We start from the raw sequence: 65,098 nt of genomic DNA, 5'->3' as shown, positions 1-65,098 counted from the left end.
CCAGACATCGGTGAGCTGAGCATCCCGAAGGTGAATTTCCAAATGTCTGTAGCCGGATGTTCCTAATGTTGGGTTCCTCACTACTTTATCTAGGACCGGGTCTGCCACACAGTTGAAGTCACCCATCATGACGATGTGATGGGCGCCATAGAGATAGTTGTTGAGGGTCTGGAAGAACGCTGGTCTTAAAGGTGCGTAAGACGGGGCGTAGATGTTGAGAAACCGGGTGGTACAGCCCCGGTACTTCCAGTCTATGGCGAGAATTCTTCCTTCTGCATCCCTTTGGATGTTGTGAAAATCTCCTAGGAGGGGAGGGTTAGCATAAGTATCCCAACTCCCGCACTGAATGGTGTTGGGCCGAAGTAAGTTCCAATAGGATGTTATGGGGTACTTTGACAAAGTTCTTGCATGTCTCTGAAATGGTAGGTGGGTTTCTTGCAGGAACAATAATCTGATGCTATATGCTAGCATCAATTACCACACCACGTCCTGTTTGAGTGGTGATCGGAGGCCTCTGATGTTGAGTGAGGCGATGCGAAAGGCAGGTGGCCTCATTGGATGTTTTATGCCCGGTCTAGATCTTCTATTTTCAGGTCTTTAATGAGTCTAATCAGTGAGTCAATACGTAGGGGGGAAGTGGAATATTCGATCCTCTGCAGGCATGCTTCAAATGTCGAAAACGAGGACTTCGAACTCGTGTTTGTTGTTCTTTATCTTGAAGCTTGTTAATTTGTCTTCGGAGATCTTATATGCGTAGGTGTTAAACTGCGACCCAGAATATCGTTTTATACTCTCCGTGATGTTATCTTCTCTTGAAGGTGAGGGATGGGAATCAAACTCCATCTCTGATTCCTCTTTGCGTTTTCCCGCCTTTGATGTTTCTGGTGGTGGTGGGGGGGCGGCATGTCAGTTATTTTCCCCTGTTCACGGAGCATATTTTGTGCAATGGAGGGGTCGCTTTCTTGAGATGAAGCAGACTTTTCTTCGGAAATACCGGCAGGTGTTGTTGCCCGTAAGACGACGGCCTCGACGGAAGTTTCCGGCTTGATGATTTCCGCTGATGTTGTAGCGGCAGAAGTAGCCACGGGGTTGGCAATTGTAACTACTTTCTTTTTTTTTTTCCGACGACCGTCTGCTTGAAGATTTTCTCCCCAGTGGTTTTGGGGAGTTGTGGGAAGTCACCTTGTTCTTTGGTCATGGTAGGGGATTGTGTCAGTGATTCGATGGGTGCCCCTGCTCTTTCTGCGAATGTGCGTAACGGGCAGTTGGTGATCCGATGTTCAGGATTACATTTGTGGCAAGGATTAGGACACTGGCTGGATATGTGCCCTACACTGACACAATTAAAGCATTTCGCTCGGGAGCACTCTTTGCCAGATGTTCGACCGAGCCACAACGCAAGCACTGTCTTTGAACTCCGGTGTAATTAATTATTACCCGTGCCGTACCGATGTTCACTAAGTTGAGCACGGATAACTTCATGTCCATCGTGAAGGTTACTTCCCCGGATAACCAAGGGGGATCTTGTTTGGAAATGCTCCGTTTAATGTTGCTCACCTTTCCCCACTTAGCAAAGACCTGTACCAGCAGGTCTTCATTGGCTTGGATGTACTCCATAGGGAACCTATCAATTTTGAGTGTCCTCACTTGGCTCGCTACCATGACTGGTGTTATATGGTTTCCTTGTACAGAGAAACCCTCTAAAAGTTTATCCCTAGAATCGACGTCTTTCACTACTACGAGGTACTTTCCACCCCCATATGAAGTGAAGGAGTAGATGTTCTGCGTCCCAATGGTCTCCTTGAGAATCTTGGTTAGTACTCCAGGTTCCTCCAAACCTGGCACCTGAATTTCTAGTGTTCTCGTCCTGGGGGGACTTGAACAAACTTGTTCATTATGTGTCTACGTTGGGAAAAAAAAAGCGGAAAAAGAATAAACTCAAAGTTAACACCCACTTAGAGTGTAATGGGTTTATAAATGCGCTGGGAAGGCTAATAATCCCACTCTAGTGGGAAAAAAAAAATATCTCCACTAGTGCCAGCAAGTTAGTAACAATTATTAGCAAAAAAGAACACTAAATAAATAACAACAAAAAAACCCAGAAATATGATACTTGCGAAAGGAAAAAATCGAACCTGAAAGCAAACCTGCAACACCACAAAGTAGTCTACAAATTTCCTTCTCAAAAAGATTGTGACCACCTACACTGGCTCTACTATTAGGTATTTATGGACTAGACCACTAGACTTCAGGGTACAAATAAGGTAGGCAAAGTACTTTGCCTACCTTATTTGTATCCTGAAGTTGCCGACAGCAATAGCCGGCGAAACAAGTTGGTTATTAAATAGTTTATTAATACTTTACCATTACGTCTAAATAAGAGTTAGTTATTCATCAAATAGCATTGTTTCCAGCTAACAGGTATTGATGTTCATAATACCAATAAATGAACTTGTTTTTTCGTAATTTCTTATAGTTTGCGCTTTAAACTGTTAGTTATCTTTACCCCTGAAGATGTTATTCTGAAGACAAAAGAATCAAAGTGATCAAAAGATCCATTGTGTCAAGCATTAACTAAAATACTAGTTTGTGGAGTGGTTCCTGAACAGATGTGTTTCCTTCCACTACAAGGCAGTGTTTGAGTAATAGTTACCAGATCGCTATTACCTCATAATATTTTATTTTATTCACATACTGATTTTAGGAAGACTGTGCTTTTGGAAATAGTTTGAATATGAAAACACAGGCCACTGAGATTTCGTATCAAAATAACTTTCATATTATTACATTTTGAAAATCTCTCCCAGTTGGATCAATTGAAGATGAATTCTTGCTTCAATTATCAAGATATTTCCTGAAAAACCTAATTCCAATGATGATTTCTTTTGTGCGAGTAAACTTTGCTGAATAATCACAAATTCCATGGTTTACTTATCGAGAAGTCACCATTTAATAGAGAAGCATTAAAACTGTATCACCTTAAGGCGTAAACTAAAATGAGCGGTATAAACTAAAATGATACTGAATTAACTCCTTTTATGATTTTAATCATTCAATTACTGCTTACGCAAGACATATTCACACAATTAGATTGGTATCGAAAGAAATCTTGGATGAAATTGAAAGTGTGGAAAGAGTTTTTCGATTAACATAAAATTGTTTAGAAGTATCACTGCTTAACAATTATTTTTCCTAATCCCAGAAATCTGTGATTCTTATCGTAGTAACAAATACGGAAATGATTGGAGATAATCATCCTAAAGGTTCGTTTGGTAATATCTCGAGAGAGTTTCATACTTGTAAGGTACATTCCATGCACGTATTCTTCTTTCCTTTTTGCTATTTTTCGAAATAGAAACACCGTAGATTCCGAGATGTAAAACCTTACAATTTTCATAGTAACACATGGCTGTCGATAATGACTTAGAAAATTAGCATCAACCTGTGAGAAAACAGTTTGGGTTGATGCAGAGATGAAGTAGGATTTATTATTAAATATTCCAATGAGGAATGAAGTGCAATTCCACTAACTGTCTAAAATCAGTAAAACAAATCTTTTTGAGTTATTGAAAAGAAAGAGATTAGTAATATCCGTCACAATGTACCACATTTTTTACATGCATACTAAATTTCACAAATGTGAATACTGATTTATAATTACCCTTTCTTTTACTTATAAGAAGCTTTCGATCTTAAGGTTCTGGAGTGCAAAATATTTACCAATCAAAAAAACATAACTGGTGTGGCTGTTCTCACTGGGGCTTTTCGAATTTTTGTTGTTAACAGTGTGAATGATCCAAAACTAAGGAGAATGGCTGAAATCCCTGGTAAAAGGAGTTGATTATTTTCTTCACACGAATTTTATCTTTTACAACACACACACACACACACACACACACACACACACACACACACACACACACACACACACACACACACACACACACACACACACACACACACACACACACACACACACACACACACACACACACACACACACACACACACACACACTACCATCATATAGACACCAAAGTCTGTACCAAATAAATGACGTAAGTTTGCTGGAGTAAAGAACAAAATTAAACTGTTCATGTTCTTCTTAAAGGATACGAGGCTGTATTTCTTGGAGAACACTTCATGGGTAAAGCTGTTCTGCAGACCCAAGGTAAAATGAAGTGAGAGATGAATGGAAGCAGAATGTACGTGGGTTTGTAGTTCAACTTTAAAAAGACTGGCCAGATGGTGTAATTGTTCCTATTAAGTTTAGGAGAAATGATGCATAATGCGCAGTAGTTCTGCTGAAGAGAGGCAAGGAAGTATCTTTAGAACAAACACAATGCAGAAACTTCCATCTACGAGAGGTCTGAAGATGAACCATGAAAGAGGGATCATTACTCATCGAAACTGCTATCTTCTCATCAAGAAAATCAAGAATTTTTTACAGTTCCTTAAGTGCAAACGAAATGTGAGAGTATTTTGAGATGTGTCAAGAGTAAATAACTCGACAGAAGTAGAGTAACGTCATAAGCGAAAAAGAATGTTAAGATTTTTCGAAGTTGAAGATGTGATGTGAATAGGCCGGGAAATATTTCGAGTAAGATATATTATGGGACTATAATTCAGAAAAACAGACGTATTGAACCTGATATGTCAACGACAATATGTCCAGTTTATTAATGAGGCAATATCAGGGGGGACAGTGAATAGAAGAAACAGTGCATAAAAAACTGGCGAAATATAGCGATAAATGTATATAAAGTACAGAGATCTTGAGCATAAGAAATGATAACATTCGCATTCATTATCTTCACGCTCTTCTGAAAATGAGGACGACAATAGGACCGACACAAAATCATTGGGGTGGCATCCGTGCATAAACACGATTCTTCGTGATCATGCACGGAACTATCAGAAGAGCATGGAATGGTCTGATTAATTTCTCAAGAACTCTGTGCATTCCTAATTAGCAGTAATGTTGATGATGTTTTCACACAGAACTTTGTGGTGCAAGTAAACACATTTGCAGAATCAAATGTTTGAATTTCTTCAGACTTCCAGGAACCAACGACGGTTCCATCAAAATTTAGATCCAGTGACGATGATGGCGACAAAGAAGATTGATTGCTTGATTGATCACATTTACAAATGAGGTATCGTGTGATTGTAAAGTGGAGTGTGGAAATACATCTTATCTTCTTATTTTCTTGTGAGTCAACTTCTTTCTACCAGCATTTCGCTTTTTTTTAATTTCTGACGACTACCTTGCACTTTTCCTTTTCGGCATAATGACGGATATGGTATTAAAATAATAGCACTATACAATATATAACATAGTACGACAATAGTAACCCACAAATGCATAGGATTACTCACAAAGTTGAAAAAAAAAAGAACACTGGATAGGTCAACGCAGATGGATTGAGGAATACAATGTCACTCTGTTAGCCGCTTCCGGTTATTCAAGCATAGTCATTATGTTATAGCTTGCGTTTCGCAGCAATTTAGGATAGTTTTTATTTTAATTTAATTTCCTCTTTTTTTTTCTCGTTTAACAAATATTGATGTTACAATAAAATTTACTTGACTTTTTGCTCGCTTATAGGTATTTTTTACAGTAATTATGGTTTAGAGAACATTTCAAATCATAACTAGCTGGCGCTATTTATATTTACTATTAAGTTCTCGCATGAATTGTTCTCGTAATTATTTGCTTCCTGTTTACACAATAAGCTTTCAGTCTACTGAAACGGTGTCACAACTGGAAATTCATATTCGGAAGGAACGAATTCCTCTCCATATGTACAGTCCTATTAGGAGCAGCATGATCAGAGGACTGCAGCTATTCGTCAAGGCAGAGTTATCATCGCCATCATCACTAGCCACGTCAGAGTCATTATTGAGTTCGGCACATGTCTCAATGAACATACCAGAGGATTTGTTTGTGATTTTCTTCAGTAGATCCACTGCTTTTTGGCCGCATTCTGAGAGAATTGCATCGTTGGTGCAGTCATCAAACTCACGGAAAGCTCTACAAAGAAATGAAAACGATCAGTTTGAGTGCAAACATGTCATGCATTCATAATTCAATCCTTCCCACTATCATACTCACAAATCTCACTCTTAAATTTAAGGCCAATAAAGGATTCAGTCTTGGTTAGGATAATACACCACTTATAGCAACTTTTAACTGCGCACAATCAATTAATACCTTCACCAGAAAATCTGATCAGTTTCAGTGAAAGCGACGCAACTTACTTGCATGCTTTCTTTAGATGTTCAACGGGATGGAGTTTTGGGTCTGGGGTTGCACTTTGTTTTTTGAAGTTTCGATGACATATTTTGTAATTTTCCTCCGCTTTCTTGAAGCAAGGAGCATGCTCTTTATACTCTGAAAGTAGAAAAACAATAGACAAAGAAATGAAACCAGCGATTCTAAGATATCATTTTTAGAAAAGTGGAAGGAAAGAATTCATCTCCTAATCAACACTGGAAGATATTTTACTCAGGATGGAAAGATCTCATTGGAACGAAAATGTCCATATTGGGATATGTATTCATGACCGAATACATTATGACCATCTGACTTCTTTCCGGTCAGCTGTTGTAAACGGCCGGCAGTAAACCAGTCACTTTGAGGATTGTTCTCAAGGGCATCGCTAGATGCTATCTTCCTTCACTGAACACGCGGTGGGGAAGAGAGCATTCAGTAATGCAGGCTGCTAATTCTTACCTGGGAATTGTCTCTGGAATTAGATGATGTCCGGCATGATAACAATGTTTTCTGATGGATCTGAATCCTTTCAGCAACACAACCTTGTACAAACATCACTGAAAGAGTATATGCAGGCATTCTGGTCTGCTGGTCATCAATTCTTCTGATTTGCATCTCATCCAATAATTTAGGGATCATGTGGACCTCAGCATCCTCCGGCTCTCTCTCGGTTATCGACCTCCCAGACTTTATGTATCCAGACTACTTCTAAAACCTTCTGTGGTCTCCTACAGTGAATGCTAATATGGACGCAAACAGTTATGTGGGAGAAAAAAGACTTACCACGCTATTAGATAGGTCACGATGTTCTGTCTCATGAACTTATTTTAAGACAATGTAATAATTCTGATGATAAGTTCTAACACTTTGACCATTTGTACGCTATTAAGGAAATGCATGCTAAACGCTAGTTAACTTGATTTTAGTAAGCCAGCCAACCAAATAGGCATCGGGGGAAAGCAAGGCACAGATCTAGGCTCTTTGAATCAAAAGGTATTCGATTTTTGAAGTACTCAACAAGAGGACTGTAGATGCATATCTTTTGGGTTTTTTTTGTAGGTATAATTAAACAGAAATTGTATGCATCAAATAGTCTTTTAACATACATCAGAATCTTTTTGGCAAGCAAAATTAAAAAGTGCTTAGATGTGATTTTTAAAACAGCTAAAAATCATCACTGTTTTCTATTTAATTATATTTTTACAATTATTAATAAGAATAGCCTAGTATGTTAAAATATAAAGTTATGAGTGTATACGTCAATCTAATCAGAATAATTAAGCCAGCACGATATTTCTGTCGTGTTTCACTACGACTTCAAATCCAAGGCTTCTTATCGCAACTGAAATCAAAATGTGAAATCACTTAAATACACAGCGACGACAACACAATTTATTTCAGTTCAAAAATGGGTGATGACATCAGTTTATTTACCATTTTCAAGACCGCATTTCCCAAGTAAATTACCTAGAATTATATCAATTACAAAACCATCAGAATATTTTAAGTATAATCTGATTTATATTTGTTTTTTTTATATATATTTAATATTTGGTTGGTTGGTTTTCGGTTTATTGGCGCACCATCTCACAATAAGGATAGCTGGTAATTCATATACAATGATGGTATTGACAGAAGGCGATCAGTATCACATTTATTTTGTATCTAAATCGCTCAGTTTCTTCAACAAGACAGTTTGCCTTCATCTTGAGTTGCTTCGACGATCGTTCACCATATGGCCTTTCGAGAAGAAGACAATCTCTGATGTCAACTGAGAATCTTCTCTACTTCTACCTTCTCTATTCTGCAAGTTTTCCAGGATATCATTCCATCGTTATTGCAGATTTCACCAGCTGGGTTCTGATAACTAGATTACATTTAAAATAACAATCGCCTATCTACCGTTAGAAAATGACGTGAAGTGTTTAAATTCTGGCTATTTTCTTGAAAAAATAAGAAAATTTCAATTACTTCTTTTGCTCAGTCGTTATCACAGTTTTTTGGGTTCACATTTGAAATACAAATTTATCTGATCTGACTCAGCTGTACTGAAGGTTCGCACAAATATTGCATCTTTTTGCTTTAGTACAACCTCTGATTTCTTGAAATATAACATCTAAAACATGGAGATGTTTTCCCATTCTTCTGAATACGTCCTTGGACACTTGTGAAATCATTTGACAAATATTTGTCCCATATGAGACGTTTTTACCAATATAATATTAATATTTACATTTTTTGAACCTATATACGTATTTTATAGCACTGATATATGCAGAGAATCTTTGGCCAAGGTTTACAGCTTTCCATTCTGGATCACTATATCGTTTAACTCAACATTGAATTGTATTATTAACGTTGAGAACAATACCTATTTTTCTTGATCTTCAGTTGATAACTAGTGTTATTTGTGTTAACCATTTTCTCAAAACGAAGACAACAAACTTCCTATTTCAGTTGGTGGGTATGTTAAATTAGCAATGAAATCGCTTTCTTTACTTTATCAGATAAATCCATCTGAAAGGTGCTTTTGTAAATATACATGTTAGAGTACAGACTACATTTTGAGGAAAATTGTGGAGAGAAAGTTAGTAATGATGTAAACTTTTCGTGTAATACTTATCCTGTACATCCGTTGAGGATAAATGGCAGGAATTTTATGATGATGATAATGATGAATACTTCTATCTGAAATACAAATTTCTTAATAAAAAAAATTTAAGTCTTTACAATAAAGAAATTATGTATGAATAATGCTAATCATTTCTGAAATTGATATTTTTATTTATTTATTTTTATTGTGGTTCTATATTACTCATTTTCATTTAAATCTCTATTCAAACTAAATTAAGCTGCTTAACTCAGTTTGAAGTTCACGTACATCGGAGCGAACGTATGTTCGCTCCGATGTACCATGCATCAGACCAGCCTCTGAGGCAAAAGGATTTCAGAAATATGTAGTTGGGAAAACAGAGACGAGTAGCGTTTAAGATGGATGAGATTTGAGTTTCTGTCAAGAAGAGTAGGTGAGGATAGGTTTGGAGACTGAAGGTATCAGTGATGATCATTAAGAATAGAAATGAGCCGGAGTCTATTGTGAAATGGATCTGAAAGGTTTACTTTGACCACATGGGTCCCACATGTTCCCTATGCAGTGTTTGTGATCAGGTTATTTACAGAGTTTGATTTCTCACTAGTATCCTTTCTTTATGATTGGTTGTCCGTACTTCGTCTGCACCTGATGTTTTCCTTCCAGCTCTTTTCTTAACTGCCTTCTTTCTTTGAGCTGTGAATAGGTTCGTTTTCAATTTTGAATTAACACAGTCCGAAACGCAACTTATCCATTAATCTGTTTGTTTAACTACTTTCTTCCAATGGGAGTATGTGGCATTTCAGGAATTCATAATCAAATTGATTTCTAATCTTTAAGTAGGACGATTCTTTATGAAGATGCTTTTATTTTATGTTATATTATAATTATAATATTAGAATATAATATTATATATTTTATAACACTATTATAAATAATAAAAGATTATTTTAATATTAATATTGTTTTCTGCTACTTACCATTCCTGAGCTGCGTACCGGGTGTACACATGTCTGTGATAACGTCTCGAACCCCACTAGTGACCTCACGGAAAATTGCTTTCTGTGATTCGGTGTAGCATCTCTCGATGAAATTATTCATACAGTCCAGTCCTGTGTAAGATGCACTGAAACAAAACACCGCATATTATCACTGCATGACTTCACAGGCCTGAATATTTTGTCACGGAAATGCATTTAGTCTCCTTTTAAATCTGAGTTTATAAAAGGAGAGCAAGTAATAATATAATAACTTTACTTACACCAACCCAACAACCACGTATCTTACATACAAAAGAGCAATTTTCTGATCCCATTAAAAGTTATTTTGGGTTATCGCTGCAACTGTTTTCAACAAACCTTTGTAAGCCAGGGTTCAAGGCGATTATACATTCGCGTGCAAACTTTGCCAATTGTTTCTCTAGCGATGGTGACCTGTCTTCGAAAGACATCCGATCAAAATCTGTCTAGTATGCTAATCGCCTTGTATAATGTCTTTTTAGCTAATAATGAATATTTCATGTTATGAATATGTGTCTCTCACTGTCAGATATAACACGATCTAGCATTTCATAAATTAGGCTTATAAGAAGATATGTTGCATGAAATAGAAAACCACAGCGCATAAAACTTGGGTCCTGAGGGTATGAGAAGAGACTTGAATGTATTTGATTAAGAGATTGTCCATGTCGTTCTTTTGGAGAAAGACTTCAAGTTTTCGTTTATTAATGATATGAGTATCTCTGCTTGTCCCAGATAACCCTGTTGTATTGTGTAATCCAACTAATGAGAATTTTCATTTCCTAATCGGAGATTAGACCATCGTGTGCTCTTGTGATGGTTTGCAGCATTGTGATCAAATCATTTCACTGAACATCAGTGAAATAAAGTGGACAATTCGTATTGCTACATAAATACTCATTACCCATTTCATTTCAATTTTTCATAAGTTAATTACCATTATTTTCCTATTTAAAAAACATTTGACTCTGTTTTAGTGCATAAATGTCAAATTTTGCATATTCCTTCTGATATCATCTTTGGATAAAAAATTCAGCATTTTTTCAGATATATTTCATATTTCTGTGGCTATTCTAAGCTACCAACCAGTGAAATTGATTGTATTTACTCCAGTGAAACACCCTTTACAGCCAAATCATCTTCCTTGTAGATTTTAATGTTCACAAGTCTAGCTGGCCTTCGTTTTTCCAAATGCATTTGTAATAAGGTAAAGGTATGCTCTGACATTAGCTGTCACCACTGATATTGCACATATTATTCATACGCTACTAAAATACCAGATAATCCTAATACCCCTCCAAATATGACCAGCGATACATCGACAAGGAGATCGGAGTTCATAACGGCCGTGAACAGCAAGTCGAAAGGCACCACGCCTGCATCACGTGTACGAGATAGGTAGGATCTGACCAATGCAGAGCGAGTAAAAAAGGCAGCTGTTGCAAAAATAATGGAAGAGAAACGTCAAAGTGGAGACAAAGCATGGCCAATCAATTACAAAGAAGGGATACGAGTGCGAAAAATCAAAGTCTGTAAATAACCAAAAATAGAAACCTAATTCGAAACACTACATAGGGAGCATGTGGGACTGTATGGTAAAAAGGAACTTCACAGAACTTTCTACACCCGCTATCCAAAAAGAAACCGAACTTTTCAAAAATAGAAGACACTAGTGGCGCCATCTGTTGTATCTTTTTGTTGTAGAAAGCGGCAACCTTCATTAAGGTTGTATCAACTGTTTATGATATTTGTTTCACTAGAAGCCGATATATAATGCCAAGAGTAAAAGCGTGTTTCGACGAATGGTCGAAAAATGAGTTTCAAACAGAATAGCTGCGATTGACTTTTGTGTTAAACTTCGCAAACGTTTTACCGAAACGCATCAAATGCTTCAAAAAGCATACGGTGATGAATGCTTATCCCCTACTCAAGTTTACGAGTGGTTTAAGCGATTTCAAAGTGATCGGACGCTTGAGGACGACGAAAAGCTGGCCGTCCAAAAATTAGACTGAGCGAAGTTAACTTCCAACAAGTGCGTGATTTAATCAAATAAAACCGGAAATCGTCCGTGATATTGATTGAAGATGAATCGAGGATTCCAAAATCAACTGTGCACAACATTTTGACCAAGAGTTTGGGCCTTTGTAAATTCGAATTGAACAATGAAAGGACTTCATTAAAACCGCTCGTAAGGACTCAAACTTCCTTGAAACGATCGTTACTGGTGATGAAACGTGGTGTTTTAAGTATGAGCCCGAAACAAAGCGCCATAGTGCTGAGTGGAGACCACCAGAAGATGGGCATCCGAAATAAAGTCGCTTGGAGAAGTCAAAAGTAAAGACAATGCTGATTTGTTTCTTGATTCCAAGGGAATTATCCACAAAGAATTCGTTCCACCTGGCCACCCGGTTAATGGTGAGTTTTATCTCGAAGTTTTAAAGCGATTGATAGCGAGAATTCGTCGCGTACGGCATGAATATCGAAACGACCGACCGTTCATTAAAATACATTGTCACTCTTGGCACTATAACTCGGCTTCCAATGAAACAAATGCCATAAACAGTTGAAGCAACACTAATAACTGTTGCCGCTTTGGCCAACAAAAAGATACGACAGGTGGTGCCACTAGTTTCTTCTAATTTCGAAAAGTTCGGTTTCTTTTTGGATAGAGGGTGTAGATACATTAACAAACTCATAACCGATATCAGATCTAACCTTAGTGATGTTCACTTCCACCTTCGTTCTTCAAAACCTCACATACTCTTCTTGACAGAAACTGAAATCTCAACCATCTCAAACTCTGCTCATCTCTGTTTTCCCAACTACACATTCTTTAACTCCTTTTGCCTCAGAGGTGGGGTCTGCGCATATGTTCCCTCCGATATTCCATGCCAGAGGGTATTCAAATTGAATCTCAAAATTTTGCTCTCCTTTGGCTAAAATCATTCTACCAAATTCATATGCTGCCTCTACCGCTCTCCTAATGTCGCGACGACTCTGACCTCTTCAATCACTTTTCCTTAAATGTTGATTTTCCTCAATACAACTCTCCAAACATACATCATCATTTATGTAGACCACAATGTCCATAACAGTTTACTTCAAATTCTCTTATTGCCTCCCAGCTAACTTTCTTCCAAAATAGTTCAAGAGAAGAGTAGGCGTAGCACAACTGGAGACGATCAAGTTTTGCTTTTCTGTTTATAGAAAAGCCTAAAATAGCCGCAAGCAAACCATCATCTTACTCCGAACGATTTCTATCTTGCTTTGTATTCACATTTTGTAACCTTAAATACATTCGTTTCTATTCCAACTTTTCACTAATATCGTTACACACCTAAATTGCAGTCTCCGATTAACCAGCGCTTTGGTTTTATGGTGCCTTTTTATTTTTCGCTATTCTATTAGCCTACGTTATGGAGACTTGAAATTAGTCATAACATCATAAGCGGCAGGTATTTTACAATGTCTTACACTCGGATTAGTCTCACTTTATTTCTCTTTTGCTGAAATTAATATGGAAAATCATTAACTCTCTATACCAGGGGTGACCACAACGTAGCTCGTGAGCCGCATGCGGCTGGCGTCTACGCGACACGCAGCTCTCCACGCTCTACCAGCAAAAAAAAAGAGAGAAGAGACAACAAAAAAGAGGAACAAAATTAAAAAAAAAGAGAGAGAGAGAGAGAGACAGAGAGAGAGAGAGAGATAAACAGGGTTAATAAAAATTACTGCAATAAAAAAGTTTTTAATTCTAAACACATTAAATGACGTTTAGTTTGAACAATTAGAATACTTTTAAAGTCGAAGCAATAGTTATTGTCATAACACACTGCTCAGTTAGCAATACATTTTTAACTGAGAGCCACCTTACTATGCAAAACCATGGTAGGAATCTCGTCACAATTCAACTCATCGAGAAAGCTCTTGTCGGTGTGTTTTAGCACTTGATCGAATAAAATTGACAATTCTTAGAACTACTTCCATTACGTCTTCAAATTTAAAACACTTGGCAACTAGATGTTCTCTGTAAATAATGCAATGTACAGGTAGGAAAGCAGGATATGATTCATCATTCGGAACGAGCTCCTATGAGCCCTTTATTTTACCTCTCACAGCTGGAGAACCGTCGGTTGATATGGTCGCGAATTTTTCACGCTATACCGAATCTTTTCTAAGTGCAACATCAAGAGCTTCTTTGATGTCAGAACCGCATGTTGTATCTTTCAAAGCTATCAAGTCCAATAGCCCTTCATTGACGTCCTGGGAGTGAGACACAAAGCGGACAAATGTAGCTAGTTGTGGTTTGTCCTGAATATCTGTAGATTCATCCAAAGTCGAACTAAATGCAGCACAGTTTTTCAAGTTATGGTGTAAGTTATTTACATTATCAGCACTGATAACGGAAATTCTCCTTTCAATGGGATGCCTGGAGACTGACATCTGTTTAATCAGCTTGAGTGTTTTTTTTTTATTATCAGGTCTAAAACCGAAATTATTTGTGCAATATTCTTCTTGACAAATTTTCCTTCGGTGTACGGCTGTTTATCCTGTGCAATATTAAACGCTAAAATCAAACTAGCCTCAGCAGTAACACCAGCATCTTTAGTAAACATGGATATCAATTTTCGCTGACCATGGAGTTGTTCTTTCAAAGTTGAAAGTTTAGTTTGCCTCAGATCAGAGCCAAGAGGAAATTCTTTACTAAAATTATGTGATACATGCCATAATGATGTTGCTTGAGATTGCTGGCTTTGAATTGCGCAAGTGTTTATTTGGCATATGGCACATATTGGTTTACTTTGTCGTTTCATAAAAAGAAACTCCACTTCCAACTCTGGCCTAAACCTTCTGTGTTCTCATTCCATGCAGCTATCATATCATATCATATTGTGTTGTGGTGATTGGTATCCTGGAAGGTAAAGTAAAATAATGGGTGAGCTACAAAAGTGATTAAAATTTTCTTTCTTCAGGAAAATATCACGAGACAAAACTCCTCACCTAGCTCTAAAAGGATGGAAGCCGATTATTATTTTAGAAGACACGTACATTGTGATGTATTTATCCAGGACCACTTGGGAAAATTTATGCAGGAAGTGGTCTGATTTCCTCGGCTACTTGCAAAGAAGAGTTGACTACGAAATGGACCTCGGTGAGTGTTATATTCTGAAATGCCAAGATGGGGAACTAATACTTGATGATACAGGAGCTGATGGAAGTAAAGTTTTTCTCTATTAGTTGTGAAGAAGCTGAGAGATTTTCACCAAAAATGTACGATATTGATAATCATTTACTATTTTTGGAAACTGAATTAATATCTGTTCATATCATGAGGAAAATTATCGCTAATCATTTAAATTCATCAATGGTAAAATTAGCTTTCAAGATTTTATCGAATTCGATAAAGATTCTTAATTTTGGGACATTTACGAACATTTTACGAAAACTGTTTGTGTATATTTGCTGTCAAAAGAATACACAGAATGTTTAGGGAGGCATGGTGTCACTTCCAGACTGACACAATATCAAATGTATGGAAGTGTGGTTACCATGGTACCCGATTTAAAAACTCTTTTGTATGACCAGCTATTTTGATGTAATGTAACTAAGAATGAGTGAGTAACAAAAATTTTATTCATTGAACTCTTTGGAAAATGCTAAGAGTCTAAACTAAATATTCTGAAATATTTCTAGGTAATTAAATTTTTCGAATTTTTCTCAGTGAATATTCTTGTAAATAGTATTTCAGCAAAATAAAATATGCATTTGCAAACTTAAATGAGCAAAGATGTGTGTTTTTGTTGTTGTTGTGTTTTTCCACAGTGAATTTTTAACTCAGCTATTCTGATTAAAACTTGATATTTAAATCCACAACTTTATATCTGAATGCAATTCTGTTTAATTATTTTAAAAAATCACAACTGCGAAATTAATTCCAGGAATGGGAAAAAATGTGCAAAACTGAAATCCATGTATTGATTATTTTAGAATTTGTCTAATGCTACCTTTGTTTGACATTGTTTGAATTATCTGAAAACAAATCGTTCTCATAATCGAAAATCCGAACTGTTAGAATTTCGTTATTTTACAGAGAGAAAGCAGATAATTAACACAAAACGTGACTTGACCTCTTAAAGTTTGGTATAGAAAAAATGTTTGTACTCTCCAGATAACACATATACAAATTTTACCTTTCCCACACAAAGTTAGATAAAAACATACCAACAGTATATCCAGCAGTAGGTGAAAACATGTCATTAAGTCATCTGCACAAAAGGTTCATTTTTGAAGGAACGGTCAGGGTAGGGCATGGTAAGTGTAAACAGTACTATAAGAAAAAACTATAGAGTCGAGTGACTTTGAACTTAAGGTAATCGTTCATCCACTGCTGCTGCTGTTTATGTGTTGTGGTGTTTTGTGTTTGGTAATGTAAAAATAATGGGTGAGCCACAAATTCTTTGAAAGTTTCTTTGTGAAAAGTTCTATTTGTTTGGAATTTTGTAAAATTAACAGAAAGTTTTATGTTAAATTTCTGTGAACATAAAAGAAAATTTTATGTTAACAGAAAGTTAACATAAAATATATGATCAGAGCTAAAAATCAGTGAAATAATAATAATAATAATAATAATACATAACTATTTACTTGTGGTGCCATATGAAGTAATCTGAGAAGAACAAGAAGAATGAAGGAAAACAATTATGAAAAATCGACAGTGAGTGAAAAATACGAATTTTCAGTTATCATTGGGATAATTGATTGCCAATTTCTTTTCAATGAGATTTCAAATTTATTTCCTAAAGAAATTTGTATTTCTGATGGAATTATTGTAAGATATGCATTGACAAAATCACCTTGTAGTTGGAAAGAATTACCTGAAAGAGTTAAAAAATAGAATTCTTGGTTAATAAAATATAACCATCAGCTGAAGTACGAAATTGGTTCACTATCTCTGGACAAACTAAGAAATTGCACGATAGAATCAACATGCAAATATCAAATATTACTACCCAAAGGAAGAGAAAAAATGAAAACATTAACGAGGTTAATAGGAGATTAACCTCAGAAGTATATGTATATTGGTTTCAAAAAAATAAAGATGCAACCCTTAATTTTACTACAGAAATAAATTCCCATTGATCACCAAATGAAAAATAACTTTCAGATTAAAGTCACATTGTCAAAAACCACATGATAGCAATTCCACAAGCATGGGAAAGAGCCTTTGATGTATTTTTCAATTTATTTATTTTCTGTATGTTAGATTCAGTAAATACAATTTATAAATAATATTTCATTCAAATAAAATGTGTAAATTTAAATTAACAAATCGGGTGTCATTGATGTGTTACATAAATTTAAGTAAGAACATAACGATTTTTTTTCCTTGTGAAATTTCATGCCACAAAGTAATCAGAGACTTTTTTTTGACTCAGTGAATTAAAAGTCTTAATTGATCATGCATCCTCTCAAATATTTCATGAAACTGCCAACTCTTGGAACCAAAAGGAATAATTGGGTATTAATTTAATAGCCAGAATTTTAGTGGAGAAGATATCACCTGAAAAGTTACAATACTGTAAGAATTTGGCTATTTTACAGAGCCATTTATTAATAATATTAGTCAAATAAAAGGTTACATATAAATTAACAAAGTATATATTACAGAGCTGATATTCATTTGAAATAATAAGAAATAACTATTTATTTGTTGTGCTGGCAAAAGAAATTTCTAAAATAAAACGCAATGCGAGTTCAAAACCTTGTTTGTCGCATATATCCATTCGTTAAAATTACTAATGCTAAAGAAAAAAATAAATAAATTTCAGTTACAGAAATAGGTTAAGAGCACAAGGAATAGCAGGTAAAATTAACAGTCAATATTGGTTTTAAAAATTAAATGTAAGCATTAATTTACTACAGGAATAAATTTTTAATGGGAATGAAGAATGAATAATTTTAGGATATGTGTCATCACAATCATGTGAATGCTAATCACTTAGTCATATGTTAGTATTTGAGAAACATCCAAATTTGGGAAAATGATACCTTTTGAACAATACCACAATTTACGGATGTGACTCATGTCATCTTCATGAAAGACCCTTTGAAGAAAACCGCGATTTGTAGTAACCTTTCTCTGGGGGGATATTGCTCATGATGATAACATAGCATCTATGGGATGAAATCTAAAGGACGAATTACTCAACAATTTCAGTTTACAGTATTTACAGAAATTTTGTTCTTTGTGGATTTTGTGTTTGTGTTGTGGTGTGGATATAAAATTCAACTATTATGGATTTTTTTTGGAATATTCGTATTTAGAAGAGCCATTCTGGAAAGCTGTAAGTAATTTTAAATTATCATTAGAATTTCTAATATACATACAAAAGGTTTTGTAATCCATTTAATTGTCCTTTTATTTTAATTTATTTATTTTAAAATACTGTAGAGACACCAGCATGTAATTATATTAGTCAGAAAAGCATAGTACCAAGATGTTCCTATTCTGGAAAGAAATGTAAGTTAATTTTTTTAACTTAAACATAACACTTGATAATTGTAATTTCAATAATCAATGCTTATATATTTCGGTAAGCATAATTCTAATACTGGATAGTTTTTATGCATTCGTGATATCTGTAAATTCCTATTTCTGCATATTGCATTGTAAATAATATCTGTGAAATAAATATGTAAACTTAAAAGAACAAACATGATGTGTTATGTATGTTTAAGTAAGATCACTCCCGAAATCGCCGTGAATTCACACACGATTTGTTTATTTATTTATTTATTGAACTTTAAGATCTTAATTTTTGACAAAAGAATTTATTCGGATGAATTATGAATAAAATATGAATTTGAATTAGAATATGAATATAGAAGAAAATACAGATGAGCTATGGAAAAAAAAGTGTGTGTATGTGTTTGAGGGACACTAGTATATGATTAAATTATTCAGAAAAGCTCGAAACACTGCCGCCATCACGATTTTCTCTAAGAATTCTCACCCTTTAACAGGAAAGAAATACCCCATAATGTATTGGAAATTAGTACACCCATCTATAGACAACCAAACAAATCATGACAACAATGATGGATGTGTGTCACTCTGGGAAAATTCCAAGATATCTTATCTCAAAAACATTGCCCACAATTCCATAGCCAAACCAAACCAAGAGGGTCCCAGCGAAATTCCAAACATTCCAAAATCTATAACAACAAACATCCACGTCACGATTCCTTATCTTATCTTGATCTTGATCTGGTCAGAAGTGTCCCATCAATCACGACACGATTCCTTATACACTAAAATATATATCCCTTTCCATTCAAAACAACAACGTCACTTATTTACAACTAACAAACGATGTTAACTCTTTACAAATAACAAATGACGTCACTTGTCTTCATCTGATAACATCAAACATGCACGTTCCTTATCTTATCTTGATCGTGATCAGGTTCAGAGTGTCCCACCAATCATACCACGAATCCTTATCTCTACCATTACCCACAATTCCATACGGGAACCAAAATACAAGAACGCACGTCACTGACACATATGCCCCCAGGAACATTCCAAATATTCCAATCTCATGACGTCACGCCCACAACGACGTCATCAAATCAACAACCAATCACGTCACGATTCCTTATCTTATTCAGAGATCTTATTCCTTATACAACTGCTACTGATAGCAATTAGCATGATTAATGACTCCTTACTGATTCACTTGTTTACTATTTCTCACCAACAAAGTATTTTATTGATTGTGTTTTCAGTACACATATTTGCATGTTCACTATTCACCAGAATTTATTCCTTAAATCTCTCCCCTACTTTCTCCGCAAAATATTTAAAGCACGTTAAAGCTGAACTGTAATACTCCTTCTTATTTCTTCAGCAAAACAGTTCAGTTTCTTTCGTAAATTGGAACGGATTGAAATTTGTCTTTTACTGAACCATGCTAAAAGTACCATCCTGAATTATGTGGAAAATGAACACGACATAACATACATTATCACAGTAAGTTAGTCAGAAGTGGGCTAGTAATATAACAGAGAAGTCTACACTTCACTATCATATTTCTATATTTCTGGATGCGAGTCCTGCGCATGCTTTCAGTTGTCTAATATAGCAAGAAAAAAAAGCACTGACACACACATAATAGGCGACTAATGATAGTTTTATGTCAAAAATAAATGCTATAAAAAATAATCAGAGCAAAGTAAATAGTAAACGATAATCTGCGGATGATGCAGTGCTTCCGCTTAGTATTTCTAGCTGGAATCACTACACCCTCTTTACGGAAATCCTTTCTTAATAAGCTTTGTTTTGTTATTGATCGCACCAACAGGATTTTACCATGAAAAGATGGATATTTTTATGCTGCTTACTGCAATCTCATGTGAAGCTTATTTTCCAACAGGAGTGAAGAAGGATGAAGCTGGGTTAGAATACTTACTCGCATACATTTTTCATTTCTTCCTCAGTGACGCTGAAAGGTATTTCTTCTGCCTTCTCAAATAAAACTTCAGAACACTTCTGCAGCTCATTTTGATGGCACGACTGGCCAAATGCGATATCCAGGAAGGCTAAAAATGTAAACGATATAATTAACAAACATTCCAATCTCTTCAGAATCTTTAGTTTGTTTCAGTTATCCTAAAGATGTCACTAATATGACACTTCCAGAATTTTCTCCGAACTTTAACAATCACATATACATCAAATATCTTACAATGTCATCATTCAAAAATCCGTTTAAGCATGAGGGTGCTATGCGCTGAATGTTCCGATGTTTTTGGTGATCACAGAAAAGATTTTAGTAGAACTAATGGATTGATATTTGTTCATATGATTATTACAAGCGCTGTGCTCAGTTGTGAGTAATTTCAAATGAATTTAAAATGAATTTTCTTATATGTTTCTACTGTCTGAATATGTTTTTGTTGATAGGCCTAACTAGATGGATATACTGACATAATCAAACATTGTATACTTACGAGCACGGCCCTGTACAAAATAGGCAGTAAATTCGTGACATTTTTCCTTGTGTTTTCTCCAGTTGAAAACCAGAACGTGTCAATAAAGAAGTAATTAAAATAAATGAAGAAGATACGTGTAATTTTAATACTTTAAAACAGCACTATTATAGGTGTTTCACTGGCCATGAAATCCTATAGAAGAAGCGAAGAGATATAATTTGCTGTTCGGCTTCATGGAAAACGTGGAGCATGCGGTTACTTCCGTATTTTTGAAGAAGTGTAGTTTAAAATCGTAAAGTATGTACTTCTAAATGATGAGTCCTTGGATTCCCTGGAGGTGTCACGTATTAATAATAATAATAATAATAATAATAATAATAATAATAATAATAATAATAATAATAATAATAATAATAATAAATTCCTAACCTTGAATTACGCCTTGAAAATAATACGAAACAAATTGCATATTTACTAATTGCAGTCACTTGTAAATGCACTTCTAAATCGTTATGCCCTTGTTTAAAAAAACGAACTAATTGTACGCTTCCTAGTTGCATTTATATCTAAATGTTGTACAGTAATTGAGAAGTTTTCTTCAGAGGAGCAGTTCTATGAAGCTGAATTTAGTTTAAGGAATTGCCTAATAGAATTTTTCGGAATTTTATTCTTGTGGCTAAGCTTAACTCAACATGTGCGGATTAATTCACTATCTACCATTGCTAATATAGCATTGTGGTTTCTGCTGTCATCTATTGAATAATTATAACTTTTCCTAATTTTTCATACGAACAGGATCTTAGACTCTTTATTTGAAATGGACCAATCACCACAGCAGTATGTTAACTGTTTTCGATAAGTTGCTTTCTAGGAAAGCACCTATGGGTGTAACTTAAGCATGCGATGGTAAGAGCCTAACTGTTCACAGAATAGTAAGCATGTAGTCCCTTCTCATTTTCTTTCTTTCTTTTTTTTTAATTTATTCATTGAAAATTCTTATAATCATTCCATTTTGAGTCTCAACATCAAACTGTGTACCTGTCTCTTTCGATTGACTGCACCAAGATTCTTTATTAATTTCCAGTACTAATGAATTATACAGTTTTAACAGTGGTGGATTAGTTGACAATCATTTTGATCTTGAGACTGAATGTGATTCTCAATTTGAAGTGCAGGACTTTCCTCATACTGGGTCATGAACAAAAACAACATGAGGCAGAATTATAACTCCAAGTTAGGAGGAAAAGAGGGGGGTATCCCTAGGAGAAAACTTCTTCGTGGCATGAAAAGGAAAGTATAAAGGAAAAGGTGAACTCAAGATTCATACAGCTGGTATCAATATAAGATCTTGCTGATAATAATAGCGAGGTAATGTTGATCACAAGAGAACGAAGACCTGAGTTCCCACTTAACCATTTCATCAGTTCGAGTTTCCCTTCCTCATTTGTATATAAACACTGGTGTGACTCAGAAATCACTTTCTAATGGTGAATGGTTTATAATGGTGGATGGATCACCACCTGTAAAAGATACAGTAATCAAAATAGAGTTACCACCATTAACACAGATGTTGACAAACAATAATGTGTCTTCCGATGTACATCATAAAGAGGACACGTGAATACCTGATGACAAGCAGCCACTGTTGAATTTGTTGACACTCAACCTCATCTTAAATTATTAAAGCCATGTGAAGATGGTCAACCAATAGTTCATTGTTCTATATTCTTTGAAGTTTTTTCACATCCGCTCATATCGCTCAAGATATAATTCAAGATCACGAGACCAGAGCCTCCACCTTATCTGAAAACCCTCCTCTTTTAGCTTTTATTGACACTCTACACCAAGATAATAGGCAGTGGTAAGGATATTTCTGAGTTGCTTGCTATTCCTGAACCAAGTAACAATTAGACATCAGATATGGATGTTTCTTCTGTTTATCCACAATTTAAGACATTACCTTCAGTTTTGAATTCTATGCCCGTGAGGATTGTTTATCGTTTCTTTCAGTCACTGTATTGTCTACTTTTCATTCCGGAAAAAAATTTACATATTCAGAAATGAAGTAGAGCAGTGGTTCTCAAACTTTTTACCTCTGAGCCCCACCTGACAAGAGAAAACACTGTCACTCCCCCCCCTCCAGTTTTATTTATCAAAATAAAAGTCATACTAAGTTTGATGTTTTATTCAGGTTATTTTGTGTTTTCTACATACTATTTAACAATTTTTGATACAAAATAATTAAAGTATCACAATATTAGCCCTACAATAAAAATTAGCTTTAACACTTGCAATTAACCAAAATATGTATTGAAATGAAATAATATTTAACTAACAAGTATTTAATTTTTCTCTGTAAAAATAACCAAACATTTAAATGCTAAAGTGTAATGTGATGGATGGGCCTGCTTTTGAGAAGAACGTGTTTATCAAAACGTGGGGTGTAATATCAGAAATGGCCACTTTAAGTTCTTCAGTGATATTTAGTCGTGAACGATACTTTGACTTCATAGCTGCCAAAGCAGAAAAGCCTTTCTCGCATAAATAAGTTGTTGCGAAAGGAATAAGGATCTTCAATGCTGTTTGGTCAAAGTTGGGAATTCCTTTCCAATATATATCCAGAACTCTGACAAAGACGATTACTTAAATTTACTTTTCAGTGAAGTATCACTAGTGTGATCGATGAGTTGTTCTTTCTCATTTTCAGAGATGATGGGTCAGGTGCATTTTCGAATGGGTTTTTAATCCAATAAGATTCATCAAAATCATCACAAACGTATTTTTCTAAATGAACTTTCAACATTATGAGATGATCAAGTAGGCAGCTTTTTATCTCCATTGGAAGCACTGGATTATCAGTGTCTTGTACCATTGACACTAGAGTAGGGAACATGTCTAGCGTGTCGCTTTCCATACTGTGTCTCCAGAGCTCTAATTTTCTCATGAATGCTTTAAATTTGTCATTCCAAGAAAGTACAGTTGCCTCATTCCCTTGAAGTGAAGTGTTGAGAATATTCAGTTTCTCAAATATATCTGTGAGGTAACCTCACAGATTACTACCTCCTTATTGCTGAAACTGTCTTCCAGCAAGTGGTTTTCCCCATTTAAAAACAAAGCACCTCATGTCTCAACTCAAACATTCTCTTTAATACCTTGTCTCTTGAAAGCCATCGAGCATCACTAAAAAACAACAAAGCAATGTGTTCGGCACCCATTTCCTTATGCAGCATTTTAAAAAGTCTAGACTTTAGAGGATTTGTCTTGATAACATTGACAGTTTTTACAATCGTCTGCAGCACACTTCATGAAGAGGTGGACTGAGTTAGCTGCCAGAGTCTCCCAATGTATCATGCAGTGAGTCCATACTGCTTCGGGAGCAGCAGCTTTAATTTTTGCTTGTAATCCAGCACGGACTCCAGACATTGAACGAGCTCCATCTGTACCAATGACAATACACTTATCCCATGATATATCATTTACATTAAAGAAAGCATTAATTATGTGAAAACGACTTTGAGCTTTCGTTGTTTTCAAGATAGGCTCACAGAAACGCAATTCCTCTCGCATATACACCTCATCAACAGAACGAATGTACGCAATCAAGTGGGCATCTTGATGAATATCAGTCGCTTCGTCCACTTGAAGTGCAAAGCAGTTGCTACGCAACTTCTCAATAAACTGCTGACTTAAATCGTCAGAAATATCTGAAATTCTTCTACAAACTGTGTCATTAGAGAGGAGGATATTTCTCAATTGTTGAGCAGAAGAGTCACCCAACATTGTTGATACCATGCCATTCGCTGCTGGTAAAATCAGTGTTTCCTCAATTGTGTGTGGTCTCTTACATTTAACAATTCTATGAGAAATCTCATAAGAGACTAAAAGAGCTTTGGAAGACACATTTGTAGTTTTAGCAAAAGTTATGTGGTGTGGACTTCAAGCCCCTAAGCTTTCTAACAAAAACTCTTTTGGTTTATTTGTAAACTCAGGTTGTTTGGTTTTAAAATGTCTCTTTAATTCGTTAGGTTTCATACTATCTGCAGTTAAAATACTTAAACAGATTACATATTGCGGACGTTCTTCATTAATGATTACAGTTTTCGTAAAGCCTAGTGATAAATAGTTCTCATCATACCCTCTTGTTTTCACACTCCGAGTAGCTTCTTTCCCACCACTAGTTGAAGGAGCGCTGGTATCTTCATTTCTATCACTATTCAGGAAACGCTTCATGATCAATTGTTCATAATCAAGTCAACTTTAAGAGGTAAACAAATCAGCACAATTGCACTGAAACAAGCGTCAATGACATATCGCTGCCTTGAAGAGGATGCGGCCGCTGCCGAACTATCAACACTGCCTCTGGCACACGTGTTTTATAAGTGCGAGTGAAGAAAATAATTATTAGTTATTTTGAAATTCATGATAATTAAAACCTGTATTATCAAAAGTTTTTCTTTCTGTATTTTTATTTCTTGTTATTTTTAAAACTGATTTAGGGCAGTTCTAATTTTTATCTGTAGGAAAGTATGCCGCGCACCCTTTAAAGCTATTCGCCCCCCTCCCCCCCGTGGCGGTCGCGCCCCACAGTTTGAGAACCACCGAAGTAGAGGATTTGAGGACACGGATTAAGTCGGGGAATGAAGAAATTGGGATACTTCAGAAAAGATTGGCTAATATAAAACTTTCAAGAGGAAATGAGAGACAGAGAGAGAGAGAGAGAGAGAACAGAATGAAAGCTTGTGCGGAAAAAGTATAATGGTACTAAAAAAAACGAAAACGTTCCTAGAAAATGACAGTATGCGAAGGAAGGATTAATGTAAGGCAAGATGACACGAGAGAAATATGTGAGACTGTCGGGAATGAGAGAGGTAAGGATGCTAGCGTAGATGGAAATAAAAGCATGGATCGAATGAAGAGTTAGATGTAATGAGAGATAGCTTGCTTATGTCTTCCACAGGACAAAGCGTAAGCAGGATAGGCTGAATAAACGTTTTGCCAGTGGTGCTGAGAAAATAAGTGCAAACTAAGAGAAAGGAATGCTCGTGAAAGAATGCTAGTGAGAGTAGAATGAAAATTTTGTGTGGAAATGCCATCATAAGAAGAGTTCTTTGTGAGTTAATTGAGGAAATGATGTTTCCCAGGGGATTAATGAGGTTAGTGACGTTAGTCATGCTGTTAGCATGCAAAAAAAGTAAAGTGAAAGAGTTGGTTGTTTTGGCATCATAAATGACTTGCGAAGAAAAGCGGTAATTGCAAGTGATCAATGCATGCGTTGCAGGAGGATTGAAACGCAGTATCTGGATGTGTGCAGTGAGTTTGATGGCCGAAGAGACTTACATAAGGCAGATGGTTTGCACTTGAAGGGATTTGGTGTTAAGTGTTTAGAAAACGTCTTGTTGACTGTAGTAGGTTTGATATGCAAAATCAGGGAAATAGAGGACCCACTTGAGGGGGCATGTAGGCACCATTAAAGCAAACAGATGCGTGATTGGAAAAATAATGCTGTCTTTAGTTTCTGAAGTTGTGAATACAAAGCATAAGGTCACTTATGTATCTCCAAGGCACGTAATTTATGTTGACTAATTTCAGGAGTATCAGGAACAAGAAGGAGGAATTTTTAGCATGGTTAGTTCCTATTAGTCGATAGGCATTCGTATTAGTGAGACGTGGTTGGTTGACTAAGGATGATATAATTATCGTTATATCGTTAATTATCGGCATAAAAATTATGGTTAGAATATATGTAGGTCGGATTGACAAATAGAATGGGAGGAGTAATAGTACTAATGATATGAGATGAGTGACATTCCGATAGAGTGCTAATCCAATAGGAAATCAGAAAACTGGAAAACAGTACATTTGAAGCTGTCTAGTGTGAGATACCAGATAACGCTGCAAAGTATTTGGTTGGCTGCTGCTGTAGGCCAGGGAAGGCGAAAGATTATGTAGGTGATATGTATCGGCAAATAAATTCAATAAGTAGAGGGCGGATAATGATTAACTGTGACTTTAATTATGGGATATTGAAGGAAAGGTCGTATGGGAGGAAGGAAATGAAACTTATGCAACTTCTTTGGGAAAATTTTCTAAATCAGCATGCTACGGAAGGCACAAGGGGATTGAAAGTGTTGGACGTTGTGATTACATCTGACGATCTGTGTATAACTAAGATGGATATATTACCACCAATCGGTGAGAGGGATCATTCATTTTTGACCTGGGCGGTGACTAAGCATATGGAATTGTCAGTAAAGAAGGCTTGATTGGGAATTATGAGTGGGAACTACGAGAGACTTAACGAGGTAATGAGGGAGCATAGACTTCAGGGAGAGGGGCGTTAGTAGTGCGTGGGAAGTGGTAAAGGGTGTTTGAAGGAACAAGTAGGTAACCGCATACCAATATTTAGGAGCATATATAAACTGGGAATTAAATGGATAAGATAAAACATTAAGCAGGAATTAAAGCAAAAGGGAAGCGTGTGGAAGGGTTGCATAGATAGAGGCGATGAGGGAGCCATTCAGCAGTATAAAGCGCGGGCCAAAAGACTGGTATGGTAAGAAAGGCAAAATCGAAACAAAGAAGATTAGCCTAACGTGCTAAGAGGGATCCGAAAAAGTTCTTTCAATATGTGGCAAGAGAGAGACAGAAAGAATGACCACCGTAGAATGATTTTGAAGAATGTAGATGGTAGTACGGAAGTGACGGAAGCAGATGAATTTGCTTGCTGAATTATTAAATAACATTTTGCAAGGGTGAAGGTATTATAGTAATCCAGGTGAAGATATTATAGTAATAAATATGTAAGGGATTAATGGAAGAAAGGATAGAGGGAGACGAGATATATAGGATTTTATAGAAGCTACATGTCGATACCCCAATGGGATTGGACCTCACATCAGTTCATGTATTACGAAAATATGCAATGGAATTAGTAGTCCTTTTGATTAAATTGTTTAACAGGAGTCTCAGCTCGGATCGAGTCCCAAGGGAATGGAAAGAACTAAAAATACTCCCTTTACATAAAGGTGGTCCCAAAACAGAAGTAGCTAATTATAGACCAATTAATCTTTCAGGAGTGAGGATCAAAATATTCGTACAAAATCCAGAACTAGGTGAATAGGAATGTGATATTGTGTGTGGAGAAGAGGAGGGTTAGCATGACTTTGTGAGTAGGTCACGCTTCAGTAGCTTATTCACCTTCTACAATTTCGAAAATTATGGAGACAACTACCGTGTTTGAATAAAAACTTTAGTTTAATAATATAACTAAAACCTACATTCGACGTTTCGACCTTTATGTCAAGGTTATCTTCTGGAGCATACAACTATACGCAGAAAACAAGCTACACTACAATCAAACTGGTTTGTTAAAGTTACTGACCAACCGCTACAACAATTGTTGGCCTGTCCTCTGGTAAAAAAAAAAAAAAAATTATACATCAACGCTAGTCTGTTGGTTGTAGAAATACATTGGGCGCAACAACAAGTTTATGTATCTATCTACATACATATGTTAGCATCATGATTGTAAGTGTACATTCCAGCCAGTTGGTATGGAATGGTTTCTAATACTAGCTGAAGATTGGCTAGAGTCCTGACTTATGCTGGATCTTATATATTAGGTTGGCTGAATGTGTGCCATCCAGATCCTTGGAATTTTCATGCCATCTTTGTTGTTGATATTTGGGTGGTTTATCAGAATTTTGCAGACTTCCTTAAATTTCCTTTCGTACCAGGTTTTTGTGTAGTGTAAAGAGAGGGTGCTTTTCCAGTTAATTTGGTGTAAGGTGTTGAGCGCGTGATCTGAGAGGCCTGCTTCACCATAATGGTTATATTTAATGTGTCTAATGTGTTCTTTCTTACGTATAGGGATTGCCCGTCTTGTTTCACAATGTACGGTAAGTTACATGTGCAGCGGATGCAATAGACTCCAGGATGTGCCAATGGGAGGAGAGGATCCTTAGAGGAGCTGAATATGGTTTTAAGTTTAGTGGGTGGTTTAAAGGTGGCATTGAGGTTATAATGTTGTAGGATTCTGTTGATTTTTTCTGATAACCCTTTAATGTATGGGATGTCTATGGTTTTACTGTAATCTAGATTCGTTTTTTTGTTGTTTTATGGAGTATTTTATTAACAGTATTTTTGTTAATACATTATAAATGTGTCGCTGATGATTTTTAGTTCTTGTTTCAGGGCTTGCTGGTTAGAACAAATTATTGTAGCTCTTTTTAAGGGTGTTAATGACTCCATATTTTTGTGATGGGCGTTGGTATGAATTAGCATGCATGCATTGGCCATTGTGTGTCGGCTGTCGGTAGACCGTGAAGGATAGACTGCCTGAAGAAAGACGTGCGACTAGTGAACGGAAGCGAGTTTTGATTTTCGATTTCGATGGTGAATTTCATGCGTTCGTGTTGTTTGTTCAGGTGGCTAAGGAATGTGTTTAGCGTTTGTCGCCCGTGCTGCCAGATCGCGAACACGTCGTCAACGTATCTAGGCCAGACTGTCGGTCTTAGCGGGGCGGAATCAAGAGCCCTTTGCTCAAAGGATTCCATGTAGAAGTTAGCGATTCGTGGGGAGGGGGGAATAGTGGTGAGCCCATGGCTGTACCTTCTTTTTGTGGGTAAAATTTGTTTTGCCACACGAAGTAACCGGACTGTAGTACGTGGGCAAAGAGGGCCGTAATGGCGGGCTGAAATTTGTTCTGTAGTAGGAGAATTCTGTCATTGATGGGGACATTTGTGAAAAGTGCAGAAACGTCTAAACTGACTAATAAGTCGTCTTTATCGAGTGTTATGTTTTTATTTTGTTTATAAAGTGTTGTGTGTTCTTTATGTAGGAGGGAGAATCACCTACCAACTCCTTGAGTGTTTGCGCTAATTTCTTGGCTAAGCGGTAACTTGGGGCTATCTATTTCTTCCACAATTGGTCGAAGGGGAACATTTGGTTTGTGTATTTTCGCGACCCCATATATTCTGGCGGGGGTGGGGGCGCAAAAAACATTTACGCCTCAAAAAAACTTGTCGCCCTATGCAAATGCACGTCTTGCACCGTCGGTAGAGCCGGCCCTGGGTTTGAGTTTTTTAATCGTGTCCAGTGGCCAAGAAGTGAGAGACTTGAGTAGTTTCTCTGTTTTATCCTTTATCCGGTTTGTTGGGTTATAATTTACCAGCTTATATGTGTTGTTATCGGCTACTAGTTGATTCACAGAAGTATGTATGTTGACTTGTCAAGGACGACAGTGGCATTGCCTTTATCCGATTTCGTTATTATTATGTCTTGGTTGGCATTGCTAGTTTTGTTATTGTGAGATTTTTCTGTATGGTTTTCTTAATGTTCAGGACATTACCAATTTCTAATCGTATTTTATCGGCTATATTGTTAGGTAGGGACCTGATGCCTCTTTCTATGTGGTAGATAAAATCCAATTTGTTTACCTTTTTAGGTATTATTGCATAGTTAAGTCCTTTATTCAGTAGTGTAAGTTCGCCGCTGTTCAGGATGTCGCTTGATAGGTTGATCACATGGTTCTTACTTGCCGGTGGTTGGTCGCTCCTTTTCTCCCTGGAGGTCTCCTGATCGGATGGATTCCTGTGATTGGCCGCCATATTTTGCCGTTGTTTCAAACTATGGAATTTGGCCTTGAGTTTTTCTTTATTCTTTTCCAGGGTATATTTGGCCGAATTGTCAGTAATTCTTTCAAGTACTTGTAGAATGTCTGGATTAATATAGTTCAGATTGTAATTTTGAAACCAGATTTTGAGTTATTGCTAGGTTTTGGCGGGCTTTTTGGCGGGCTGTTCTCTGAGCATTGCTTTTGCTGTGCGGTCATAAATAATTATTCACCTTCTCTAATAAAGTGATGACAACCAAATTAAATAAAGGAAATGGTTACTCGGGATACTGTTGGACTTCGCAAAGCATTTGATACGATGGCACGTGGAATTCTGATAAGTTACATCATATTGGTATGGATATGTAGCTGGTGGTGTGAATAAGAGAGTGTTTGATGGGGAGATACCAGAGAGTAGAAGGCCTGTGACTAGTGGCATATTACAGAGCTCTGCACTTAGATCATTACGATTTAATTTATTCATTAATGACATAGGAAACAATCTGAGGGAGAAATATTCTGTTGTTTGCATTTGATGGAAAATTAGGTACATCCAGTGGTGAGCTAAAGGGGCTTCTGGGGGCATCTTTGTTAAATTTTTCTCAAATTTGTGAGCCCCTTGTGCTTCTTGTTTAGTAATCTTGTAGAATTAGAAAATACCATCGTGAAATGTATACACGCTGCTATAACTGCTACTTTAAATTCATATGGATTTTCTGATAACTATATAAAAATTCATCTCATTGCATTTTGTTCTGATGGAGCTAGTGTAATGTTAGGAAACAAATCAGATGTTGTAATCAAACTTCTACAAAACATTTTCCAACTTTGTGATTACCAGCATTGCGTAGCTCATCGTTTACAATTAGCATTAGACGATTCGATAAAATACATTAAAGAAATAAATCATTTTGAAATATTTATGGATATATTATATGCTTTTTATCATCAATCAACTAAAAATCAACGAGAATTAAATACGATTGCAAAATACCTTGGTATCGAAATTTTAAAGATCGGGTGTGTTTGGAAGCTTTATGCAAGCATTTAGCATCGAACGATAAATATAAGGGCTTTTTTCTTTTCTTTTTTTTTTTTTTTTTTTTGCTCGACGATGCGAGCCCTTTGTTAAAATTTCCATAGCTCACCACTGCAGAGCGATAATCAACAAAGATGATGTTGATATTTTTCAGGATAATTTAAATAGACACAGTATGGGCATAAGAGAACAGATACCAGTTTAATGTTGGAAAGTGCAAGGTTATACATTTTGAAATGAAAAGATTTCCACATTTGTACCATATTGATGGAACTGTACTCCAAAAATGGATGAAGCCAGGGATTTTGAGGTTGGTGGATAGGGAGTTGAAGTTCAGAAGGCATATTGCAATAGCGGATGAACAGCTCAGGAGATATTACATGGTTGTTGAGGAACACACACACACACACACACACACACACACACACACACACACACACACACACACACACACACACACACACACACACACACACACACACACACACACACACACACACACACACACACACACACACTTGCAGAGAGGGAGAGAAGAAGGTTATTATTCCTCTTTATAACGCTTTGGTAATTTATTATTACGCACAGATTTGATCTCATGGGATGGGTTTTCTGGAGTTATAGATGAGGTGGAACTGATATAGAGGCAAGTAACTGAGATGGTGGCAGTACAGCATAATGCTCCATATGAAGAGAGAGACTGAAGATTTATTTACAGAAACTGGGTTGATCTGTGGATAAGGGTAGATATGATAAAGATTATATAACTTGTTTCGGGGAGTTTACAGGATTGATGTAGACGAACTATTTCAGTGGATGAATGATGTGAGGAAAGTTGTAGGTCTCCCATGTAAATTGAGCAAGCGTGCTGTTAGCAAGGGAGTAAGCACTAGATTTTTAGCATGGCAAGTGGTCAATGAGATAGATTGTCAGTCAGTTGTGTGTGCTTTGTCAGTGGATGATTTCAACGCAAAATATGACAGGTATCGTACAGGTATTAACATTATTGTTAAAATTAGTATTATTTATAATATTTTTATATTAATGTTTTTATAATGGCCCCCGCACTATGGATCTATGGACTCCATGGAGGTGCCTGCAGTAATAATCATATACCTCAGGGAATGCAAAGGCACTCTGACATTACTTCATGATTGAGATTGCATTATTACAAACTTCCTCTGAGCACCTTTCCTTCAAATTAGTTTGTTATTTGTCAGATTCCAATATTTTCACATTCTGAGGCTCTACCAACTGCATCGACTACTCAAAGAAGTATTTTGTTGATTTCGTTATTTTAAAATATGTCCACATCACTCTACTTGAAACTGCTTGTCTGTCATGAAGTTTATCTTTGCGTTGACTAAATACCACAGCTACTCCCTCCTTTCTATTATTAGTACTTCCTGAACATTAATTCTTACATTTATTATTTTGCAGAATCGAACTTTTTTTTTATTCTTTTTTCTTTTGTCTCAGTGACACAATGACATAATTTTTCTTTAATTCTTCTGCCATTTCCACTTCTTTTCAGTTAATGCTTCTTATAATCTTTGTGCTATCTTCAGTTCTGGTGACGTGAATGTAATTAGTATCAGTAGATGTGAGTTTTCACTGTTCGGTCCAGTTCTTCTGAAGAAAACAGCGGGGTTTCTGTTTAATCAGACGTCCAATCAGAAGGGTGTGAAGATTCATCGTCTGTACCATTAATCTGGTTTTGTGAAAATCAATAGAGAAAACATTTTAGTGGAATAAGTCGCAATATTTCCAAAGTCTTCCTCTTTCGTTCGTCATCCACATGAATTAACACTGATTGGGTTTATCCCGCGAAGATAAGGATTAAGCATTAGGTCCGATCAGAAGGTGTGACAATTCATTAGACTGCACCATTAATTTTGCTCGTCGTGTTCTTTAATCGATCCCTATAATGAAGGTAAGTCGGAGATGATGATTTCCTCAAAATTATTTTAAAGATAATTTTGAGGGAAAAAAAAAAGAAATGAAATGACGTAAAATCGACATTTCTTCACAGTGCAGTTGATTGCAGCGCCTTTCCAGACACGCAAATATCAAAGTATTTCTCGACCTTTTAGAATCCATTTGGACAAGAAAGATCCGGAAGCGCAGATGTTCGATGAGTCAGAAGATGAAACTGTCATCGACACAACTAGCGAATTTTCTACGTTTACCCGTATAAAATAAGATTCAGGTTTTTTTAACTTATGGTTTCGTAAGTATTGCTGGCTACAGTATAGCTTGTGAATAAAGCTGGAGTTTTGTAACCCTCGTCCGACAAAGTCATGTTTTTTTCGGGCCACCATGATGCCTTTTTTGTAAACCATGGCTTGGATATAGTTTAGGAATTCTGAACAGAGTGATGAATGAAAGCCTCGATTCAAAATTGGATAAATTCTTTAACAAAATCGCAACAAATATGGATGCACAGATCGGAAACAGTAGTCTGAAGAGCAAAAAATGAGGAGTAAACGTTACAGAGTTCTTCTCAACTAGCAATGCTGTAATGCAAAATCACGTGAATTATGTGATTTTGCATTACAGCTGAGAGGAGGATGTTTCAAAAGGGATTAAACTCGAAAGAAATTGTGATCTGAATTACAAAGAGGAGAAGTCATCTCGAGTGTACCTGGAAAGTGAGCTGCTTAAGAAAAGATACGCACTGTTGTGTACGTGGAGAGGATTTGCATGGATCGTAAGTCGGAGATGATGATTTGTTTTGAATTGTTACTTACAGCAAACATCTCTGCTTCCCTTCCACCACGATCAGTGAAATTCAATAAAAACGGAGCAGTTAGAATTGTGGATATTAAAGTCGCCACGGATTAAAGCATCGCTGTTAAGCAATTTTAACTGCATGAATGATTTTCAGAATTGGAGACAGCAGATGGTTAGAAAGCAAAAGCAGGATCATCAAAGATTGAACGAATATAAGGATTTGGGGGAGGGGGCAATTATAAAATCTATAATCATATTAAAGAGGATGTTCAAGACGTAGCTTTATTGGTTTGGTTTTGAAATGAATTTGAATTACAGTAAGGTGGAGTGGATTAAAGAAGTTTGTTTTTGACAGCATCATTGAGAATAAGAAAGCATATAAAGCTTGGCTTAGTTCTTGAAGAAAATTGGAATCGGGAAACGTAACAAGCTATTAAGAGAAACGTGGTGAAATTAATTGTACAAAAATTTATGGAAGACTTTTGGAACAGAGTTTGTTCTGAGATTAATCACTCGTAATGATATAATTAGTCAGCTCGAGCTTGGAAGACCATCAGATCATGCGCGTAATGATCCTCCAAGAGAAAATCAAACCACAATCTGGATGAACATTTTAAGGATATTTTGAGAGAGAACAGGAAGGAATACATTGAAGGAGACATAGATTCGAGAGTACAGCAGCTAGGGATATCCGTTTTTCTACGAAGATGCCTTGGCAGGGACAAGTAATGGGAAGGCAAAGCCCTGCTCTGAATAATAACAATAATGCTAAATGAGGTTCAAGAAAGAAATGGGATTCCTGATGAGTAAGTAGTTACATCACATATAATTTCCCTTTTTAAATGGTAATAAGATTAATACTTCTTGTTTCAGAGGGATTAATGAGGCCCCATGAGCAGGTTATTAAAATTATAAATTATAATATCAGGTACAGAAGAGTCTACATCAGATGAACAGGCAGGTTTTATTGCTGGATATTTTTATGTGGATAATATTTTCATCATAACATATAGCACAGAAAAGACAGTCGACAAAAGGCGAAAATTTAATTAATGATTTTCGATCTTGCAAAGGCTTTGATTCAATTCGGATGAGTACACTCTATGAATCAGTGAAAAAGATGAATGCGAGTCGATCTTGAGTTTAATTAATACAACATATATATATATATGTTGTATTAATTAAACTCAAGATCTGGTATCAAGAGAGAGAGAGAGAGAGAGAGAGAGAGAGAGAGAGAGAGAGAGAGAGAGAGAGAGAGAGAGAGAGGGTGTATAGCAACTGGTATGTGTAAGTGTATGTGTTGGGGGAGGGAGGATCTGGTATCAACTGAGTATGTATCGTCGAAAAGTCAGAAATAAGATCTCACAATTTTGGATGCTGGAAATAAGAAAATATAAGATCCATCTCAAATACGAGAACGTCTAACTTGATGCAGTGACACGTTGGAGTGATCAACACAGGGCTGTGGGAACTGAGAGTGAAGACGGTATCATTCATTTATTCAATATTGTTTCCCTACGATTAGGTGATACTTGCTCAAGATCAGGATGACATTGATTTTCTGACGAGGAAATTGGTAGATATTCATAGCAAGGGAGGTTTATATTTACCAAGCCTTCTCCACCAACTAACAAATATTTTTTTAACTGGTAAAGGAGGCAAATACATATCCTCCTAGTCTGTAAAATCAAGGAAGGATGATTTTAGATGCTTAGGATCTATTATGAATAAGTCAGGAACATGTGTAAGAAAGATGTCGATAATCGTGACAACCAAGTCCGTAATGCAATGGGATGGAGTGCTGAGGAGAGTTCAGACTTTTGAGAGAAAACCAAGAAGATGATACTCCAAAATGGCGAGCGCTCTGATAATTGATAGAAGGGGTGGGATAGGATACACTTCGAATGTGGTACAGAAAATTCGTATAAGAGGTGTGAAGATGGATAGCTTAAGACGAAGTATGTGTATCATACGTTCAAAGAGTTTCTCATGGAAACCTTTATGGCGAATTTCAATAAAAATGTGATGGACAGCTTGGAGCGGCGATCTTTATAGTGGTATGCGCATGTTCATCGGAGGCCAGAGGAGAGATGTCCTAAGAGACATGGTGATGGATTAATGAATTGGTCACCACCAGGAAGACGGAAGAAAGGACAGCCTCTACTGATACTGGGAGGAGGAGTAATGAAGGCGAATCGAATCGAGCCAGAGAATTGCAAGAAGGCTGCCGGAATGACCACTCACAATAAAGAAGGGATTATAAGGGAACTGCTATGCAGTAGAAACGTCTTTTAACGGAAAGGTGATATTCATGTAATAATTACACGAATATCTCTAAATATTATAAAAAGAAACTTTAAAAAAACGTTCAAGAAAATAGGACTGAGAGTCAATTAGTATTCCTAAAACATTGTAAATTTCACGCCGTCTTCCCGAATTTTATCTGATTTAAAGAAAATATAAATACAGCCAAAAGAATCTATCGTAAAGCCAAGTTAGATCTACTCAGTGAAAGAATTTCGAATACAAAAAGTAGTCTGGCTTTTTTTGTTCAACAAAAAAAGATCTTTAATTGAAAACCTTAACAGTTTCTGGATACTGATAGCTTAAATGAGTTTATTTCTAATAGTGAAACACAAGCAACACAGATACAAAATAATAATAAGATTACTCTTATCAGTAAATTTGAGAATCTTAAGAGAGTACAAAATACATGTGATAAAAAAAAAATCCCGCATCAATTCAGGCAAAGTGGTAATAAACAAATCCTTTCAAATTATTACAGATGCCGAGAAAGGTATTCTCAGCAAAGGCCTTAATTTCATTCCTTCACCAAGATTTATTCCCAAAGAATCTCTTCTTACTAAAATGGAAAAAGCTACTTCACTCCTTCCTACTCATTTGGCTAAACTTCTTCGTATTGAATCCATTTTTATTATTAATAATGCAAAACTTTCAATAGATAACACATCTTATACATAACAATTCCTTATAAGCGAAATGCCTGTCGTCCTTCTTAACAGTTCTGTTTCGCTAATGTTCAGTTTAAAGATCACCATTTCAGGAACATTCTTAGGCTAATATTAAAAATGGTAAAAAATTCCCGAAAATCGTTGAAGCTATTCAGAAATAGGATGCTCTCATAAACGCGTAATTTCTCTGTTACAAACCCCCTTCGGTCGCTTTCTCTTAGACGTTCTCTTTCATCGTGAGGCATTTTCAACTGGAATTATCGCAATGGTGTTCTCTCTGACTGGCCATTGAAATGTCTGCACTTTCCACAGAACGCAAGAGCAGCTGCGTTCAGCGCGCTGTTATCATGTGCACATTTTAGCATCGTCCTTCTTTGCAGAATACACTGTTCATCTTATTCGTTTGTCAAATCTACAAAGGAACAGCCTTTTTCTTGCTGAGTTAATCAAGGCTTTAAACTTTCATCCGTTCAGAGACACGCGCTAACACATTTCTTGTTTCTTCTTAAGAATTTGCTGCTCAAATTTTCAACATCATTAAAATGTTAATCGTGTGTAATTACGATCATGTGCTCGTCTCCCCCCCCCCCCCCAATCCCATGACAAGGTCCGATTAGTTCGACACTCGGCGCTCAGCGTAGTTACTCTTGTAACTACGAGCCTGTTAACGAACACATTACATTTTGTCTTGTTTTTGTAGCATAATAACATTTGCCGGTGAATGAATACTAATTGATACACGAGCGTCATTCTTTGAACGTTAGTGTTTGGTAGATTGTCACATTAAGTCACATAAACAGACTTACCTAACAGAGTGATGACAACAGTTTCCAAATTCATGATGATGGCACCCAAAAAATATTTCGCCAGCACTTGGACAGGAATCGCTCTGAAAGAATGACTTTCGCATCTGTTTTCTTGAACTTTCACAAATCTGAACAGTGAAGGGAATCAGTGACCAGATGATTTGTAATCGTGAGCTGCTAATTAACGTACAATTGGGTAGCGCCTCAAAATACTTCCGGTCAAGAATTGTTTCTTTTTTTTTTTTTTAATATCGTCCAGATATTGTGACATAGTTCCGTCATCTATCACGTCAAACACCAGGAAACTTGATGTCTAATTTCCTTCTGGCGCAACCACGTGACCTTCCTGATAGCGATAAAAAGCGGATATTGAAGTGGGCTATGTCGAAGTTTTGCGTATCTTACTAGTGATCTCATTTTGAAAAAAGGGGGAGGCGGTGTAAATACTACTTTTCATTTATATTCCTTAAGCATTTCTGCTAACTTTATGGACACTAAGCTAATATATGGGAGCCTGATGAATCCTGTGTTTTCTTCTTCATTAGAAATTTCTCATGTTAGGTGATTAATCTGGAGATGGTGTGCTCTCAATAGCCATTTTAAAAGAAAGTTTCTTAAATGATAAAGTTCTTTGGCTAGTTCCTCGTGGTCAGTAATGAGTCGGCGGACTCTAGCTCCTAATGTGTAAATGATACCCAATATTTGAGGTCTATAATGATGAGAAGAGGCATATAAATATCTCTCAGTATATGCAGGCTTTCGAAATATAGAGACTTTTAATTTTTTAATGCTGAGCCTGTACACAGAGGTTGGATGATTAACCTATAGTACATTAGTACCGTATATGGATAGCAGTTTTGGAAGGAGAGACATGTTTACATTTGATTTAAAGGACTGTATATTGTGTTCCTTGGGGAACACATCATGGGGAAGACTATTCCACAATACCGCAGTAGCAGGGAAGAAGGAGGAGGAAAAGAAACTTGTTCTGTGGGTTTCAAGGTGTACTGTGAAAGGATGTTGGGCGGAAGCTGTACGTGTTCCAATGGGCTTAGTACAGAGTGGGAGAATTATCGACTCTGTTTCAGATGAACATTTTCCATGCAAATATTTATATAATATACAAATTGCAGCGACTAAACATCTATGTGAAAGTGAGGGGAGTGAGTAGGCAAGAGATGGGTCATTAATAAGTCTAATTGCTCTCCTCTGTATTCAGTCTAGCATTTTGAGGGAGCTTTTAGGAGCCTCACTCCAAATGTGAGAACAGTATTCCATAGCTGGGCGGATTTGTGATTTGTATAAGGTTAATGGCTGTTCAGGGGTAAAATAATCCTGAGCGAAAGAGAAATCCTAGTTTTTTGGAAGCTGAGGATGCAATAGTTGTGATGTTTATGCCAGGAGAGGCCTGATGTCAAGGTAATTCCGAGAAGATAAATCTCATCTTGTCTGGGAATTTGAGTGTTATCAAAAACAGTGTTGAGGGAAGTGGTTCTTTTTTGTGAGAAATAAGACAGAACTGGATTTTACTAGAGTTGAAGTTGACGGTGTTTTTTGAGCTTCATTGGAGGAGGATGACTTAGAGATAAAATTAAGGGAAGTTGTGGTTGATGTTCTATGGGTTGAAGTGAGTCGTGTAGCGTAAGGTTTATCAAATGAAAGGGAAGAATGCAATGTGCTGTCATCTGCAAAACTGTCTATTGGGTTGGAGGTCAACTGAAATAGGATTTACAGAAGGAAACGGATTGGTGAGAGAACTAAATCCTGTGGGACCCCAGCATTAGTTGGATGATGAGATGATAGGAAGCCACCTACCATCACGCACAGTGTGATGGTAGATGCCAGAGAGAAAGCTAGCAATCCATCTGGAGAAGTCCTGAAGCAGTCCAAATCATATAAGTTTTCTTAGTAAGCCTTTGTTCCAGATCTGGTCAAAGGCTTTAGAGCTATCAAGTGCAGCTACTTGGGATTCTCGAAATTTCTCCAAAAATTCTTAAAAGTAGCTCTCTGTCAGGCCGAGCACTACCTCATTCGCCTTGTGTTCATAGGGGCCGTGATTCCCGAGAGCTATTGGTGACCGCTAATTCATAAGTAGTATAGAAATAAAAGACAGGACATAACATAAATAAAAAAAATAATTAGGAAAAAATGTTTGGAAAATTTTCTACTGTTTTTTCCCCTTTTTTTTTCTTGGGGCGGCCTGGGCACCCTGTCCCTCCCTGGGTACACCGCTGGTTGTAATGACTGGGAAACGTTTTAAATGTCAGCTATGCATGCATTGAAGGCAAAGTGTGAAGCCAGGAGATTAGCTTTTTCTGTGAGTGATGTTGCAATTAAGCCATCTTGGTATGATAAGGGTGGGAACAGTGTTGGACAAAAGTTACGACCAATTGCTTTGGCAAGAGACCAAACGGCATGGCTGCCATTTAGACAGACTTCAAATTTCTTGATTTTTGCCTGTTCAAATTCTGTTTTGGAAGCATTGATAATTTTTTGCATCTGTTTCGCGCTTCACTATATTCACTGAAGTGGGATGGAGTTCTTGATTTGAGTCAGTTGTGGTATGACTGATTTTTCATTTGTACAGCCTTGGCGCATCTTTTGGAAAACCAGAGTTTGGATAGGAGACAGCAGTTCAGAGTGTGGGAATGTATCTTTTTATGCCAGTGAGGATTACTTTGGTAATGGTTTCAGTGCATATGTTTGGATTGGAAGACCAGAAACAATAGTCCAACCATGGGAACGAAGCATAGTAGTCTCGGAGGATGTCCCATTTGGCACTGTTATAATGCCAAACTACTCTTGTTTGGGTGCGACAGTGTAAGCTTCTTTGCATTGGGGAGGAGATTAGCACTAAGATGTAGCCAGAATTACCCAGGGGGGGTCACTACATTCACTGCATATATGGAAGGGTCATTAGTAAGGAAGAGATCTAATATATTTTGGGAGTGATTCGGATTGTTTGGTATTCTGTTCGGCTTGTGAACAATTTGTATTAGGTCATTAGTGATGGGAAATGTTTCATCATCTTTGCCTACAGGATCTATACAACTGGAAGAGGAAACTCAGTTGGTGTTATGGACATTAAAGCACCTAGGAGGATGATTTCACTATTAGGAGAGTGGAACTGGATAAAATCAACTTTTAAGAGAGGAAATTAAAGAGATCGGAGTGGGTGGTGGTGGTATCGGTAGAGCGACAGAGACAGCAGATGAATTTTACTGAGTGGTGGAGGGATATTTTCAACCAAAGAAAGTCGAAATTGGGCGATTCTAGGTTAGGTGCTCTCTGTCAGTATGTCAGAGCGGATATATGCGCAGGCGCTACCCTTGGGTCGAAAGGAGTTAAATAGTATATAGTTAGGAAGGTTGAGAGGGATAGTGCTGGGGAGTAAGGTTAGATTTGAGATTCTGTTAAAAAGAGTAGGTGGGGTTTGGTGGCCTGCAGATGACAGTGGACACTATTACGGTTGGAGTTGAGACCATGGATGTTGAAAGTGAATATGCAATACGCGCGATTGAGGCAACTGTTATTAACCCGATTTCTTAGTTAGTAGATGGTCCAGAATTGGGAGTGAAATATTAGATTCCAAATTCACATGAGAATTTTATGTTAGGATGTTGACGATTCAGGCACTCATGAAAAATCAAATATGAAGGTTGTCCCCGGTCGCTGACTAAGAATATATCTTCAACGTACCTTTTCCATAATTTTAGATTATGATGATATTCTTCTAGGGCCTTGTTTTCTGATGTTTCCATAGAAAGATCCTCGTTTGCCAGTTTCTATGGAAACTGGTAAACGAGGACTGCCCATGACTAGATCAGGGTTCTGTTGTTATACTGTTTCTTTATATTTGAAGTAGCCAGATGAAAAACAGTGTTTGAGGAGTGGTATAACCTTCTTATAGTATTTATCTTGAAGCAGTGCAAGCAGATCATCAGTAGGAACATTGGTAAACAAATTAACTACATCAAAGATTGAAAAATGTCATGTTCATCAAGGATAATATTGCTGTTGCTTGAAACAAAATGCTCGGAGTTTTTAACAAAGAATGGTAATTGTCCTGTTAGCCCTTTAATAGTTTAGCAGAAAATATGTCGGAGAATCTATCCCTTCTACTATTGGACATAGAGGTGTAACTACTGTATGAATTTTGGGTGTATGTAACAGTATATTTAAAGACCATAAGCTTAGGTCAATAAATTCAATTTCAGTTTTGTTATGAAGGCCAATTGATCCATCTAGTTCATTAACTAAGATTATGTTCTTTAAATATACTGTAATAACATGAAATTATATCATTGTTTTCATCCATAGTTCAAGCCAATAGAATTAGTCAAAGTTTGTGAATTACACTTCTGCACTACTGGGCTGCCTCAACAGAGTTTCACATTACGTTTCTTTTTTATCACTGAAAATGTGCAGCAAAATACCTGAAAGAGAAGTTGTGAATTCTACATACTTAAAGAGTATTCGACTTTTATTATGGTCTTCTCAGCAGAGCTGGAATGACTAAATATAAATTTAAAATAAACGAAATTTCTTTACAAGTATCTTGTGCATTTAAGCTAGCAAAAATATTCTTCTGTCACAGCTACCAGGAAGGGGTTGTAACCTATAGCACATTTTGATAAGGGAGATAAGGGGGTTCAATTTCTATGTGATTTTCATAGACTAATATTGGTAAACTTCTAGTATACTAGCAGAATGCCTAGTTAAGGGAGGATAATATTATTATTTTATTATTTACACTATTTTTAGAAATTTAGTTCGTTTCAGGTCTCCAATAAGCAGAGTACGACTCGCACAACACACCTGAAATTCATCTCATATAATCCAGAAACGGTACTCTAAACAAAGCGCTTTCGGAAGTCACATCCACTTCGTAGATGACAGTTTTGGGGAATGAAATTGTGTTACACTTACCAGCGACCGAATGTCTTCGACCGTACTCAGTACTGGATGGTGGATCGAGGCGGTTTTCATTCGAAAAGAGCGTCGATCCACAACTTGCTAAACCAATCATCTTCAAGTTTGCGAGAAATTAATGAAAATTAACAGAAATTCAGACAGTAAGTAGACAGGTGTGTAATAGGAATACGATGAGGAAGTGCATTTCATTATCCACTGGACCTTGTTATGAGCTAACATCACCTGTCTGTTTGTAGTGAGTACCAAACACTGTGGTCCATTGTGATAGACTTTAATGATAGAAGATAAAGACAACTTTGAGTGCATTTTCAAAGTCTTTAAAGAAAGTAGTATTACTGACGAGAGGTACTACACACAAAAAGCGCAGGGTATAGCAGTTCTAGCAGAAACACTAGAGGAATCATTTGAAAATAGGCTTTGCCGTTTTTGAAAATCTCACTAAGAATGCGTTTCTATCGCATGAATGTTTTTTATGCTATCTACTTCGACATCGTTTGACATTTTCAAACAGGTAATGAAAATGACTTCAAATAATACTTACTCGCATGCATTTTTTAATTGCTGCTTGTTCTCATTGCACGAATGGCAAAGTATGTCAAGTAAGACTAAAAAGGAAACTACTCGTATACAAGTAGCAGTACAGTCTATTCAGACTCTTCTTGTTTAGTTCAGTTATCCTGAGAGTGATGTAGCACTCCTGGTATTTATCAATATCTTAGAATTTCTTTCAAAAATTGTTAATAGTATAATTCTTTAATGAACGTAATCATCATCATAATAAAATTCATGATATATCACCTCACGAAATATTTGGATCCTATTAGATGAAACAGAAGTCAAAGAAAGGAAAAAAGGTATGTTGTGCGATTTCTGTTGCAACTGGCTTCATATTTCCTGCGCGAAAATAAACCTACTTCTGTACGACGTACCTCCCTTCCGTAAAACAAATACTAAACCTAGGCAAAAGAGCCAATAACCTCGAGCAACAGCTTAATACCGTGATCGATACCTTCTCCTGCAAAATCGGAAAATTGAAAATAAAGCTCGAGATGCTCGACGTCCAGCGCCCGACCACAAGTGCGCCCGTGCCTGCTAACGAACTTAGTGAACTAATCACACCATCGGTACACGAGTCGCTCGAGGCCGAAAATAGGAAACTCAACACTGTTATCCTGAACTTTCCGACGGAAAACGGCAAATCCTTAAAAGAAGACGTCGGCAAACTTGCTGGAGAATGCAATTTCGATCCCAGAAACATCGTCAAATGCCATCGTATCTGACCCATAAACAAAATAAAGGGCGGAACGAACTATCCTCGTCTCGTGAAAGTGACCTGCGACTCACCAATAAACAGCACCAAATTTATGACGGCGATAAACAGCAAGCTAAAGGACACTTGACGCGCATACTTGCTCGACCTGATTCAACCTTTGCCCAGAGAGAACAAGGACGCCAACTCCGAAGACAACTAGAAGAAAAACGCCAAAATGGAGACAGCAGTTGGATAATAGATTACGAACAATCCAAACTAGTTCAAAAACCAAAAAAGACCCTCGGTGTCAAATCCATGCCTAACAGAACCTTGCATATCCACTTCAGCAACATCCGTGGCCTCAATTCCAACCTTAATAGCATCCACTACCATCTGCAGTCCACCAAACCCCACCTACTCTTTTTAACAGAAACCCAAATCTCTCCTTCCACCGGCACAACTCATCTCAACCTTCCTAGGCTAACGTAAATAACCAGCGTAAGAGTGGGCGAGTTTCTGAAATGAAGGGAAGAGTGTTGTATGGTGACTCGTTATTAAGAGGAGTGATAGATGGGAGTGTAACTAAATCGTACTTACCGGGTGCGAAATTTAAGGATGTAAGTGAGAGTATTAGAGTGCAAAAACAGAGGGTGAAAGAATTAATAATTGTGGCGGGTACGAATGAATTGAAAGGTGATACATTTTTTATGAGAGAGGACTTGAAAGTATTGTTAAAGGTAACGAAAGAAAAGAGCGACAGAGTTAGAATGGTGAGTCTGTTGCCGCGGTATGACAGAGAGGAGTTTAGAAGGAGGACCATAATCGCAAATGACATTATATGCATGTTATGCAAACGGTGTGGTGTGGAATTCGTGGACGTGTGGAATGAGTTTGATGGGCGAAAGGCGACTTATACAAGATGGATGGCCTGCATTTGAATGGACTTGGTGTGCGAAGACTGGAAAAAGTGTTGCTGAATGAAGTAAAAATGGATGTGCAGAACCAGAGAAACTAGAACTACCAAGGATGGGGGGGGGAGTGGATATGCAGACATCAGTAAGACAGTTGAGTGTAAAACTGTATATAATGTACCTGAGCCAGCACTAAGGACAAAAAATGGGAATGGGACATTTAGAATAACGCATCAAGATAGGGGTGGAGCAAAGGGATCACTGCATTTCATGTATACTAATGCCAGGAGTATTAGGAACAAGAAGGAAGAATTTTTGGCCTTGATTGGCTCTTCCTGGCCACAGGTTATTGGCATTAGTGAAACATGGCTGACGAAAGATGATGTAGTTAGTGGGATAGAATGTGTAGGTTATAGTGTGTTTAGGAGGGACAGAGAGAATAAAATGGGGTAGGGGTATTATTGATGATAGCTGATGAACTGCAGCCAAGGAGAATTGAAGTTGTATCGCAGGATAGTGAAAGGAGCTCATTTGAGGCTATTTGGTGTGAGATTGGGACTGGCAGAATAAAATATACAGTTCGGTGCTGCTATAGACCAGGTGATGGAATAGATGGTAGAGATAGTATGCATAAGCAAATTGATGAAATGAGTGGAAGGAGGGTACTTATTATGGGGGATTTTAATTATGGTAACATTGATTGGAAGGAGGAGAGGACACATGTGAGGAAGGAAATGGATTTTATTCAATTATTGAGGGATAACTATCTGAGACAGCATGTAATTGAAAATACTAGGGGTGTGAGAGTACTTGACCTGGTAATAACATCTCACAATTTGACTGAAATGAATATGACCATGTTGCTACCTATTGGTGAGAGTGATCATAAGGTCTTGACCTGGGAGGTGGCTAAAGGTGTGGAATTTTTGATTAAGACAGGGTATATGTGAAATTACCGTGCTAGCAAGTATGACAAGATTAGGAGATTGCTTGGATCAGTGCCATGGCATGTAGAACTGCAAGGGCTGGACGTCGATAGAGCATGGGAAGTGGTCAAGGAGCATTTACAGGAGGTTATGGCTGATTGTATACGTAGGGTCCGAATAGTAAAACAAGTAGGGGTTAAATGGATGAATAACACCATTAAGTTTGAGCTGCAAAAAAAGAAACAACTGTGGAGGGAATTTAAAGAACGGGGTGAACTGCAGGCACATGAACGGTATAAAGTGCAGGCCAGAAGGGTAACGAGTGTGGTAAAAACATCAAAAGCCGATTATGAAAGGAAACTAGCTATGCAAGCAAAAGAGAATCCCAAACAGTTCTTTCAATATGCTGCAAGCAGGAAAAAAACTGTACAATGGAAAATGATTTTAAGGAATGACGATGGTAAGGAGGTCACTGAACCAGTCGATATAGTGGAGTTACTGAGCACGCACTTTGCAAAAGTATATCAACCATGAGGAGACATTGAAAAAATGAAGGAGCCATTAGTTTATACAGGAATTGTGATGAATGAAGTGGAGGTGAATAGTCTATTACAGAACCTTAATGTGAATACATCTGTGAGATTGGATGGTATACCGGCACGGGTCTTGCGTGAAGCGGCTAAGGAATTATCAGTGCCCTTGACCATGTTGTTTAATCTGTGTCTCGGGTCTGGTTCAGTCCCGAAGGCGTGGAAAGAGGGGAAAATAGTTTCACTGCATATCAGGAGTTGTTGTCAAGGTCTTGGCGAAAGTAGTCAAGAGAAAAATACAGGAATGGATTGATGAAAATGAGATACTGTACAAGGGACAGCATGGCTTTGTAAAGGGTAGATCATGCCTGAGTAACTTGCTCAAGTTTTATAACAAGGTGACGGCTGAACTGGATAAGGGAAATGGGTTTACAGTGATACTGCTGGACCTGGCAAAGGCGTTTGACAGGATACCACATGGAATTCTAATCCGTAAACTACAACATATGGGAATGGATATAGGGTTGGTTGGATGGATAGGTAGGTGGTTGATGGAGAGATATCAAAGAGTGGTTTATTCAGGAGTGGAGTCCAAAAGACGGCTGTGACTAGTGGGGTGCCACAGGGTTCTGTTCTTGGACCACTGCTGTTTAATCTGTTCATTAACGATATAGGGAAGGATCTAAGTGGAACAGTTCATTTTTTTTGCTGATGATGCAAAGTTGGGGAGGGCGATAATGAATGTAGAAGATGTCAAAGTCTTGCAGGATGACTTAGATAGATTGAAGTTCTGGGCTAAGGAGAATGGATGTCAATTTAATGTGACAAAATGTAAGGTTATGCATTTTGGGGTGAAAAGTTTAGCAGCAGTATACCACATGGGTGGGACTGTACTCCAAGAGATTAATGAGGCCAGGGACTTGGGAGTGTTGGTGGATAGGGAGATGAAGTTTAGGGGGCACATTGCGAAAGTAGCTAAATCAGCTCATCAACTCACTTAGTTGTTGAAAAATACCTTAACGAGCAGAGACAAGCAAGTTATTGTACCTCTGTACCGAGCCTTGATAATACCTCATCTTGACTACTGTGCCCAGATTTGGTCACCTCAGTTCCTTCTTGATGGGGAGGAGGTGGAGAGGATCCAGAGGCAAGTGACTAAGATGATAGCAGGTCTATGGAATGAACCATATGAGAACAGGTTGAAGATTTGTGGGTTGCAGAAACTGGTTGATAGGCGGAAAAGGGGAGATATGGTTGAGACATTCAAATTGCTAAAAGGATTCTATAGCATTAATTCAGAGGATATTTTTGGGATCAGGACTGGTGGTTGGAGAACTAGGGAACACCTATGGAAGCTGGGCAAGAGTGTGGTTAGCAGTGGTGTTAGAGCTGGGTTCTTTACTTTTAGAGTGGTAAATGAGTGGAATAAGCTGACAGAGTCTGTTGTGGGTGCTATGACAGTGAGCGAGTCAAGGCAAGGTATGATAGATACTGTGAGAACGTCGTATAGTTGTGTGGACATGATGTTTAGGGCCTCCCTCGATGAGTCTAAGGACTCCCTGGAGTAGCCCGAAAATAATAATAATAATAACTGTACACTATTCAACTCCTTTGGATCCAAGGATGACGTCTGTGCATATATCTGCTCTGACATACCCTGCCTGAGAGCAAGTAACTTAGAATTGCCAGACTTCGACCTTCTTTGGCTGAAGATAACCCTCCCCCACTCAGTCAAATTCATCTGCTGTCTCTATCGCTCTCCTAATACCACCAATCACTCTGAACTCTTCATTTCCTCTCCTAAAAAGTTGATTTTCTGCAATCCCACTCTCCCAACAGCGAAATAATCCTCCTGGGTGACTTCAACGCCCATAACACCAATTTGCTTTCCTCTTCCAGTTATGCAGATCCTGCAGGCAGAGATGCTGAAACATTTCCAATCACCAATGATCTCACACAAATTGCTCAAAAACCGAACAGAATACCAGATAACCCAAACCACTCTCCAAATACTCTAGATCTTTCCCTTACTAATGACCCTCCAAATATACAGTGAATATAGCAAGCCCCATGGGCAATTCTGACCACAACTTAGTGCGCATTTTCTCCCCCATGCAACAACGCTTACACAGTCACTCCTACACAAGAGTAGTTTGGCATTATAACAGTGCCAAATGGGACAGTCTCTGAGACTACTATGCTTCATTCCCATGGTTTGACTATTGTTTCTGGTCTTCCAATCCAAACATATGCACCGAAAGTATCACCAAGGTAATCCTCACTGGCATAAAAATATACATTTCCCACTCTCTGAACTGCTGTCTCCTATCCAAACCCTGGTTTTCCAAAAGATGCGCCAAGGCTGTACAAATGAAAAATCAGGCATACCACAACTGGCTCTGCCTATACTGAAGCCCGAAACAAATGCAAGAAAACTATCAATACTTCCAAAACAGAATTTGAATGGGCCAAACGTAGGAAGCTAAACGGCAGCCGTGCCTTTTGATCTCTTGCCAAGGCAATTGGCCGTAACTTTTGCTCTACATTATTCCCACCTCCATCATGCCCAGATGGCTCAATAGCAACATTACCCATAGAAAAAGCTAATCTCCTGGCATCACACTTTGCCTCCAATGCACACATAACTGACAATGGCAAAAGCCCTCCAGTTATTCCACCTGCCCAACATACAATGCCTTCTGTATCCTTTTGCCAAAAAGACATCACAAAGCTGTTGCCTAAATTACACAAAAAAGTCTCCTGGCCCTGACGGCATTCCCGCAATTATCCTGAAGGTCTGTGCATCGGAATTTACCCCTATCCTATATCACCTGTACACACTCTCTTACTCCACTGATATATATATATATATATATATATATACCTTGAAGGTACCCGGCTGTTAAGCGACCACCAGTATGGATTCCGTCCAAGCCGTTCAATAGGAGATCTACTATCATCCATCACTGGACAAACGCCATGGAGAAATTCGGTGAATCTGGCACGAAGGCTTATTAAGTAAACTATCATCATTTAAACTACCTCAGGACTTCTGCAGATGGATTGCCAGCTTCCTGTCTGGACGCACACTATGTCTGATGGTAAACGGCTCCCTATCCTCTCACCATCCAACAAATGCTGGGGTCCCACAAGGTTCAGTTCTCTCACCGACCCTCTTCCTTCTATATATTGACCTACTTCAGTTGACCTCTAACCCAATACACAGCTTTGCAGATGACAGAACATCACATTCCTCCCTTTTATTTCACAAACCCTACTCTACAAAAATCACCTAAACCCACAGAGCACCAACCACGGTTGCCCTTAATTGTGACCTCCAAGTCATCCACCAATGGGGCTCAGATAATGTCGTCAACCTCAGTGCTAGTAAAACCCCAGTTCTGTCTCATTTCTCACAAAAAAGAACCATTTTCCACCAGCATTGTTTTCGATAACACTCTAATTCTCAGAACAAGATGAAATTTCTCTTCTTGGAATTACCTTTTGACATCAAGCCTCTCCTGGCATAAACACATCATTGCATCCTCAGCTTCCAAAAACTAGGCTTCCTCTTTTGCTCAAGACTCTACTTCACCACTAAACAGCTGTTAACACTATACAAGTCACAAACCCGCCCAGCTCTAGAATACTGCTCTCATATCTGGAGTGGGGCTCCAAAAAGCTCTCTCAAAATGTTTGACTCAATACAGAGGAGAGCAATTAGACTAATAAATGACCCATCCCTCACCAACTCACCCCCGCACCCCACTTTCATATAGACGCCTGGTCTCCGCAATCTGTGTATTCTATGAATATTTCCGAGGGAAATGTTCATTTGAAACAGCATCAATAATTCCCCTACCCTGTACTGGCCAGCTACTGCCCAACATCCTTTCGCAGTACACCTCGAAACCCACAGAACAAGTTTCTTTTCCTCCTCATTCATCCCTGCTACTGCAGTACTGTGGAACAGTCTTTCCCCTGAGGTATTTCCCAAGGAATACAACATGCAGGCGTTCAAATCTAATGTAAACAAGTTTATCCTTTCACAACCCACCACTCATATACGATACTAACGTACTATAGGTTGACCAGCCAACCTCCTGTATATGGGTCCAACATAAAAAAAAAGATGCTTAACATTGCATTTTGACTAACATCCTCTCAAACGATTGTCCTCCAAATTAGTCTGTGCTGCGTCAAGTCTCCGATATTGCCACATCTTATATTTCAGATTTCTAATTTTGCCAGAGAATCTCGATCTTGATTGGTTTCTGGATTATTTCCCTCCCATCCTTGCATAAACTACCTGTTATGCTAAATTCCTTGTTCTTTCATTCTGTTTAAGTGAACATTCCATTTTAGATTAACTCTGCTCGCGCATTCCACAGAGCTAACAGTCTCAAGTTCCTTCCTAAAAATTTTCAGTTTTAAAAAGATTTTGCCACTGGTGCAATTATTTTTTCGAAAAATGCTCAGTGCAGCCTTTGTTCAAGTGTTCTCCTATGCAGGTCTCACCTGAATGAAATTGGATTTATTGACTAACTTCTCCGGTTACTTATATAAATAAACTTCTATTGTTTATTTGTATATTGAAGTATTAATTTCTTCATAAAACGTGTGCCTAAATAATTGAAATTCTTTTTACCTTAGTTTCTCAGTGCATGCTGTTGATACATGTTCCTTCATATGGATTTTGGCTTTCTGTAGCTGTTTTTCATACCAAATTGTTATTGAAATTATTGCATCTAATCAAGCAAACCTAAATATATATGTATGCGTGTGTATGTGTGTGTGTGGTGACCATATGGAGTGGCCGCAATCAAGATGTGTTCAGATCCCTGTAGCAAAATGTGTATTGGACAACATTAAACCAATCTTGGTGTAAGTACACACTGAAACATGGGGTTTATACTTACAAAAGTTAAAAGCTAGTACAAAATTCTGCCACTAGGGTATTTGCGCAACTAGCGCAAGGTCTGGGATTAATTAAACAGTAATGACTAGAAGAGACACAACAAATCATTTTTCTTGTTCGCATAACTTACAGATGTGATTCAACATGTCCTCCTTTCAGAGGTCCTAAGAACTGCATTTTGTGAATGACATTTTTCTACAGCGGATCACAACACATTTGCATTGATTTGCCTCACATGCTTCGTTATTCTGTCTTTCAAGGTTGCTAAATCAGGAGCATTTCCTTCATATACCCACAACCAAAGCCACATTTGGTAAGATCAGCAAACGAGGTGGCTATGCTGTGGGAAATGCACATCTAATCACTCTCAGTTCTGTCAAGAGTTTTCGTAACATTCGCTGTATTGGCAATCCAATGTTAGGTGGTGCACCTTCCTGCATGAATATGGTAGAGTCAAGCCATCTTCGCTTCTGCAGCTGCGGAACAAAAGAGATGCTCAGCATCTCTATAATCCCAACAGCAGAGACGCTACAAGTCACTGGTCTTGTCGGCCGGAGTTCTTCGAAAACGTACTGAGCAATAATAAACGATGCGATGAAACCACACCACACTGTGACTTTCGATGAGTGTAAAGGGGTCTGGTGGAACACATGAGGATTATTCGCAGCTCAGATGCGAAATTGTATGAGAAAACAATACCTTTCAGATAAAAATGTACCTCGACACTTTGTAAAGTCTTCCACGACCATACATCATCCACCTCCATTCGATCCACAAGGGCAAAGTCCACATCGCCATGAACCAAAGCTTGAGTATGGGAGATCGGGATTTTCCACACAGTTCAGTATGGCATGTCCAGCGTGACCTTGATGTTACTCGAGCACTGCTGGACCATTGTGCGTTATTCATTCCGTGTTCTACGATGGCAGTTGCAACTTCGTCAGCTTATTGAGGAATAATCCGTTTGCATCCTCGTCCTGGCATCACTGCTACAGATCCGCTATTTCCAAATCGTAAAATAATTTTTATCATCATCATCATCAACAACAACAACAAATTCCTGACGTGTACCCTCAGGAGAGTGTACAAGATAATTATGATGGTATTACATTACAAATTTACATCATTACTAACTTCCTATCTACAATTTTCCTCCAAATCAATCTGTTACCTGTCAAGACCACAACATGGTCAGATGTTACATTTCTATCTTCTAAGGCACTTTTTATTGTATCAGTCCACCTATATCTTGGTCTTCTGTTTTTATGTGATATTGCCATCAATGGCAATATCACATAAAAACCATAAAATGATGGTACAACATGAAATCATTTTTCTAAGATTTGACATTGGACCTTTCCTCCTATCCTTCAAACGCCAGAATTCTCTAAGCCCGGCATTAGCGTTACCTCGTTGTAGATAGTAAAGCTTGACTAGCAACGTAGTAAGGTGAGATCCATAGAACGTGTCTTATCAGAATGACGCGAATCCGTCTTCCTTCTATCTACCAACTCGTTAGTAGAAACAGTGAGATTATGAAAATATCATGCGATTCTAGCCTCAATTTTCTCCTGGTGGCAGAATTTTGTACTTTTATCAAAAAATCAAAATCGCATATTCTAGAGTGTAATTACACAAAGTTTGGTTGAATTTCGTCTAATACGTCTTTTGCTGTAGGGCTCTAAACACCTCTTTAATCATGGCCACTCTGTGTATTGCTTGGAATAAAGTCAAGAGTCACCCCTATGGGCAAGTTGCATCGTGCCATGTAACAAGTTGTGTTTGTATTGGATATAAATTATCTCAAGTTAGTACAACTGTGTCCGGGTGAAATGGCTGCGAGCAGGGAACTCGAATTTGAACGCGGCGTTATGATACTACACCATATTGCAGGCCTAACTGATCGACAAATTATTGACAAATTCGGCCATCCCAGGTCAATAATCTATGATATCATACTGAGATAGAAGAATAGAGAGTGAAGTGCAAGTGCTACCCGCAGGGTGAAGGACTAACCGTACTCACCGAATGTGACCGTAGGTGATACGAAGAATAATATGTAAAAACCACCATTCTTCGGTCAAAACGTTGAATGCAGAATTCTGAGCATGGACTGGATCACGAATCTGCAATAAAACATTAAAAACCGATGCTCACAACATGGGAGTTTATGGTGGAATGGTCATCTGCAAGCCCCACATGACCCAAACCAACATGCATCGTCGGCTTCAGCAGTTCAAAGAGCATGTACAGTGGGACGTAGAAGCTTAGAAAGCTGTGTTATGGAGAGACGAATTACGCTACATTTTCTGCAAAATAGAGGACGGGTGTAGACGTGGCGGATCCAAGGTCTCTTACTAGAATGGCGGTGTGAAGTTATGGTCCTTGGTTTCCTGAATTGGCCTTTGACCTCTGTTTGTGGTGCCATGAACAGTGAATTCCGAGAGAGATATCTATACATTCTGCATATTGATATGCTTCCTACTTTGTGTCGTTTCTACGGAACTGACCATTGTCTCTTTCAGCAAGACAATGCACTGTGTCTGTGTCACAAGACTGCTACTGTAACTGCCTGGTTTGCGGATATAAACGTCACCACACTTTACTGGATACTGCAGAGCGCTGATCTCAACCCTATTGAACAGCTGTGGGATGAACCTGAGTATCTGGTGAGAGCAAAGAACGTCCACCTCATAACAGTCCATGACCCCCATAACAAGCGTACAGAAAGAATGGTCCAAAACTCCTATCGACTGCTACCTTACGCTTGTGGAGAGTATGCCCCATAGGATTCCTGCGGTCATCAGATAAAGGTGATCCTACTTCTTATTAAGGTGGGCAATATGGCTGTGTGGTTCTCACACTCACATTGTAGGGTCCTTTGACTTTTTTCCAAGCAGTGTGTATGGATGCTTGTTATTTGGTCTTTTCTGCTGTATACACTTGGACATAGATCCTTGCTGTATTCTAAGGATTTCATAACTTTTTCTTTGGCTGACTATGAGTCCATCCAAGAAACACAGATTTTGACTATTTAAATTAAGGGGATATTAAATCCCACATTGTTTTAAAACCGAATAAATAAGAAACTCAAAGATTGGAATCAGAGAGTTTCATGCCGAATATAGTAAACTACAAAAGTATCGGCGATTACTAGCGTGAGCTAAATGCAAGTATTCTAAGTATTTAAGTAACAGATTTTCACTTACTCTGAGGTGGAAATGTTCTGCGAATTCTCTTTAAACTCAGCTTGTTACCAAAGTTAATCTACAGCATTTTTAGTCTTCGTGTGCACTTGTGTAATCTTAAGCAGAATAATCAACAGGATAATTTCTTTGTGATTCTCGAAGTAGTGTTATTTCGTTTTTTTATCGATGAGTCCTATGAGAACTCTATTCCAGTCATTTGGAATATGACATTTTGAAGAGTCATTGGGATCTATGCAGTTCACCCACAAGAAAATTAGTAGCTCTATATGGGGTTTTTATCGTCCAATATAAAGTACTCCAAATTGTTTTCTGTAATTTTCATATGCCTGATGGCTTTTCAAACTTAGATATCTTCCGCTCTTTCAATTTATTTTTCTGTTTCCACACTAACTGATTTTTTAACCGTCTCCCAAAGTACACTCAAAATACTTTCTTCAGGTTCTATGATCTCTGATTCCTGTCACCGTATACCACTTCTAACATTTTATCCCCTCTCTCCAGACCATTTTGCCATATTTATGTTGTATATTTATTTCGTATATTCTTTGCCTTGCTACTTCATCACATTCTTTTGCTTTCTTTCAGTTTTCTCTGTAATCTGACTTGCAGCAACTAGCATGCCCTCTTATATGTCAACAACTTTTTAAGCTTTTTGATTTTCCTAGAGGAATCACATCAAAAGTATGATTTTCTTCTTTACTTTCTAGTTCCAACAGTGTGTGTGTGTGTGTGTGTGTGTGTGTGTGTGTGTGTGTGTGTGTGTGTGTGTGTGTGTGTGTGTGTGTGTGTGTGTGTGTGTGTGTGTGTGTGTGTGTGTGCGTGTGTGTGTGTGCGCGCGCGCGCGAATTTCTCAATCATAGATTTCGTAGCTTCCCAACACACCAAAAAAAAAACTAATAAATAATAACCAACTGGTGTCATCTTTAAATACGCTTACGTATAAGCTTCGAGGATGAAAAGCAAAGAAATTACTTCTCATCCAAGATGTATCATGTGTAACCAAATGCATGAAATGTATATATCACATGTAAACCAATATATGTAATGTAAGTATTATATGTAAACAAATGTACGTAATGTATCATATGTAATCAAATGTATGTAATGTGTGTGATAACTAACAAATGTATGCAGTGTAATAAAAAAAGATATATAAATCATGAGTTAACACTGTATGTTTGTGAGAATTAGGAAATATAATATTTTGACAGCATATGTGTAAATACTGTTGTATAATCACACCTTTTCAAACTTGAAAAAAAAATAGTAAACTAGAACATGTAATATATACAACTTATGTATTTTTTTCTCTTGGATTTCCATTAATCTACAGGAAAACCTCTTAACGCGATTAATGAATTCATCAATTAATGCTCGTTAATATAATTCATCCATGTAAATTTGAGAACAAATTACGGTATAAGCTATCATATATTAGATGATAAAATTAAAGTTAATAAAAATCAAGTGCTTAAATTTTTATTTATTGTCTAAACATTTGATTGACCTACTTTTTTACAAAACAATTAAGTAAAGATGTTGGAATCGTGCTCGAATTTTTTATCTTGTCATGCAATTTGCGATAGCTGGCGATCACTATATCAAGATTTCAGCGTACTTAAAAAAATAAGCTAATGGAACACTTCCAAAAACATTCCTAACAGTCCAGAAACGATGGTGCAATTCCCTGATCAAGATTCTCATCCAATACAAAACGAAGCTGGATAATCATAATTCTTGAAAGCATCCAAAGCGGGAGTGTGCCCGTCGGCAATAATCGTTATTTTAAACAGATCCCAACATGTGTAAGCTAGATTTCTTTATTTGCTATTGTTAGATAACCACCTTAATTAATTATGATTATTCGCGATAGCTGTCGATTTCACATTTGGACGAATTAAATCAATAGATAAATTGCATAAACTTAGTAAGTGAAACTCTCTCTCTCTCTCTCTCTCTCTGTGTGTGTGTGTGTGTGTGTGTGTGTGTGTGTGTGTGTGTGTGTGTGTGTGTGTGTGTGTGTGTGTGTGTGTGTGTGTGTGTGTGTGTGTGTGTGTGTGTGTGTGTGTGTGTGTGTGTGTGTGTGTGTGTGTGTGTGTGTGTGTGTCATTCCCAGGCGTGCACTGCCAATCTGAAACTCAATCCTTCGGAAAGACAGGACGAACTACTTTCTTCATGCAAGAAGAACATAAAAATTCGTCCGGACAATCTGACCATCCCTTGCGGATAATTCACTTCATAACGTGCAAGAAAGTCACGCTACTTCACTAATGTCGTTTTAAATCGAGAAGACTGTTGCCAGTAGCTGGTAAAGTGCTGTAGACGACCAGTTTAACTATAACAGAACGGACAGTACGTTTTCCCTTAAATATGAGACATCGTCCGCAAAGAATACTCCGACATTAGAAGAAATAATGGAGGACATTGTCATATGTGTAATTTCGGAATTGATTCTGTATATAATTTGTATGAAATACAGCAACAGAAATAAGACAACTAAAAAAAAATAAAACCAGGGACATTAGAAACATGGACTGCATCGTAACTGGAGAAAAGAACAATTAAACCATTTCAAGTATTTGAACAGAATTAAATTTTGACAAGAGTATAAGAGAAATAGCACAGGTCGTATGACGGAAGTCAACTGAATAAAGTTATACAGCATCAGGGAGAAATGAATCACAATAATAAACTAGCTACATACAAGCGAGTGTACAAAGCAGTTTTACCTTATTGATCTCAGAGCTGGATCAGTAATAAAGGACTCGATGTCGTCATCGATGGCGTCAGTAGCAAAACATACTAAAAATGAAGATGACAAGAAGGAACTAAGCATTATGTGTTCAGAATTGCGTGAGTAGAGTTATTCATTGGAGGCAACATCCCTCTAACCAAAATGGGAGATGAAAGGCTAGCAGAACAAGTATCATTTTACCAGCATGCCAACAAATAATGAGGAGAGTCCTAGAAAACAGAAATATACAAAGTAAAAGTTTTGGAGTCTTAAATGATTTAATTTTTAGACAAGTGTCGGTATAAATTTAACATGGATGTAAATGTTTCATGCAAATCAATAATAATAATATCCTGAAACGCACACTGTGTCTTCTTCGACCATATCAATAGATTCATTATGGTAATTTTCTTACGTGATCTGATTGAGTTATTTTATATTAGCTAACCATATCAGCGATATTTGGTATATTTTATTGATAACTAATCAGACAAACGTTTGAATAATTATAATAATAAAAACGTAAGTCATTTATTAAGACTCCATTATAATTGGATTATATTTACAATCAGTGTTGCATCACAAATCCGAGTTTCGAGAATTGCCAGCTCGCACATTGAACTCGTGTTACGCAGCGAGCAAATTGAAAAAGTACAATATCAGTTCTTGTTTTTTTACAAGAGCACGATTATAGACATTTGTAGGTATAGTAGAACCAGAAATCTCACATAGTGAGAAAATGAAAGACTTTCTTCTGGACGTTTAGAAATATAAACAAAATTAAAATTAACTAAATAAAAACTAAAATTAACGTTATAAAATAACGAAAGAAATAAGAAACTAATGCAAGCTTTCTACTTTCATAGTTACATATTCGTCTAAATTCCAACCCTTATAATTCCAACATGGAACTTATTGTACGCTTTCTAGTTGCATTAAACTAAGACATCATTATCCTTATCGTGATTTCGTACATTTCATAGTGATTTCTTGAACTTACTTCAAGGAACTGCACAATTTTAACTCCATTTTTCCATTAAGCCAATTTCACCCAGGACGCTTTTGATACCATGCTTTATTATAAATGTAATACATTTAAACATGTACAATTAATCCTAGAGTAAATTTCATCACTATTAATACTTTTCAATGATCATCGCATTGCATATGTCAACTATCTTTTAATTAAATTCAATAAATATCAACTTTCGGGACGAAAAACCCCACTTATGATAAAAACCCTCTAGCTCCGTATGAGAGCGCTAAACTCATCATGTGATAAAAAAAAAGATCTGATGTTGTTTTCCAACGTCATACACAGAATTCGAATCACGGTCTTTGCAAACAAAGGACTTGCTTATACTAACCGAGTTAAGGAAACTCCACGCACAATTGTTAGGGAAAAACGTAAGAAACAACTTCATTTGTTCATCTATCTTCGAATGAAAGTTTACTGCAACTTATCCGAAAGATAAGTACAGTTATAAGTACCTAGTGTTTCAACAATAACTATTCTATATAGATATTTGCTTAAAATAAGTTGTCGGAAATAATTTCACGTAAACATAAGACGTCTTTCAAAGATTTTATTAGTAGTTAATTACTGTCAGATAACATCAGGTCAAAGTATTAAAATTGAAAAAGATTCCTAAGAAAGATTTAATGAATATTTACACATACTTAGCAAAATATTCAAGGATAAATTTGCTCTAGCAGACTTCGTTCAACTCAAGGAGCCAATTCCACCCAAGTCAATAGGTGAGAAATTATTTTTTTCAGAATCTCAAGTAATAACCGAACGTCAGATTTCTCGTTTATGACACCTAATATATTTAAAACGATTCCATTTCATCAACAGCCACAATGAAATATATCTTATTCGTAATACATTTTCATAGAATACAGTATGGCAGACTGTTGCATAAATTGGAGAATATGGGTTTGGGTTATAGAATATTAGCATGGATAAGAGGATGGCTAACTGACGGATATAAAAATGTAGTATACGGGGAATGCTTGTCTACAAAATTTATGTTCACCAGTTCTGTACCTCAAGGATCATTGCTTGGTCCTCTGTACTTCAATTGGTACAATAATGATGTTCGGAAAGATTTGAAAAGCGACATACAGCTCTTTGCTGATGCTTCAAAGAGGGGGACAGTAATCAGGAATGTTGATAATATGCAGTATTTTCATATTGATTTGAAAAGGCTGGAATTCTAGGCAATGGAAAATGGATTTCAATTCACTATCACTAAATGTAAAGTCATTCACTTCGGCTTGATTAAATATCCAATGTCGTATTATATTGGTGTGATTATGCTAATAGAAACTGATGAGGACAGGGATCTTGGTGTGTTAGTAGATAGGACATTGAAGTTCAGGAGTCATGTAGCAAAGACTGTAAATACAACTCAAAAGATAATTGCAATGCTGAAACGAACGTTCACATGTAAAGATAAAGATGTTATTTTGCCTCTTTACAAGGACTTGATGAGGCCTCACTTGACCTGTGAGCAGGTCTGGTCTCCTGGTTTCCGTTGTGATTCTGATATATTGGAGAGAGAGAGAGAGAGAGAGAGAGAGAGAGAGAGAGAGAGAGAGAGAGTACAAAGGAGGGTGTTAAAGTGATATCAGAATTGTGTAATACTGATTAGGAAGACAGATTGAGAATTTGTAGACTGCAGACACCAGCAAACAGGAGACAGAGGGGTGATAGACTTACAGACTTCTGAAGGGGTCATACAGGATTTTAACTGATGAAAGTTTTCATTTTATAGAGGGTGGGAAAAGGAAATGAAGGCATCCTGTAAGCTGAAAATGAAGTCCGCTAAGACGGGGTGTGGGCTCGATTTTTTTTTGATAGGGTTGTGTGTGATTGGAATGCATTGCCTTTGGATGTTGTGAGTGCAACCAGTAAGAGTGAATTCAGGAATAAGTGCGATTGCTGGTGTGTGTGTAGTATGTCGTCTTCTTCGATGAGTCCCTGACTCCCTGGATTTCTTTCTATTAATAATAATAATATTAATAATAATTGGATATGAATTTCTTATATGTAATATTAAAATTTGCCATCTGTTATATATGGATGATTTGAAGTTATATGGAAAATCGGCCCAGCAAATAGTTTCTTTATTGAACACAATTCGTATTTTCATTTAGGACCTTAAAATGAAATTTGGGTTAGATAAATGCGTAATTTTATCTATTATGACAGTAGCAGTTTTAATTTTGATCAAGAGAAATATATATAAAAGCAATTTCAGCTGACGAACACTATAAATACCTAGGAGCATTAGAAGCCAATGATATTCTTCACTCTAAAGGTTAACAAAAGGCAGCATCAGAAAGAAATTGAGTTAGAAATATTCTGAAAACAAAACTGAATAGATTAAACACAATTAGAGCAATGTGTTCTTGCTGTACTAGTGATCCGATACACAGCTGGCATAATAGATTGGACAAAAGAAGGCCAGGACACACTGGACCAGAAAATTAGAAAAGTAATGACTATGCATCATGCATTACATTCACGACGTGATGTTGACCGGTTGTACCTACCGAGGAGAATAGGTGGACGTGGTCTGCTGCAAGTGAGACAGACTGTGGAAGAAGAACTTGGTTTAAGAAATTACATAGACAATAGCTCTGAGCAGATGCGTCAAGCAATTACACAAGAGGACCTTCTAAAAGTAACAGGAAACAAATCCGATTACAAAAAGGAACAAGAAAATAACCTATATGTGCGCTAAAATAAATAAATCCTTGCATGGCCAATTTCTTCAAGATACTGAGGACGAAATTCACGTGAACAGGACATGGCAATGGCTATAACACTGGTACATTAAAAAAGAAACAGAAGGATTTATTCCAGCAGCTCAAGAATAGGCATTACAAATTAATGCAATCAAAGCAAAAATTTTGAACATCAATAATAACAGCAAATGCAGATTATGCGATCAGAAAGATGAGACTGTAGACCATGTAATCAGTGCCTGCAGCAAAATAGCTCAAACTGACTATAAATACCGCCATGATCAAGTGGCCAAAATAGTTCATTGCCACGTTTGGAAAAAAATATGGATTTTCTTTCTCTGATAACTGGTGGCATCATAAAAGAGAGACTGTATTGGAAAACGAAACAGCAAAAATTCTCTGGGACTTTACAATACAAACTGATCGGCATTTGGAACACATTAAATATGAAATCGCAATTATCGAACATTGACAAGTTTGGATTGTTGATATCGCAATACCCAGTGATAACATTAACAACAAAGAACTGGAAAAGATTACTAAATATCGAAATCTGGCAATCGAAGTTGGCCGGCTGTGGCTTAAACACACCAGTCATCCCAATAGTTATCGCAATACTTGGCGCAATTTCAAAGAAGTTATCCAACTATTTACAGCAATTAAACATCAACAAAGTGACTCCATATGATCTATTGAACAGTCCATGTTTTACGACGCTACCTGACGGACTATTCTTAGATTCTTGTGTAGAATCTGAATTGTTCTGAATCACTAGTCAAATTTTTGTTTATATGATATCTTGTTTTTTGACTGTGTATCAATTATGCGAATAAAATAATAATAATATTAAAAATAGTAATACGTAAGAATTCTTTTGGTTTGTTCGAATATCACATAAGCTAATCAATCAATGAAGAAAGGCATTCTGTTTAATCCAACATTTAATGAACGCTTTCCATGAATTATTTTCCTCTTCGAACATCATTTGGACGAACGACTTAGCTGCTTAATTCCAATACCAATGGGACCTCTTCTTTATATATAAAGTGCAACCACGAACTGGAACTAGGGGAGTTATCAGGGTATATGAAGAAAAGAAATTAAACACCACTTTCCGATGAAACGTTTACATACTAAATAATGAAGAAATACATACGAGGATTAAAGTATTCTGACTCCTCTAGAAGAAAATACAAATCCAAGCTCTCCTCCAACGTATCGTGAAATTAATAAAAGAAAATGTTCCCACAACCATTTGCAATTCATTCATATCATTCTATTAGTATTACAGAATAATATTCGTAATTTGTATTACTGTTATATCTATTATTCTTCGACAAGTAGTCTTTTATCGAGTGAGCTGTGGCATTAATATAGTAAACCCCACCCACCCGCCACTGAAAGTCACCGATATCATTATTAAAAAATTACACTCAGAATTTAAAATCTTATCATATTTATTGTTTTATAATCCCAATTCGAATGGACCGTTTGCCATCAATTTTAAAAAAGAATATAAGAGACTGAGAGAGTGACATACTTTAGTTAGAATAACATTTCGCTAAAGTTAAGACGAAACCATACAACAATATGGATTCGTCTATGATCGATTAAAAATTGTACCGTAAAATCTGTTTGTACAATTTGGTTAGTAAAGAATGAACCAGAACAACCAGGAAGAGAAACAATCCCCATAATCTGACAGACAGCCCTTTGTTCTTTCCAAAATTCTTTCGACATACCTTGACAAAATTGCATCCTGAGTCAGAATATTATAAACACCCATTCAATGAAGAATCTGCGCTTACGTATTATTTAAGGAGATATTCCTCTTAGAAAGGTAGCAGAATATTCACAGCATTTCCTCAAAGAAAGACGTTCAGACCGCTCCATAACATAATGAACGAGAACGGTCACTAACAGCAGACCTCTTGAATATCATAAAAAACTCTCTCTCTTCGTTCCAATATTTTCCTGATTCAAGGAAAAACATTCGGGTGAACCATAACATAATGAACGAGAACAACCCCGAAGAGCAACCCCTTCCATAATACAAAATAATCTTTTGTTGGCTCGAACTTTCTTTGAAATGATCATGCCAGAAAACCACCGCATCTAATCCAGCACTTAATAAACGACCAAGCAATTAAGAACCAATGCGCTCGAATATCCTTTCGGAGATATTTTTATTCTAGCATTCAACTCACCGGAGAGAGATTACCTACTCCAAGTGCGACGTTCAGACTAAACCATAACATAATGAACGAGAACAGTCACGAACCTCACAACACTTGAAAATAATAAAAGCACTTCAAACTTCGTTACAAAATATCCTTCGATATGCAAGTCACATTCCTTACAACAGGGACGATAAGGACGGTTGAAGCATAACTTAATGAACGAGAACAACCGCGACAGAAACTACTAGAAAGGGTTTTTAAACCGAGAACGCCGATCTCGCTGAACTCTCCCTTAATAGATGCTCAAACCGACACACAATCAGAACCAGCAGACCTCCCAATATTATTAAAGATGAAATCACTGCTTTTGAAACCTTACCTTCCTTTAGCTGGAGATGTATATACCTTTATGTATAATTAAAGGGTCTGTCGTCTGAAGGTTAAAGATGTGTGTCTAATGTTGTGTGAAATTCGGAGATGTCGGCTGTTTATATAAGGGGAAAGCAGCACTGATGTGGAAAAGCAATTGTCACACTATTGTTACATCATAATATTCGATAGAATGCCTTCCTTTGTTTTAAAATATGGGGATGAAAAAGGGGCTTTTTTTTTTACTTAAATGCCTTCATTATTTCTTTAGTAATTAAGACAACAATGATATATCTGTTGTGTTCTTAAAAAGTAAAATTGGAATTTTGAAATGAATGTTTAAGTTTATTTAATAAATGTATGTATTCATTTCATATAACTAAGTTATTTCTAACTATATTTCAAAGTTTTTTCTGACATTGTCACTGAAATATTTGCGACAGGTTTTCGGTTCTTGAACAAAGCCTTCTTCATTTCTTTTCGTGAATCGCTAATCATGGAAATTGCTGAAATATTTTCTCTGAAAAAATTCTTTACCTCTATTAAGATAAATATGTGCATATTTTACTAGTGCGATGATATTATTTACATACTTCATGGTACTTAGTTAATCACTGCTTGATGTCGTTTAACTGTTTCTTCATTTAGTTTGCCTGCAGGCGTGTTTTCTTAAAGTTTATGTTTAGTTTCAGGAAAACGTGCAAAATAAAATATTCTAAAGAGTCGTGATTCCAAATGCATTTGAAACTTGACCTATTTTCAACTTTCATTTTTTGGAAAATAAACTGACTGTTTCATTTAACATTCATCTCTTGATGACGGTGGACTAAAGTTATCATTAGCGAATCGAAATTGATAACTACGTGATGACGCGTAACTTTAGGATGGCTTCTGTGCGGAATGATAGCAGTCACTATTTCGGAAACTCTTGTTGCTAGTGTTTGGGAATCAGGGAACTAAATCTATGAGGCCAGTGAATAGTGACTCTCTCTTGAATAGATTATCAAGAGGGTTTTCCTGCTAGGATTGTGCATTTGCGACTACTGAATTTACTTTCAACTTAAAACCCCTATTTAACATTCTTGGCTCCTAGAGAGAATTCATATGCACCTTTTCAAACAAAAGAGTGTTGTCGATATTGACTCAGCGAGCAGAGCACACACAATACAGCCTTCACATGGTGGTCCGTTCATCGATATGTGTGGGTATACTCGAACACCAAGACATAAATAGGTGATGGATGCATTTTTCTGACCAATATATCAAATTCTGTATGAGCACTGCTTACTGTAGTGCCCCCTTACCTGCGTGTTCGATATCCACGGTCAAAC

General features: G+C 37.1%; 1 protein-coding gene across 1 annotated transcript; it reads right to left on the bottom strand.

The window, feature by feature from the left end:
- Positions 1-4,781: 4,781 nt before the first annotated feature.
- LOC150109779 (uncharacterized) lies at positions 4,782-38,224 on the bottom strand. Its single transcript, XM_090410022.1, has 5 exons — positions 38,048-38,224; positions 20,359-20,488; positions 9,848-9,993; positions 6,262-6,394; positions 4,782-6,034 (listed from the first exon to the last, which is right to left on the bottom strand). The coding sequence occupies exons 1-5, from the start codon at positions 38,079-38,081 to the stop codon at positions 5,773-5,775; spliced, it is 705 nt and encodes a 234-aa protein (XP_090266148.1). The 5' UTR covers positions 38,082-38,224; the 3' UTR covers positions 4,782-5,772.
- Between the last annotated feature and the right edge of the window lie 26,874 nt (positions 38,225-65,098).

This window comes from Typopeltis vanoorti, chromosome 1 (assembly GCF_054136105.1).
Source record: "Typopeltis vanoorti isolate ZY-2024b chromosome 1, IOZ_Tvanoo_1.0, whole genome shotgun sequence".
NCBI classification, from domain to species: Eukaryota; Metazoa; Arthropoda; class Arachnida; order Uropygi; family Thelyphonidae; genus Typopeltis; species Typopeltis vanoorti.
This window is presented reverse-complemented; position numbering and strand designations above follow the sequence as displayed.

Coding starts and splice junctions, on each gene's coding strand:
- LOC150109779 (XM_090410022.1), bottom strand. CDS start 38,081: ATGAATTTGGAAACTGTTGTCATCACTCTGTTAG. Junction 9,994..20,358: donor GAAATGAAAAATGTATGCGA/GTAAGTATTCTA, acceptor GTTTTGTTTCAG/TGCATCTTACACAGGACTGG. Junction 6,395..9,847: donor CGGTACGCAGCTCAGGAATG/GTAAGTAGCAGA, acceptor TTCTACTTTCAG/AGTATAAAGAGCATGCTCCT.